The sequence below is a fragment of the Trichomycterus rosablanca genome, chromosome 5, assembly GCF_030014385.1.
Source record: "Trichomycterus rosablanca isolate fTriRos1 chromosome 5, fTriRos1.hap1, whole genome shotgun sequence".
NCBI classification, from domain to species: Eukaryota; Metazoa; Chordata; class Actinopteri; order Siluriformes; family Trichomycteridae; genus Trichomycterus; species Trichomycterus rosablanca.
In genome coordinates, this window is record NC_085992.1 from 51,572,135 (window position 1) to 51,643,407 (window position 71,273).

General features: G+C 40.0%; 1 protein-coding gene across 1 annotated transcript; it reads left to right on the plus strand.

The window, feature by feature from the left end:
- The first annotated feature begins 45,866 nt into the window (after window positions 1-45,866).
- LOC134314672 (GTPase IMAP family member 7-like) lies at window positions 45,867-47,004 on the plus strand. Its single transcript, XM_062995354.1, has 2 exons — window positions 45,867-45,905; window positions 46,157-47,004. The coding sequence occupies exons 1-2, from the start codon at window positions 45,893-45,895 to the stop codon at window positions 46,921-46,923; spliced, it is 780 nt and encodes a 259-aa protein (XP_062851424.1). The 5' UTR covers window positions 45,867-45,892; the 3' UTR covers window positions 46,924-47,004.
- Window positions 47,005-71,273: the final 24,269 nt, after the last annotated feature.

The following is a 71,273-nucleotide window of genomic DNA, read 5'->3' on the forward strand; positions in this document are numbered from 1 at the left end:
CATTTAGTTAACTCACTGCAAAGTACTACCAACCTATACTATTTCTATTGTATTATTGTTACATCTCCCTACAAATGTCATTAACCCCACATCACTATGGTACCTGCATCCCTACTCTCACTAAAACACAAGCAATTGTAGCTCTTTCTAATTTACTCTTGTAACCAAAACTTTTTCTACACGAATTATTGTTATTCTAATACCTTACTGTAAAATACATCCAAAACCTCTATAAGATGTTACCGAACACCTCACTTTTTATTATGGAACCCAGATCTTCAGGTGGATGTCTATTAAAACACACTACTGTCCCACACGGTCTTGAGATTTCACTGCATAACGTCTCCATCCAGTCTCACATCAGCTTTCCCTTCCTCTTGTCTGATGATGTCATTACTTTGGCATTCTGTACCTCAGCACCCCATATGCCTCTTGAACACTGCTTTACTCAAACATCAGAATGCAACAACAGCCATGACACACATCTGCAAGATCTGGTATTCATAATTTTTACATCATCTTTGGTACTGCATAAGTGTCCACCATCCTCAGCCAGTACACAGTAGATTAAATATCAGACTTCTCTTTACTCATGCAGGGCCTGCAGTTTATGGCCTCAACCCCCCGCTGGGTTGCTGTGTGTCTGTGAAACCTATGACCTGGGTCTCCAGTCACCCCCCTTCATGTACTTCTCTCCTAACAAGTTATTTTCTTCTCACTATTCCCTCAATCTTTAAATTGCACTCGTCTGCCACTCATCTATGATCATGCATAGTATTGCCACAAGGTTTACTGCACCACATTGAACCAATCTAACTTCTTCAATAAACTATATAATATAAAATGAGTGAGTTGACCCGATCAATTAGCTAGAAAAGATTCATCGGATACAACACAAGCATCAAATATTAACAATTGCCAATTAACAATTTCCAAAAAATATTACCAATTAAATTGAATCTTACCGGAGTCCGTGTAAGCAATTATATTTAATCTCCTGAGACCCGAGCTTTGATTTTTTCAATGCATTTTCCCTATTCCTTTTGTTTTTAACCTTAATTGGGCGACACGGTGGCTCAGTGGGTAGTACCGTCGCACACTGTCACAGCAAGAAGGTCCCCCCTCCACGGAGTCCGCATGTTGTCGTGTGGGTTTTCCCCGGGTGCTCCGGTTTCCTCCCACAGTCCAAAGACATGCCAGCGAGGCGAACCAGAGACACTGAACTGTCCATGTCTGTGCCCGATATAACCTGAATCCCGTGCAATGAGCAACCACCGTTTCCTGTCATAAATGTAACCAAAGTGCAAAACATAACGTCAAAATCTTAATAAAGAAGCAAACAAACTTTATTAGTGTTCTAGTACTTTTGCTACCACTAGCTGGCAGACAAAAGTGTCCACCAATGGGGACAATCGATCGAGGTTTAGCAGGTCAAGGAATAAGGCATAACAAAACCAAAATGTAATGTCCTCATATGTGAGGTAAGGCTGAAGATTACCTTCACCAGGCGTCCCTGAATCTGCATGCATATACGTACCTGAATCTGCATGCATATCCATAGGTCTGCCAGTCCAGCTGCCCCAGCACAATGTATCACAGGATTTAATACACAAAGCGGCATATTAAACATAAATTCTTATTCCTGCCATAATACTCCCCCCTTTTTCAAATTTTACAATCAAATCTTGAAAATAAAATATTAAATAAACCTTCTAAATGTGTTTATCCTGTTGGAAAGCACAGAATTTTAAAGTTAGTTCAATCAAAGTCTGGTGTTAGCTGGACCTGTTAAACAAATAATGTCGTTAGTGAGCAGTGGAAGGTGTGCAACAGCTTTGTCGGCAGTGTCACCTCTGGCATTGTCCTGTAAAATTGGAACAAAACTTTAGAATAAGCACAATTTACAAAATGACTCTGTTTGGGCGGCAGAATTGCACCCACAAGTTGTGCAACAAGGTATGGTGGGCGATTTCCAAATTTAAATTTGTCAAAACAAGACACTCTCCCACCAAATACAACCAATTGTTCGATTCCATATGTGAAAGTTTAGTTCAGAAACATGTCAGCAGTTTTGCTTTCAGCCAGTCTAGAGGCTGTTATTAAAGCATGTAGTTCAACAGTTTAAGCCAATAAATTGAATAGGAGGGACAATGACACAAAGTATCATTTGCTAAAATTTTAACTAAGCCCACTTATTTCCTGTCTGTTGCAGCATCTCTGGATGCAAATCCTTTCACAAACATTTCCAATTCAGGATTCCTATCAGGCCCAGAAAAAATAGATAGAGTAATACAGTCATGATGTTCACCATCTCCTGCAATTAGTAAAAAGTGGTAGGATTAAGTACATTACAGCATTTGATAATAATGTTCAATTTTATAAGTACACTGTAGTATTTATACAATCATTAACTTGATACGTGAGATGTTTTCCTTTCAGTTATAGAACATAATTTGGCACTAACCGAGTTAGATAAGTATAACCCTCAAGATCACTTAGTATAACTACGGATATTTCTGTAGCAGACAGAGACAGAAAGAAAATTCTGCACAAATCCAGAAGGGATCAGAGTCCCTGTCTTTTACAGAAATAGTGGTACCTTCTGGCATTATTTCCAATTTAATTCAAGAGGCAAACAAATGATCACACCTCATAAGATTTATAGGGCTATGAAATCTCACTCTTTACAACTACACAATATTTTAGAAACAGTAACATATTAGCTTTTACCTTTTAACTTGTATTCAGCATTTGTACACAGAGAAAAACACGACATCACTCACAAATAAACACAAGCTTTGACAATATATAATCTAATACCTTAACATATGTCTTAATCCGAGGTGGAAAGAGTACCAAAAAATTGTATTCAAGTAAAAGTACTATTACTTTAATGAATCTTCACCTAATTACGAGTAAAGTTACTACTCTGAAAATCTACTCAAGTAAAAAGTAGAATGTAACTCATTTAAAATGTACTCACCGAGTAAACAGCAGGGGGTCTCCTCTGTGTAATGTAAACAGGAGTGGATACAAACCTCAACAGTAGTTTTTAATTCAAATGTAATAGAAGAAACGTTGTCCTTAACTCAAATGCAATAGAAGAAACATGTTGATGCAACATTTAAAACAGTTAGGGATGTGTAATGCGTCATTTCAAATGACATAAAACTTTTTCAAACTGTATAATCACTAGCGATGTGTCGTAAAATGATTCGAATCCATGAATCGGCTCTTCTAACCGAAACAAAGGAACCGACTCTTCCGGGAGTCGCCATGTAAATACGCGGCTCTTCAAAAGGAACCGAGACAAAAGACTCGACTCACTGTCGCAAAATTCGCTGCAGCAGTTTCACAGCCGCGATTTCTTTAGCGTTTTTTTTATTTTATTTTATTTTATTTTATTTCTTTTTTTTTTTTTTGCTCGGTAACAGATGCTATTCAAAATGTAACAATTACTAATACAAAACATACTTAAGCAAAAGCTAAATTACAGTCTGTGAAATGTGCTTTAAAAACTACTTTGTTACTGTAACCAGTGTAAACAAAGCCTTAACACTGAGCACTGGTCTCGTGCATGCGGCGTACGTCATCATGTACCGACGCATGCGCACCGATCGAACCTGCCCAAAAATCATATCACCGTTATTGAAACATTTTCCATCGCGACATACATCGACATCAAATCACTGTCCAGCACTACCCCATACATTAAACAAAGAAACAATATAGCAATCTCTCAATAATACATGCACCAATACACCCAGCAAATCTCCTATCATGACTAACAAGCGCTGTGTTACTCACATAATTTTAATCTTATTCACTATAACAACTCTGATTAAGGAGATTTTCCTTAATTATGTGTGAAAATGTCCTTTGTCACACATGGATGAATTCCACTCTAAGTACCCCCTTTCCTGGTTTAAGAACCTTAAAGTTCAAGAACGCTATCTACCTTAAAACACACTTAATAAGGTACCATAAATACTTCATCTTAACTCAGTTATCTTAAGATTATAAAAATAAAGTTGATTATAAAATTAACTGCAGCCCTTACCCAATCCAGGCGTACAAAGATAGCCGATGGACAAAGATACGGCAAGCTGCTCACATAGAGCCAAAAATGGCGGATACACAGAAAACCACGCTCAGCTCTCCCAGAGCCAAAATGGTGGACAGACAGAAAACCACGCTCAGCTCTCGTAGAGCCAAAATGGTGGACAGACAGAGCCAAAATGGCGGACAAACAGAAAATTACGCTGCGTTCTCAAAAAAAAAAAATGGCGGATAGACGGGAGACCACGTTGCATTCCCAAGACAAAATGGCGTACAGACAGAGCCAAAATGGCGGACAGACAGAAAACACGCGTGTGCAAGAAACAAAATGGCGCCGACAAACAAAAGAAACCACGTTGCGCATCCAGCACACGGTTTCACAGACAAACATACACAGAGACTTACTGACGAACAAAACTCCTGATGTACTGTTTTTCGAACCTGATTTAGAATTTAAAGTAGTCTAATTAACCGAACTCCGCTCCCATAACAGTCAAGTCCGAATTTAGAATAATCTTAATGATCAAATCTAGTTCCCAGCACCAAAAGATTCTTTCAAGATTAAACGGCGCTCCGTTGCCCTAACAGACAAGCCCGTATATAGGACAATCTTATAGATCGAATCCCGTTTCCAGCACCGGCAGATTCTTTCAAGATTTCCCACACGAATTACGAATTCCGCTCCCATAACAGACAAATTCGTTATAATTTAGAACTATCAAATTAATTAAGCCCCGCTCCCATAACAGACAGGCTAATTAAAATGTAGAACAATTCGAATTAGACGAGTCTCGCTCCCATAGCAGACAGACTCCCCTTTCCCTCCAATAGTGTTCCATACACAATGGCGCCCTTAACATTTATTTTAACCGGTTTGGTTCAAATTCAGATATCAGGAAACACACATTTTTAGCTCCAACATATATTCACAGTTTTAAACTATCTAATGATACTTTAGTAATTTAATCAGACACTTACGGATTCTGAGATTCACTTTCACACTCAGTACGCTAAATAATAAATGCAGCTAATATATACACAGAGAACGTCTGTTTACCTTAAGTAGGCGCGCCCTTGTACTGAGTACAAAAGATTTTTTCAGAATTCCTGGTCTTACCTCAGTCAGCTGAATTAATTCTGATGCAATTCTCAGACCTCTTGAACCATCCTCTGGCTACCATTTGTTAGGATGAATCTTTTGGTTCAAAAAGGTCCTGAAGAAAGCAGTCGGGAAGTCCAGAAAGTACTCTTTAAAAACACTTTATTAAGTGTAAAAATAATCTGTGAATATACAGTGTATCACAAAAGTGAGTACACCCCTCACATTTCTGCAGATATTTAAGTATATCTTTTCATGGGACAACACTGACAAAATGACACTTTGACACAATGAAAAGTAGTCTGTGTGCAGCTTATATAACAGTGTAAATTTATTCTTCCCTCAAAATAACTCAATATACAGCCATTAATGTCTAAACCACCGGCAACAAAAGTGAGTACACCCCTAAGAGACTACACCCCTAAATGTCCAAATAGAGCACTGCTTGTCATTTTCCCTCCAAAATGTCATGTGACTCGTTAGTGTTACAAGGTCTCAGGTGTGCATAGGGAGCAGGTGTGTTCAATTTAGTAGTACAGCTCTCACACTCTCTCATACTGGTCACTGAAAGTTCCAACATGGCACCTCATGGCAAAGAACTCTCTGAGGATCTTAAAAGACGAATTGTTGCGCTACATGAAGATGGCCAAGGCTACAAGAAGATTGCCAACACCCTGAAACTGAGCTGCAGCACAGTGGCCAAGATCATCCAGCGTTTTAAAAGAGCAGGGTCCACTCAGAACAGACCTCGCGTTGGTCGTCCAAAGAAGCTGAGTGCACGTGCTCAGCGTCACATCCAACTGCTGTCTTTGAAAGATAGGCGCAGGAGTGCTGTCAGCATTGCTGCAGAGATTGAAAAGGTGGGGGGTCAGCCTGTCAGTGCTCAGACCATACGCCGCACACTACATCAAATTGGTCTGCATGGCTATCACCCCAGAAGGAAGCCTCTTCTGAAGTCTCTACACAAGAAAGCCCGCAAACAGTTTGCTGAAGACATGTCAACAAAGGACATGGATTACTGGAACCATGTCCTATGGTCTGATGAGACCAAGATTAATTTGTTTGGTTCAGATGGTCTCAAGCATGTGTGGCGGCAATCAGGTGAGGAGTACAAAGATAAGTGTGTCATGCCTACAGTCAAGCATGGTGGTGGGAATGCCATGGTCTGGGGCTGCATGAGTGCAGCAGGTGTTGGGGAGTTACATTTCATTGAGGGACACATGAACTCCAATATGTACTGTGAAATACTGAAGCAGAGCATGATCCCCTCCCTCCGGAAACTGGGTCGCAGGGCAGTGTTCCAGCATGATAATGACCCCAAACACACCTCTAAGACGACCACTGCTTAATTGAAGAGGCTGAGGGTAAAGGTGATGGACTGGCCAAGCATGTCTCCAGACCTAAACCCAATAGAACATCTTTGGGGCATCCTCAAGCGGAAGGTGGAGGAGCGCAAAGTCTCGAATATCCGCCAGCTCCGTGATGTCGTCATGGAGGAGTGGAAAAGCATTCCAGTGGCAACCTGTGAAGCTCTGGTAAACTCCATGCCCAGCAGAGTTAAGGCAGTTCTGGGAAATAATGGTGGCCACACAAAATATTGACACTTCAGGAACTTTCACTAAGGGGTGTACTCACTTTTGTTGCCGGTGGTTTAGACATTAATGGCTGTATATTGAGTTATTTTGAGGGAAGAATAAATTTACACTGTTATATAAGCTGCACACAGACTACTTTTCATTGTGTCAAAGTGTCATTTTGTCAGTGTTGTCCCATGAAAAGATATACTTACATATCTGCAGAAATGTGAGGGGTGTACTCACTTTTGTGATACACTGTATATCAGAGCTAAGCCGACCGACGCACCTTCCTCCTGCAGTCTAGAAAAACCACGTAAGAAAGAGGCCGAGCCTCTCTTCCCCGCCAGTTTTTAAACTCAGCTAGGCTCCTCCTCCTTTACTGCTGGTGGAGCCAATGAAGTGTGCTAACAAGCCCCGGGCTCTGCCTCCCCCCCTTCTGTAGGAGTCAGGGAGAGAGCCTAGCCGGCGACATGTTGGACAAAAGACCACGTGGCCTGGATGTCGTAAAGCTTGGAAAATGCCGTAAAACTTCCCATATTAAATGTACGTTTTTATGTTCCGAAAAACCTAACAGAAGCTAGCTCTCTCTCTACATAGGCAGCATTTTACATCATCCTGTGCTGCGCTCCCAGGAGGAGGAGGCTGTTCCAAATCCTAGATACCTTAAAATCCTCATTACTGAGGCATCTTCATATTTCAATGTTATTTTGGCTCAAGAACGAGTGAGCATCCGACGCTGCCTTAGCAGTGGAGGCAATCCCAGAATTCATTGCGAGTTGGGTGCGCTTCTCTTACAGAAAAATAAACATGGCTGACGGGGCGGAAACTAATGGAGTTATTTTTAAACGTAAATAAAATATTACTGATTTTTAACTTGTATAAACTTGTACCGAGTGTTTTTATTTGCAAGTTCGAGCCTGTCAGGAAATGTAACTGTTATCGTTACATGAAGGGAAATGTTATATTGACGTTAGCGTTAGCGCTGTGCTACCTCAGTTCATTGTTTTTAATGGCAAGATGCTAAATGCTAAACGCGAGACCCGCAACTCGATGGAATCGCTGTCTAAGTAGCGCGTTCGAATAACCTGACTTATAAGTCAATGACTTATTAGAATCCTCTCTACTGAGGCAGCTGCCTATGTAGACAGTAAGACAGCAAGGCAGCTTCCTAGGTTTTCGAACACACCCAATAAACCAGTTTGTTTATTACGATTTTAACGTGATGTTTTACACTTTGGTTACATTCATGACAGGAACGGTAGTTACTTATTACACAAGATTCATCAGTTCACAAGGTTATATCAAACAGTCATGGACAATTTAGTGTCTCTAATTCACCTCACTTGCACGTCTTTGGACTGTGGGAGGAAACCGGAACACCCAGAGGAAACCCACACAGATATGGGGAGAACATGCAAACTCCACACAGAAAGGACCCGGACCGCCCCTCATGGGAATCGAACCCAGGACCTTCTTGCCGTGAGCCGACAGTGCTACCAACTTAGCCACTATGCCGCCGATCAGTAATTATAAATGATAAAGGACAAATTATTTTTGCTTGCATGTCTTTGAAGTAGCTACCAAGTGTATAAAATGCATTATTTATGACAGGACTTTTCCCACTTTGGCACTGTGAAGATGGCAACGGTGGACTGGAAAGAATAACCTGTCAATCCAACTTTTGACAACGGGTGTGATGTGGTGGGAGAAGGTGGGATAACTATTACCAGACACTTTTCTTGTATTGACACTATTTACACACCTGTAATGTATCCAAATGTTCTTTTAGTTTTTCATCATGTCAGTCAGTCATGGTTTTTCTGTAAAATTCTCTCACATTTCTGCCTGAACCAAACCCCCCATCTCCCAAAACATGCAGAAGTTGGATTGATAACCCAAATTACCTCTAGGTGTGAGTGAATGAGTGTAATGCTTGTGACTGATCCAAATGAAAGTTATTCAGAAAGATTTTTACATCTTCAGAGCATTGTGTAGCTCAAACTATTATGTAATTCAAATCATTATATAGTTTAAATCATTTAATAATTTACAGCTCATAAGAAAAGTAAACTTTCATTAATTTACTGTCTGTCTTACCACCTCATTATCCTGGTCAGGGTGTTGGTTGGGCCGATATCCCAAAATCACTCATTAAATCTAACTACGAATATTAGATATTGTGACGCCAGCGAGCAATGCGGGAGGGGCGTCGGGGCCGCCAGTTGGTTATTATAGACACCCATTCATACACATAGACATTCACACAACAGACAGACAAACAAATAGCTGCTTATCCAGCCCTTACCGTAGCCACCCCATCCCCAACACTGGGCTACACGGCCACGATAAGCCTGGATATCACGGCCGCAAGGCTTTCTGGGTAAAGCCCGTGCCGGCCCCCCCAGTGGCGATGCTACAATATTACCCACATGGTGGTGCTCATGTTACCTAGTAAGATTTAGTGGGTTTGGTCCCTGTACAGAAATCAACTCCACACAGACACTGTAACCCTTCAATATTATGCTTTATTATGCGTTATTACTGTTGCACATAATCTTTATAGTAACAAGAAAAATATAAACCAACATTTGTGAGCAGTGAGATTACAACATAATTGTTAGTATGTTTAAAGCAGGTCTGTTTTCTTTCGCTGAACAGATTTTTTATACTTTGTTTGTAATATTAAGAACAATATTAATCAGCACACCTTCAAATATGATACATTCTGTGCACTTTTATAACACAATTATAGCTAAAACATTTAACAGCACAAAAAGCAAATTAAAATTCATGAGAACAAAAAGATTTAAAGTAATTAGATATTCACTGTTTACTTTTGAAAAAGGTAATTTATGACGCCTCGGCATGCTGATCCTGCAGTCGCTTTAAAGCCCTGGAGCTGGTTCTCCACTCGATTTCCTGTTAAATAAAGAAAGTTTACACACTTGTCATTTTTCCAGATTGTATTTTATTTCTTAATTAATGTAAATTTTACCTTTTTTCATGAGTTTGTCAGCTGCAGTATTTGTGTAAAATTCTCCCACATTATTCCGGTACATCTCATCAATCTTGTGTAGCAGTTCATCCACTTGAGTCTGATTGCTGGTGTCTCTGTTGTTAAATACATGAAATCTGTTCTCATAATTCCTCATCACTTCTCCGAGATCTTGATTTTCCTCAATAAAGGTGTGAATGGTTTTTCCCTCCAGGTTGTCTTCTCCAGTAAACAGAATCAATATATGCTTTCTGGCTTCCTGTCCAAGCTTTTCTTGAACAAGCATCACGGTTTTCTTTGCTGCTGGAGTGAAGCGACCCACACTCAGCACTATGATAATGACATGGGGTCCAGGATCACAGTCAGACAGAGATTTGGAGATGGCTTCCTCTATTTCTTCTTCATTTTCATCAAATCCAGGAGATTCTACCAGCTTAAGATTCAGTCCAGATCTGGTGCGTTTATAAACTGGAGTTTGGGGAGTTTTACGATCTAAACGTTTCCCAAGAAGAGTCTCTATGCTGGAGGTCTTTCCCACCCTCGTCATACCAAGGAATAAAACTCTTATATCTGTTTTGATTATTTGTGTCTCTGTGGTTTTTGTCTCTTCTGACTTCATTCCTCTTTCAGAATTCAGGAAAGTAGACGAGGGGTTACCGTCCTTATGTTGCATTTCATTTCGGGGACTTTTTGCTGAACGTGATTCATGCATCTCTGTGTGTTTAAGTTGCTGCAGTAGTTTCTCCACATTCTCTTCAGATCTTGGCGCATGTTGAGGGAGGTCAGTGCAGTCCCAGCCTGGTGTGTCCACCACTGCGATCTGCCGGCCATTAATTGTCTCAGTTTCAGTTTGGCAGCGGCGTGTCACAGATTTTGCTGATAATGCTGATCTGAAACGTTTTTTTCCAAGTATGATGTTTCCAGAAGAGCTTTTACCTGAACCAGAAGCACCAATTAAAACCATCTGAACTGAATCATCAGTGAATTTCCTCTGAGCCTCTGCAGACATTTCAGCACTACGGTAAAAATGATGTGAGAAAACATTAAATAAGAATTGTTGAAGCATTTAACATGATTACACATTACAGATTTAACATTATAAACATGTAATGATTAAATAAACATATTTTTAGCATTTTCTGATTGTAATACTCTGTACATTATACATGTATACACATGGCCAGAAGTATTCGGACACCTGACCATGCGCCTGTTGTACATCATATTTACAACCCCAGTTCCAATAAAGTTGGGACGTTGTGTAAAACATAAATAAAAACAGAATACGATTGTAGGACCCCATTAAAATAGGCCACGTATATATTTATTTATCTTCATGTTAAGAATTATAGAACTCAGTTTCCCAGAGTCCTTTTCTGTTTTAGCGCCATTTACCTGTTGGTTTCCTGTTCCCCTTTACAGATTTTGACCATTCAGGTGACTTAAAGTGTGATTGCCCCAAATGTTATCCAATCAGCATTGAGGTTGGGCGGGCAAAAAAAAAATGGGTGTGTTCGGGGAAAGTTAGAGAGACGTGAGTTGCGAGCCGTTCTTTGCTCTCCTAATATATTTTCTTTCGTGGGGTTAATAGTAGTGATGGGTCTGAGTAAACAAGTCTTCCAGACCTGTCTCCCATTGAAAATGTGTGGCGCATTATGAAGCGCAAAATACGACAACGGAGACCCCGGACTGTTGAGCAACTGAAGTTGTACAACAAGCAAGAATGGGAAAGAATTCCGCCTACAAAGCTTCAACAATTAGTGTCCTCAGTTCCCAAACGCTTATTGAGTGTTGTTAAAAGGAAAGGTGATGTAACACAGTGGTAAACATGCCCCGTCCCAACTTCTTTGGAACGTGTTGCAGGCATCAAATTCAAAATGAGTGAATATTTGCAAAAAACTAAGTTTATCTGTTTGAACATTAAATATCTTGTCTTTGTAGTGTATTCAATTGAATATGGGTTGAAAAGGATTTGCAAATCATCGTATTTTGTTTTTATTTATGTTTTACACTAGGGCTGCAACGATTAGTCGACGTAATCGATGATGTCGACTTTAAAAATTTGTCGACGTGGAATTTCATTGTCGACTAGTCGTTATTGATGCAATGCACTAAAGGGACTGCAGGGGGCGCAGCATCGCTTCCATGGCGCAGCGGGGAGTTTATGAAGACAGAGAGGCAAAGACAGAGATACTGAAACTTTCTAAAGTATTTCAGCCAAAATAACCCAAAGAAACGAGCTGAACACAGATACTACAGAGCAGAGTTGTGGTTTCACGCCAGCACTACGGTGAAACACGAGCACCCTGCAGCCGTGATGAGCAGCGTTATTCCGGACAGGTAAGTGTTTACACCGCTTTGTGCTTTAACCAACGTAGTTAATGTTTGTTAATGCTAGAGTACTTGTCGGAAAACTATCTAAGAGTTCGCTATTTTTCAGGTTTGCTAGGTAGTTAACGCATTAAGTGCAATAGCTAATCAGTCAATTATATGAGTAACGTTATATAACTTATTATAGCCTAACGTTACCCCGTCTCGTCTTCCATATTTTTGCTCTCGTTAATGAGAGCATTCATTATAAATAATGTCTCCTCCACTTAATGATAGCTAGTTAGCTCAGCAGATAATTCAGTTAAGATATTTAACCTGTTATGGTTTAGTTAGCATAGCCAGTACACTATTTGTAATAAACTATGATACATAGCCTTCGGTTTGTAATCATTAATACAGCTTTCTCTTTTGCTCTTTCTATTAATAGCACTAAGCAATGGAGTGTGGATGAGAAGAGGTTCATGCACCCCTCAAACGGCTGAGATCTTCACAGACAGCATTCACATGTTTCTCAACCACGTTATAAATGTTTCTGACTTCCAGAGTGATAACTTCTGAAACATAACAGTTTCTAATGCTGTCCAAAGCTTTCGTATTTAATTGTTTTTTTTTTTATTGTGATTGTGTATTAATGTTTCAAATATATTTAATTAAACTATCAAGCTTAAGTTTCATATTCATGTTTTATGGGTCATTATTTTAATTTGATATTGGAACTTCATAACATAACAGGGTTTTGTTATGTTAAGGCAGAGATGGAGGGTACGACATAAATAATCGCTGACTAGTCGACTAACCGAAAAAATAATCGTCAGATCAGTCGACTACTAAAATAATTGTTAGTTGCAGCCCTATTTTACACAACGTCTTAACTTTATTGGAATTGGGGTTGTAGAAAACAAGTGCTAATAAAATATAGTGAACTTTTTTCTGCCCTAACAATAGCCACTTTAAAGATTTTAAAGTATGTCTGTGGGAATTTGTGCCCATTAAATCTAAAGATCATTTGTATGGCTAGAAAATGATGTTGGTCAGGAAAGTCTCAACTGACATTTCAGTTCATTCCAGAGCTGCTGAGTGGGGCTGAGGTCAGGGCTCTGTACAGGTCACTGGAGTTTCTTTACGTTGAGCTTTTCTTCAAGTTTTTTTAGAGCTCGCTTTGTGCACAGGGGCTCAGTCATGCTGGAAAGAGCCTTCCCTAAACTGTTGCTGCAAAGTTAAAATAATATAATTTTCTTCCATACAGTAGATGTATTACACAGAGGAGCAATTGTTGCAGTAATGGCCAAGGTTACCTTTTCAATGTTCAATCACACTCTGCTATTTAATCAGCTACAGTGGGGCCAAAAAGTATTTAGTCAGCCACTGATTGTGCAGGTTCTCCTACTTAGAAAGATGAGAGAGGTCTGTAATTTTCATCATAGCTACACTTCAACTATGAGAGACAAAATGAGAAAAAAAAATCCAGAAAATCACATTGTAGGATTTTTAAAGAATTTATTTGTAAATTATGGTGGAAAATAAGTATTTGGTCACCCACAAACAAGCAAGATTTCTGGCTCTCACAGACCTGTAACTTCTTCTTCAAGAAGCTCTTCTGTCCTCCACTCGTTACCTGTATTAATGGCACCTGTTTGACCTCGTTATCTGTATAAAAGACACCTGTCCACAGCCTCAAACAGTCAGACTCCAAACTCAACCATGGCCAAGACCAAAGAGCTGTCGAAGGACACCAGGAAGAAAATTGTAGACCTGCACCAGGCTGGGAAGAGTGAATCTACAATAGGCAGCAGGTTGGTGTGAATAAATCAACTGTGGGAGCAATTGTAAGAAAATGGAAGACATACAAGACCATTGATAATCTCTCTCGATCTGGGACCCCATGCAAGATCTCATCCCGTGGGGTCAAAATGATCATGAGAACGGTGAGCAAAAATCCCAGAACTACACGGAGGGACCTGATGAATGACCTGCAGAGAGCTGGGACCAAAGTAACAAAGGCTACCATCAGTAACACACTACGCCGAGAGGGACTCAAATCCTGCAGTGCCAGGCGTGTCCCCCTGCTTAAGCCAGTACATGTCCAGGCCCGTCAGAAGTTTGCCAGAGAGCATATGGATGATCCAAAAGAGGACTGGGAGAATATCATGTGGTCAGATGAAACCAAAATGGAACTTTTTGGTAAAAACTCAACTCGTCGTGTTTGGAGGAAGAAGAAGAACCCAAGAACACCATACCTACTGTGAAGCATGGGGGTGGAAACATCATGCTTTGGGGCTGTTTTTCTGCAAAGGGGACAGGACGACTGATCCGTGTTAAGGGAAGAATGAACGGGGCCATGTATCGTGAGATTTTAAGCCAAAACCTCCTTCCATCAGTGAGAGCATTGAAGATGGAACGTGGCTGGGTCTTCCAGCATGACAATGATCCCAAACACACCGCTCGGGCAACGAAGGAGTGGCTCCGTAAAAAGCATTTCAAGGTCCTGGAGTGGCCTAGCCAGTCTCCAGACCTCAACCCCATAGAAAATGTGTGGAGGGAGTCGAAAGTCCGTGTTGCCCAGCCACAGCCCCAAAACATCACTGCTCTAGAGGAGATCTGCATGGAGGAATGGGCCAAAATAGCAGCTACAGTGTGTGCAGACCTGGTGAAGACTTACAGGAAACGTTTCACCTCTGTCATTGCCAACAAAGGTTATGTTACAAAGTATTGAGTTGAACTTTTGTTATTGACCAAATACTTATTTTCCACCATAATTTACAAATAAATTCTTTAAAAATCCTACAATGTGATTTCCTGGATTTTTTTTTCTCATTTTGTCTCTCATAGTTGAAGTGTAGCTATGATGAAAATTACAGACCTCTCTCATCTTTCTAAGTAGGAGAACTTGCACAATCAGTGGCTGACTAAATACTTTTTGGCCCCACTGTATGCTTGGCATTCTTTAAATATTCTAAGTTCTTGTGATCACTGAACCACAAAAGGATGATTGGCCCCCTCCAACCAATGTCTTCATTCCTCTAGTGCTAGTTTCACAGCCAACAACTCTCTATCTCCTATGCCATAATTACACTCAGCAGGACGTAGCTTATGTGACTAAAAAGCTACTGGATACAGCTTGCGAGGACTCCCAGAGTGCTGGGAGAGAACAGCTCCTACACCTGACTCGGAAGCATCATCCTTCACCACAAAAGGTTCAGCAGAATTAGGGTGTTTTAGGATGGGAGCTGAGGTGAATGCCTGTTTTAACTAATAAAATGCTGACTCAGCCTATAAATTCCAAGCAAGCCGTTTGGTAGCTCACTTCAGGAGGGCTGTAAAAGAAGCAGCGATTGAACTAAAATGATGTATAAAACGTCGGTAGAAATTGGCAAAGCCCAGGAACCTTTTTAGTTCTTTAATGGAGCTAGGATGCGGCCACTGAACCATGGCTTGTACCTTCTGGTAATCCATGACCAGAAGGGATTATGACCAATTATGACCAATTATGACCAATTGTCACCAATTATGACCGTTATGACCAATAACATAACCAAGTAAAAAAAATAGTTTGAGCATGAAATTCACATTTCTCTCCCTTACTGTACAAGTGGTTCTTAAAAAGTCAACACAGAACAGACCTGGGCAACATGGGCTCATTCTAACCAAATTATAAGCACTGCGGAGATCTAATTTCGTGAAATACTTAGCATTACTGAGTTTTTCTAAGACTATGGGAATAAGAGGCAAAGGATAAGGGTATTTCTTAGTGACTACATTTAATTTCCATTAGTCTATACAAAGTCTAAGACTCCCGTCCCTCTTTTTAACAAAGAAGAAGCCGGACGCCGCAGGTGACTAAAAGCCCTGAGCTAACGCCTCCTCCATATACTCCTCCATAGATCTCTCCTCCTGTTGAGTGAGGGGATAGAGCTAGATTTGGGCAATACTGCATTCTCCTCAAGGTCTATGGCACAATCATACAAATAGTGTGGAGGCAATTTAGTGGCATTGCATTTACTAAATACCTCCTGCAGGTCAGAGTACTCGGAGGGAATAACATAAGACATTTCAGACTGCGGACTTTTTATAGAAGTGAATCTAAGGGATACAGAGGGAAACTGAATACAATTTTTATGACAATATGGAGACCATGCTACTAATTCCTGTTTCGTTTAAGAGATGTTGGCATTATGTAGTTCTAACCAGGGAAGACCAAGAATGATCTGATAAGCGGACATCGAAATAACAAAAAATGAGAGCTGTTCAGTATATAAAGCACTAGTTTGAATTGACAATGGATCGGTGGACAAAGAAATTGGAGTCTCTCCAACCGGCTTTCCATCCAGGGCGGTGACACGGAGGGGAGCTTTCAGGGACTTCACTAGAATCTGTAGTTTGGAGACTAGCTCAGCATGAATGAAGTTCCCCTTGGCACCAGAGTCAATCATGGCTGAAACAACAAAGACTCTATGTTGGTAGTAAACCTTTACAGGCAACAGAAAGGACTTTGAAATCAACCCCTTGTGAAAATACTCACCCCATTAGCATATGGAGTAGTCTCCACAGGCTTTTTAGGGGTAGTCACGCAAAACGTGCTCCTGTCCTGCCGCAATACAAACACAGGCAACTTGACACTTGACAATCTGTGCTGCCTCTCCTCAGGGGTGAGCCAGTGATAGCTCAGTGGTTAAGGTACTGGACTAGTAAACAGAAGGTTGCCGGTTCAAGCCCCACCACCACCAAGTTGCCACTGTTGGGTCCCTGAGCAAGGCCCTTAACCCTTAATTGTTAATCGTGTAAGTCGCTTTGGATAAAAGCGTCTGCTAAATGCTGAAAATGTAAATGAAAATGTGAGGCGAGTGGTGTCGAGCTGCATGCGTACCGCAAGGGTTTCTTCTGTGGAGTCAATGGCATCATGAAGACAGGGCAAACGCGTGACAGCTGAGCTTATTCTCCTTGGCTGAAGTAGATGATCCAGGCGAATGGCTAAGGTGATAAGTTGGTTAAGAGACAAATTCCTTGAAGTGATTCATGATTCACGGAGTGGTCAGGTAATTGAGTCAGATGCGTTACTGAAGGATCCTGGGAATCGTAGTCTTTACTTTCCAGCACAGAACTCACTGTGCAGGAAGTACACGTGACACTTAGGACTGAAGCAGTGTATTCCTCCAGCTCTGTCCTCTCTGCAAACAAGTCCCAGTTTGTGCTATCAAAGCAGTACTGTAGCATCAGACCACACTAGTACTGTCCTGATAGTTGGTCTTGTTCTGCAGATCTTTGGTCTGTAAGCTGGGATCAGAGTAATGGAAATATGATCCAACTGTTCTAGATGTGCACATGGAGAGGCTTTAAACATTCCTGTTTGTGTACACTTGGTCCAGGATTTTGTTCTCTCTCATCTGAAAATGTACATTTTTGATAAGTTTGGGCATGAGCGATCTGCATGATTGATGATAACAATGATAACACCGTCCGGTGCGCAGTCAGCTGGTTATTAAAGCTGTTATGTAGGCTGGCATTAGCGTCTGGGGGAATGTATACTGCCGTGATTGTTATTGTTGTAAATTCCCTCAGTAAAAAGAACGGTCGGCTATAGGTAAAGCTACAGGTTTTGGCAGCAGTGCGTATCGCTGATAGCTGTAGCTGTACCAGTACATTGACATAAACACACAGTCCACCTCCTCTGCTTTTTCTGGAGTCTCTGGTCCGATCCACTCTGTAAACTGTGTAGCCGGCGAGTTCAATGTTGGGATGTTGGAGTTCAGCCAGGTGTCTGTGATGATCATCACACAGTAAGGAGTTGTTTTCGCTCTAATCTTGTTCATCTTATTGACGAGAGACCTGGAGTTGGTGCCATAAGGGTTACCTTTCAGCCTTGCACAAAGTCCAGCTAGTTTTTCGTGTTTCTGTTTTCTCTCCCTCCACCGCCTGCATCACTTCACTGGTGGAATAGCGATACCGAAAGTCTCTGATGTGTTCCCTTATAAAAAACAACTCCGATCTAGTGTAGTTCATGAGAGCTACTGCTCTACTGATAAAAGAAAAAGTAAAAAAGAAAAGTAAAAGACTAGAATAAAGAGAAGATAAAGAGAGCTGAGCCCATGCGCACCCCATCTTGGAATAACTAGACCAAAACACACTATGGCTATCAAACAGCACTCGCTAAACACATGGACACATGGATTCACTGTAATACAGAGTAAACAAGTAAAAGTCATAAGCATAATCACTGAACACAAAAACTGGTGCAACACAATGAACATAAACAATGTCAGTATTCAGGGGACAGAGAGTAGGTGCATTGGGCGCAGCCATCTTGTATGCAATTAATGCACTTGTGTGTTAAACAAATCAGTGTACATTTATTTGGGCTTTTGTAAACATACTTGTTTTTCTTAGGCAAAATACGTATCTTCAAGCTTGTAATAATAGCATCAGAGCTTATCATGTTAATAAAAATTACTTTGATGTGTAGTACTAAACTAATCAATGTCCAGAATAGAAACAGCCCAAATACATATTTTATTTTATTTTTCCCTGTACATTTCTCCTTAATTTGTCATGTAATCTCATATTTAAAATTATACAACTATTGCTGCTAAAATAGGGCAGGGACTTACAGGGAAGTATATTTATTTTGACTGTGTCTGTGGTTTCTCAGTTTCAGTTTAGAGGGTTTGAAGATTATTGTTCACTAAACTTGAGCAAGTATTTGTGAAACTCATTCCATGAAAAGAATGGTAAATGAATAACAGGGATGTAATGCTCTATGGGCTATGATGGGCAAGAGGGGGTAAACACACATGCAGAGATGTTGACAAAATATATTTAATAATAACAAGACACGACAAGGTTACACAAGACAAACACACAAACTATGCTAACTGCTAACACTAATCTAAACATACAAGAATAATGCCAAGTGCTAAACAGACTAAACAGAACTAAACAAGACAAACAAAGCTTAACAGGGCCAACAGGACTTACAAACAAAACAAACTAAACAAACAAACCTAAACAAGGCAAATGTACAGAATCAAACTAAATACAAACAGAGTTCAAGAGCAAAAAAGTCTCAGATGAGCCTTCCCCAGCTCTTAAATGCACTTAGACAAGGGACAGCTGGGGTTAATTCGCAGTGGGGAACCAATCATAAAAGGGGCGTTGGCTCAGGACTGAGAGTGCTCCAAGCACCAACTGGGGGTGCCGACGAGAGACCTGAAGCACCGTCTGGGGGGTGCTGATGAGAGGACTAGAGCATCACCTGTGGGCGCCGACATGAAGCTTGAAGCACCATCTGCAGGTGCCAACATGAAGCTTGGAGCACAGTCTGTGGGCACGGACATGAAACCTGGATCACTTTCTGGAAAACCTGACATGAGGCTTGAAGCACCGTCTTGAGGCACTGACGTGGAACCTGACGCGCTCTCTGGGGGTTCCAACACGAGGCCTCAAGCACAGTCTAGGGAGGCCAACATGAGCCCAGGTTCTGCAGCGTCCTTCGACACTTGAGTTGCTTCCATCATAAGGAGCTGGCCTACTGAGCGGGAAGGTTTGATGGAACCTAACAGAGCCAATTTCAGGGAATTCCTGAACAAAAAACATCTTGCTGTGTCCTTGAAGGGAGACTGTTATGTAACGCTATTTAGGCATGACAGACAAGTCGGGCGGACACACACGCAGAGATGTTGTCAAAATATATTTAATAATAACAAGACACGACAAGGTTACACAACACAAACACACAACCTATGCTAACTGCTAACACTAATCTAAACAAAGAAAAAATAAACCTAAACTAAGCTAAATGTTGCCACTAATCTAAACATACAAGAATAATGCTCTCAGAGAGAGGGGTGTGGCACCTAGACACACTCCTGGAGCACCCAGAGGCTGGAACCATGAGTATCCCCCTCCCAACGGCACGACACCCTTAGACATTTACATTTTCAGCATTTAGCAGACGTTTTTGTCCAAAGTGACTTACAGTACTGTGACAGTATACAATCTAAGCAATTGAGGGTTAAGGGCCTTGCTCAAGGGCCCAACAGCAACCTGGCAGTGGTGAGGTTTGAACTAGCAATCTTTGGCAATCTTCTGATTACTGAACCAGCACCTTAACCACTAGGCTACAGCTGCCCTTAGACAAAAAAAGGTGGCCCTGGACCTTGAGGGGCAAATTTACCCCCCTCCAGCAAGTTTGGAGGCAGGCATGACAAGAGTGAGCAGCTTTGGACTGCCCTGAGTTCACAAACTCCGGCTGCAGACGTAGAACTCGAAACTCTGTCTGGGAGCGCGGACGAGGAGCCTGAAGCACCAACTGGGGGTGCCGATCTGAGACCTGAAGCGCCATCTGGGGGTGCTGACAAGAGACCTGTAGCGCCATCAGGGGGCGCCGACAAGAGACCTGAAGCGCCGTCTGGGGTGCTGACAAGAGACCTGAAACGCCGTCAGGGGGTGCTGACGAGAGGAATGGAGCGCCGCCTGTGGGCGGCGACGTGAAGCTTAGAGCACAGTCTGCAGTCAGGGACATGAAACAGGTTCAGCAGAGCACGACAGCAGCGGTGCTAACAGCCAGGTTCAGCAGAGTAGAGTAGGCACGGTGCTAACAGCCAGGTTCAGCAGAGTAGAATAGCCGCGGTGCTAACAGCCAGGTTCAGCAGAGTAGAATAGCCGCGGTGCTAACAGCCAGGTTCAGCAGAGTAGAGTAGCCGCGGTGCTAACAGCCAGGTTCAGCAGAGCACGATAGCAGCGGTGCTAACAGCCAGGTTCAGCAGAGTAGAATAGCCGCGGTGCTAACAGCCAGGTTCAGCAGAGTAGAATAGCCGCGGTGCTAACAGCCAGGTTCAGCAGAGTAGAATAGCCGCGGGGCTAACAGCCAGGTTCAGCAGAGTAGAGTAGCCGCGGTGCTAACAGCCAGGTTCAGCAGAGTAGAGTAGCCGCAGTGCTAACAGCCAGGTTCAGCAGAGCTCGATAGCAGCGGTGCTAATAGCCAGGTTCAGCAGAGTAGAATAGCCGCGGTGCTAACAGCCAGGTTCAGCAGAGTAGAATAGCCGCGGTGCTAACAGCCAGGTTCAGCAGAGTAGAATAGCCGCGGGGCTAACAGCCAGGTTCAGCAGAGTAGAGTAGCCGCGGTGCTAACAGCCAGGTTCAGCAGAGTAGAGTAGCCGCAGTGCTAACAGCCAGGTTCAGCAGAGCTCGATAGCAGCGGTGCTAATAGCCAGGTTCAGCAGAGCTCGATAGCAGCGGTGCTAACTGCCAGGTTCAGCAGAGTAGAACAACCGCGGTGCTAACAGCCAGGTTCAGCAGAGCACGATAGCCGCGGTGCTAACAGCCAGGTTCAGCAACAAACACGCCAAACCCAAAACAAAAACTTAAAATTAAAACATAAACACTATAGACAAAGACAACACAACAAACACAGTTCAGACATGGGGAGAAGCGGCAGTCAACAAAGGGACGCCAGCGTACTCTCACCCGACCATGACGCAGACATGACTCAGACTATCTCTATATCTCTATACACATGATCATCTCAGTGCTGCACCTTAAAAGAACAAACCAGCTCCTGATAGTTTGTCTATGTGCAGTCTATTTCTTTCTTTAAAAACTTAGTTAGTAAGTTTTCAAAGTTAGTATTGAAACTATTAACACATCATGATGGGCGGCATGGTGGCTTAGTGGGTAGCACCTCACAGCAAGAAGGTCCTGTGTTCGATCCCCAGGTGGGGCGGTCCGGGTCCTTTCTGTGTGGAGTTTGCATGTTCTCCCTGTGTTTGCATGGGTTTCCTCTGGGTGCTCCGGTCTCCTCCCACAGTCCAAAGACGTACAAGTGAGGTGAATTAGAGACACTAAATTGTTCATGACTGTGTTCAATATAAACTTGTGAACTGATGAATCTTGTGTAATGAGTAACTACCGTTCCTGTCATGAATGTAACCAAAGTGTAAAACATCACGTTAAAATCCTAATAAACAAACAAACACATCATGAATTTTTACTATCAATTATTATCTTACTAGGAGACCCTACGTGACAAACATTATGTACCGTGATCATTACGCTTCTTCTCTCTTATTTATAAGTTTCTCATTTATATGTTTTTTTTATTTATACTAGGGCTGTCGAAGTTAACACGATAATAACGCATTAACGCGATCTCAATTTAACGCGATAAAAAAAAATAGTGCCGTTAACGCAAATTCTATTTGGCCCTGCGAGTCATCCGTAGTTCATGTTGAGACTTGCCACCGTTTTTCATTTGTGGTTTGTTAACATAATGTAACCGAGCGTCGTAGTGATGCACTCGCTTAATAAAGAAATAAATACACGCTATATTCACAAGTTGTCGGGAGCAGAACACTTTATTACTTTTTCTGTTACGGTACCGAATAGCGGACAGCTAGAGTCGTTAGCCAAGCACGCTATTCAATGAACTATGGAAGCCCCAAAGGGTCAAAATGCACTCACTTCGTGTAGAAACGTCCATCAAACCATTGTCACGATGCAACCACAGTAAAGTCTGTTACAATAACTACGCCTTATCCCACCTAAAGCACCGCTGATCTACAATGTTTGCTGATGGAGAAATTCTAACCTACAATCTGACATATATACGAAGTCCAGGGTCTCTGCTGGATAGTATTACTGCCTAGTATGTGAGTGAATAAAACTCCATTACAGTTTTCTCTTGTCCCAGCAGTTTTTAACATCAGTACATTTAGCATAAAATGTGTTCACCATTTTAATTGTAACATTTCACTTAAAAATCCTTGTTTTCTTCTTTTTTTTAAAAATGCGATTAATCGCGATTAACTATATGAAATTCTGAGATTAATTGCGATAAAAATTTTTAATCGTTTGACAGCCCTAATTTATACATTTCCTTTATTATTATTACTTCTATTCCTAATAGTTTAAATTACATCTATTCATATACCTGCGTGTATCAGTAATTTTCCATTACATACAAAAGATCAAATGTGCATTTTTATAACAGGAAGCTCAAAATTTTTCTAGTAAGTAATCCATCTTGTCATCTTATTTTCTTAGAAGAGACCAGCTTACAAAAAGTAAACAACTACTATGGAATGTTGAAAATGATTGTTGATATGGGAAGTATCTTCATATGGGGATATAAGATGGCCGAGTTTTAAGCATGTATCATTTTACAACCTCAAATCAGAAAAAAGTTGGGACAAACAACAAAACACAGAGTCTCTTACATTTACTTTGACTTTTATTTCATTCCACACAGTTTGAACCTGAGATATTTCATGTTATATCAGTTTAACTTTATTTCAGTTGTTAATGTTTAATCCAATCCTGCATTTCAGGCCCAGAACACAGTCCAAAAAAAGTTGGGATGGTAAAGCATTTACCACTTTGTAATGTCGTCATTCCTTTTTAAAACACTAGTGCAGGGAATGTGGTACTGCCCGACTAAAATGTAACTGTTAGACTATCTTATAAAAGCTCTAAACTTAAGTTATTTATGTGTATAGAAGATTTATGTGTATATATATATATTACAGATTTCTTTGGTTTTTGCTTTTTTGTCATACTTACATTTTTCAGATGATCAAACAAATTTCAGACAAAGAGAACCTGAGTTACACAACATGCAGTTTTTCATTGATGATTTCATTTATTAAGGGAAAAAAGCTATCAACCAATCTGACCCTATGTAAAAAAGTAATTGCCCCCTAAACCTAATAACTGGTTGTGCCACCCTTGGCAGCAACAACTGCTATCAAGCGTTTGCGATAACTGCCAACAAGTCTTTCACATCTCTGTGGAGGAAGTTTGGTCCACTCTTTTTTGCAGAATTGTTTTAATTCAGCCACATTGGAGGGTTTTCCAGCATGAACGGCCTGTTTAAGCTCATGCCACAACATCTTAATCAGATTCAAGTCCGAACTTTGACTAGGTCACTCCAAAACCTTCATTTTGGGTTTTTTTCAGCCATTCAGAGGTTGACTTGCTGGTGTGCTTCGGATCATCGCCCTGCTGCAGAACCCAAGTACGCTTGAGCTTAAGGTCACGAACTGATGGCCGGACATTCTCCTTCAGGATTTTCTGGTAGAGAGCAGAATTCATGGTTCCATCAATTACAGCAAGTCGTCCAGGTCCTGAAGCAGCAGAGCAGCCCCAGACCATCACACCACCACCACCATGTTGGACTGTTGGTATGATGTTCTTTTTCTGAAATGCTGTGTTAGTTTTACACCAGATGTAACAGGACACACACCTTCCAAAAAGTTCCACTTTTGTCTCGTCAGTCCACAGAATATTGTCCAAAAGTCTTGGGGATCATCAAGATGTTTTTTGGCAAATGTGAGACGAGCCTTTGTGTTCTTTTTGGTCAGCAGTGGTTTTCTCCTTGGAACTCTCCCATGGATCCCAATTTTGCCCCCCGGTCTCTTTCTTATTGTTGAATCATGAACACTGACCTTAACTGAGGCGAGTGAGGCCTGCAGTTCTTAAATTTCTTCAGATCGGGCATCATGTGTTGCTTTCTGAGATCTTTTAGCTACTTCATGTTGTCAGACAGGTTCAGTTGAAGTGATTTCTTGATTCTACAGGTCAGGCAGTAATCAGGGCTGGGTGTGGCTAGTGAAATTGAACCCAGCTTTCCCAAAATTGTGGTTAATCATAGGTTTGTTCATTATTGTGGTTTTCTCAGGTTATCTTTGTCTGATATTCAAATTAGTTTGATAATCTGAAACATTTAAGTGTGACATTTAATTATTAATAATTTTAATTTATATAGCACCTTTCACACACCCAAGATCGTGTTACATTAAGAAGCAATACAACAATTTTTAATTAATTCATCCACTTACCCCCGCTTCATCCAGGTCAGGGTGTCAGTGGGTCCGATTCATTGAGTGAAGGGCAGAAAACACCCCAGACAGGTTGCCAGTTCATTACAGGGAAGACACACACAACCTTAACGTACTTAGGGATTGATAAAGTATCTATCTATACTGATATCTATATATCTATCTATATTGATATCTACACAAAACATACTTAAATATTAATGTCTAAAGATTTATTATAAACTCTGTTTTAAAGTGCTTTTTGGGGTTTTTTTGGTGGCTGTTTTGTTTTTCAGCCAATATCCAAAAGTCAAGCACGCCACCTAGTGATGAACTCTTAAAAACCTAAAACTATTTCCCACATGGTTTTAGTGGGTTTGGTCCTGAAACACAGAATTTTCAGAATAACAAATAAATATAAACCAACAATAATAGTATCTAAAGTAAAAGATTGCAGTTTGCATTTGTGAACAGTGAGATAATGATAAAGTTGTTAGTGTGTTTAAAGCAAGTCTGTTTCTTTATGTTCACCAGAGTTTTACTACCTTGTTTGTAATATTAGAACAATATTAACCAGCAAACCTTCAAATATGATAAATTCTATGTACATTTATATTAAAATTATAGCTTTTGCATTTAACAGCAAAAAAGAACAAAAATATTTAAAGTAATTAGATATCCACTGGTTATGTAGGATGTAAGAACTCTAGCAGATCTCGGTGTTCTGAGTGTGAAGTGGTTTTAATGTAAAGTGTTATGAAGCCACATATCGACTATTGTTACACATTTTCTCTTCTACAGAAAAGACATTTCCATCACCAGTTGTCCCATCATTTCTTCTGTTAAACAACGACTGTTAAACACTCATCATACATCCACATTTACTTACATATGTATCTTAATATAAACTTGACCTTTTTCATTAGTCTGTCAGTCTTGGTATTTGTGTAAAATTCTCCCACAATTTCCAATACATGTCATCAATCTTACACACACACACACACACACACACACCTGAATGGGGTAGAGTAAGCTCACAGACAGTACAGCTCTCTTTAACTATGTATACACAATGCTTTCTTACACTTTTACACAGTATGTAAAATAAATGTACATAATACATGACACATGACACTGTAGGCTCATTTATAACTAAAACATAGTGGCCACCGGCGCTAGTGTGGAGGATTGTATACTGGCTGTAGGAACAGTTAAACTTGAGAATGTGCTGGCGGCATCCAGGATGAAAAGTGCTGTTGTTTTATTTGTAAGCACTGTTGAAAAGGCTAGACTATGGAAGTAAATTTGTCTCATCAGATTTTGAAATTTACTTCCATACTAGACACCTAGTTGAAGAGGGAGTGGTGATTGGGGGTTCATTCACGAATGTGCTCCCTCTCTCAACTCCATCCAGGAAAGTCATTCTTTCCAATGTTCCCCTGTTTATTAAAGACAAAATGTTGCACAGAGAACTATCGCGCTTCGGTAGACTCATGTCTCCGATTAAAAAGATTAGTATCGGTAGCAAATCTGACTTGCTGAAGCACGTAGTGTCTTTTAGGAGATTCACCTATATGATTTTGAATAACAACGAGACCGAACCAGAGCGCATTCTAACTTTTAAAACTGATGGTTTCAGTTATACGATCTATGTGTCAACCGATAGCATGCGATGCTTAAACTGTGGTCAGAAAGATCACAAAAACGAGCAAAATAACGATAAAAGTGAAAGTAAAGACAACGAACATAGGGAAAACGAACAGAAATAATGTAAACAATGACAATGCTTCAAACAGTGAGAATAGTGAAAGTGGTGAGTGTAGCGTGAGGAATAGTACGGTGGCCGAGAAGTGCAAAACAAATTTACATTTCAGAAAACAAAATTACAAAAAAACTAAAACAAATTTACAACAAAAGCAAAAACAAATTTACAAGTGCTCGGGTACCCAGTGTTTGTAAATTTGTTTTGGCATATGTAAAAGTGTTTCAGCACTTGTAAATTTATTTTCGGCATATGTAATTTTGTTTTCTAAAATGTATATTTGTTTTGCACTTCCCGGCCGCACATTTCTGACGGAAAAGGCAGGGACAATAAACCGGAAGTGCGTGTTGCTTACCTGCTGTCAATCAAACTGTTTCTCAGCGATAAAGTGAACGGAGTTTGTGATGGTGACGATAAACAAGGTTTTGTCTAGTTTGTGGAAATCATTTTATCCAGTTGACCCGCTATTGTTTTTCTTGTGGAAAGTTATTAGATTGTGCAGATGTTTAGACGTGGCGTGTGCATCTCTATTTACCGTCCGCTCTTCTAAACATCTAAGGAATTCCCACAAGAACAACAAAAGCGAAATAATGAAAATAATTAACACAAAATGGACAAAACATTGTTTATTAGGGACGGAACATGTGATACCGAGGCTTGTTGAAGCTTGTTTCACTTTTGTAACACTGGACTCAGTGTATCGGAGCTTATATTAAAGCAGCATGTGCGGGACTGATGAAGCTTGGTGCTGTGTTTTATCTCACTCACTATATAAGAGACAATCAAACCAGGGTTACCCACCGTCCTGTAACATCCACAATCCTGCTTTATCTGGAGACCAAACGCCGCGTTCTGTATTGAACTGATACAGGACGCTTTGTTCCGTATTTTTATCAATGGGAGACGGTGTGGTGTATAAAACAGAAGGAAACTGCTGCTTAATTCATTATATTAAGTAGTGTTCACTTTTATTCTTAGTAACGTGACATAACCTGTTTAATAAACCGCTGTATGTGTAGCACAGTGGGCGGAGTGCGTTGTTTTGCCTAAAATATGGTTCTGACTTATTATAAAGAATGAAAATAATAAATTTTAAACACCATAAATAAAACCTTTGTTCTCATGACTGTGTAAGGTCCCCCCCTGCTGCTATAACCAGCGCACACACACCGTTACTAAGAATAAAAGTGAATACTACTTAATATAATTCCCTCAGTCTCCCACTGATAAAAATACGGAACAAAGCGTCCTGTATCAGTTCAGTACTGAACGCGGTGTTTGGTCTCCAAATAAAGAAGGATTGTGTATGTTACAGGACGGTGGGTAACCCTGGTTTGATTGTCTCTTATATAGTGAGTGAGATAAAACACAGCACAAAGCTTCATCAGTCCCGCACATGCTGCTTTAATATAAGCTCCGATACACTGAGTCCAGTGTTACAAAAGTGAAACAAGCTTCAACAAGCCTCGGTATCAAATGTTCCGTCCCTAATAAACAATGTTTTGTCCATTTTGTGTTAATTATTTTCATTATTTCGCTTTTGTTGTTCTTGTGGGAATTCCTTAGATGTTTAGAAGAGCGGACGGTAAATAGAGATGCACACGCCACGTCTAAACATCTGCACAAAACTTTCCACAAGAAAAACAATAGCGGGTCAACTGGATAAAATGATTTCCACAAACTAGACAAAACCTTGTTTATCGTCACCATCACAAACTCCGTTCACTTTATCGCTGAGAAACAGTTTGATTGACAGCAGGTAAGCAACACGCACTTCCGGTTTATTGTCCCTGCCTTTTCCGTCAGAAATGTGCGGCCGGGAAGTGCAAAACAAATATACATTTTAGAAAACAAAATTACATATGCCGAAAATAAATTTACAAGTGCTGAAACACTTTTACATATGCCAAAACAAATTTACAAACACTGGGTACCCGAGCACTTGTAAATTTGTTTTTGCTTTTGTTGTAAATTTGTTTTAGTTTTTTTGTAATTTTGTTTTCTGAAATGTAAATTTGTTTTGCACTTCTCGGCCACCGTAGAATAGTGATGACTCGGAGCAGCACACACACACACACCCGGTGTGAGCAGCAGCTCGTCCATCTCCCCCCCCCCCCCCCCTCCACCACCACCTCCTCTCCCCCGGTACAGACTGAGAATGCAGAAGCAAAAACTAACGCCACTACAGAAACAAACACTAATTCAACACCTAATGACGAGAATAATTTTCCTGATATTGAAGCTCTCATAGAGAGTTACTGTAACAATGACCAAATGGAAACAGATGAAAGAAGACAACACAACTACAAAACGGGCAAAAAAAAACTGACATTAACCCCAGTCAACATGAATCAGAAACCGAAAGTGAGACAGGTCTCTCTGACTCCAGTCAATCAAGCTCTACTGAGGTCGGCTGGATCGCAAAAAACTACAACCAAGAGGAAATAAAGCTCTTCCTCAAAACAACCAAAAATATGTGACTGGTAAAAATAGAAAACTACTTTCCCGATTCAAAAAGACAAAAAGATTCAGAAAACATTAAACATCTAATGAGCGAAGGGTGCTTTGATCATAGAGAGACCCATAGACTAAAAAAATTGTGACAAATTCCATAATAAATAATGATGTTAGTAAAATGTCTTAGTTTTTTCACCCTTTCTCTAAGCTTACTGCTATATCAATACTGTTTGTCTGCTTTCTTCTCTTTTACCATGCAGAACATGCATATAGCTTCTTTAAACATAAACGCAGCAAGAGATAACGAAAAAAGAGCAGGACTGTTTGAAATAGCAAGAATAAAACACATTGACGTCTTTTTTATACAAGAAACACATAGTGACACAAGTAACACTGTCAAATGGATGCAGGAATGGCCTGGCACCTGCGTTTTAAGCCATGGCACCTCTAATAGTAGAGGTGTCGCTATTTTATTCTCAAAACACCTAACTCCAGTCTCCCATGACGTAGAGGAGATCATAGAAGGCAGGTTATTGAAAGTTAAAGCTGTTTTTGAAAACCACACATGTGTTTTTATCTGTATCTATGCCCCGGTTTTACCTTTAGAGAGAATGACTTTTCTAGACAAGCTATGTGCCGTTTTAGAGACATGCAGCAGTGAGGAGCTTTTACTTCTAGGTGGTGATTATAACTGTACCGTAGAGAACATGGACAGGAATCACATAGAACCTCACATGGCTTCACCAAGCGTCTCGTACAGGTTATTGAAAAACATGATCTTAGTGATATCTGGAGATCCTTTCATGGTTCTCAGAAACAGTATACATGGACTCATGCACACAACAATCTTTTATCACTGGCAAGGCTAGACAGGTTGTATACTTTTAAACATCATTTAAATGTTGTTAAAAAACTGTAGCATCAACCCTGTAGGCCTCTCAGACCACAGTTTGGTTTCATGTACAATGTTTCTGAACTCCCCTAAACTGAAAAGCGCCTATTAGCATTTTAACACATCTCTATTAAATGATCTTTCTTTCACGGATTCTTTTATCTTCTTTTGGAACATTTTCAGAGAGCAAAAGAACTGTTTTAATTCCATACAACAATGGTGGGATTATGGAAAAATACAAATTAGACAATTATGTCAACAATATACCGCCAATGTCACACAGGAACTCACACAATCCATGAGAGAGCTAGAAATAGAAATGACAAGACTACAGTTTTTAACAAAAACAAGTAATAAACAGAACCATATCCAGACCTTGGCAGAGAAAAAAACTAAACTTTCAGACCTCTTAGGCCTCAAAGTACAGGGATCTTTGATAAGATCACGTTTCCAGAACATAGATCAGATGGACTCCCCGTCCAAGTTCTTCTTCAGCCTAGAAAAGAAGAATGGTCAAAGACGCCTCATTCATAGCTTAAAGTCTGAAAATGGAAAAGATTTAACTGAGCCAGCCGACATATGCAAAAGAGCCGTGAGTTTTTATGAGCAATTGTTCACTAGTGAACAAGAAAGTGGAGATCAGGTAACTGAACAGTTTTTCTTAGAAGGTCTACCTAAGGTCTCCGGAGAATCGAATACAGCACTTGGTGAGGCTCTGATACTGGACGAGCTGCAGGAAGCCCTGCAGAGCATGGAAAGCGGAAGAACCCCAGGAATCAATGGAATTCCAGTGGAATTCTACAAAACTTTCTGGACCACCATAGCAGGAGACCTGCTGGAGGTCCTTAACACCAGTCTGTCACAGGGAATCCTACCACGGAGCTGCAGGAGAGCGGTCCTCACACTACTGCCCAAAAAAGGTGACCTTTCTAATATAAAAAACTGGAGGCCTGTATCTCTACTGTGCAGTGATTATAAACTACTCTCAAAAACGTTCGCAAATAGACTGGGTAACGTTCTGGAGGAGGTGATACATCCTGACCAGACATATTGTGTACCTGGGAGGTCTATATTTGACAACATCTCTCTAGTAAGAGACATGTTGGAGGTCTCTAAACTTTTTGGGTTGGATACTGGTTTTATATCATTAGACTAAGAGAAAGCTTTTGACAGAGTCGAGCATGGTTATTTATGGAAAACCTTAGAAGCTTTTGGTTTTAACACTGCTTTTATTGACAAAGTCAGAGTTTTATACTGTGATATTGAGAGTATGCTAAAGTTTAATGGTGACCTATGCACTCCTTTTAAAGTGTGTAGGGGAGTGAGGCAGGGTTGTGCTCTGTCAGGAATGCTCTACGCCCTGGCAATAGAACCACTTTTAAACAAAATAAGAACCGAACTAGAAGGTATTTTGATTCCAGACTGCCAAAACATTTTCTGCCTGTCAGTCTATGCAGATGATATCATAGTAATGATAAATAAACAAAAATACATTGACAAACTACTTAGCATCACTAAGGATTATGGAAAAATCTCAGCTTCCAAAATAAACTGGAATAAAAGTGAGGCACTTTTAGTAGGACAATGGTCTAGTAATACTCTAAAGCAGGGGTGTCAAACTCAATCACAGAAGGGGCCAAAATTGAAAAAATGGTCTACGTCGCAGGCCAAACAAAATGAAAATTTATTCAACAATTTAAAACTCTTAAACAGAAATTTGAATTTCTACAACAGACTACAATTGCTTCTCAAAAAATAAAAATAATTTAAATAATAAAAATTAACAAATAAAATATAAAATGAAAAAATACAAATTTAAATTGTTTTTCATTAACAATACCTTCCAGCAAATGACTATGAACAATATGAATATATGAACAAGCTGATGAAAAATTGCAAAACTTTCACATATACTTTCACATACTTTCACACACGTCTTTTGAAAAAATGTAAAACAAAAACAATACAGGATATTTAATCTCTCTCATGCTATTTTGTCCAAGCCAGATGATTGGCATCTTTTTTTGGCTGCAAGTTCATTGATGTTTGGGGCTAGGTCCTGAGCTGTGGAAACTCTCAGGATAGAGTGGAGGTGTGCATCAGTGAGACGACGTCTGTGTGCGTTTTGTTCATCTTCATCACAGAGAAAAGTTGCTCACACATATATGTACTACCAAACATGCAGAGCATTAGCGCAGCTTGTAGGCGGAGTTGAGGCATCATTTCGGGGATGAACTGGGGGAATTGCGCCGGCCCTACAGAGTCATACTTTGCCCTAGGTGTGCCGTTACACTGGAGTTCTATCAGCTCCATCTGAATGTGTACAGGTGTTTTCTCCACATCAACTGCAAATGGATTACTGAGCAGTCCAAAATTAAATGTTTGCGCTTCAAAGTAAGCAAAGAGCCACGTGAACACCATGTGAAGTGTGCTCAGTTTATCGGCAAAATGCACAGTTAGGAACACAAAGGTGGAAATTTGGTTTGCGATTTTTTGGCAACAGGAAAAGTTACTCAAGTTTTCTTGAGTCTCCCACAGCCACAGCTTAACTTGAAAAGCTTTTACTGCATCATACATGTCCGTGATCACACGACCCCGTCCCTGAAGCTGAAGGTTTAGCGCAGTGAGATGCTTAGTTATGTCGCACAGAAACACTAACTCACACAGCCACTTTTCATCCCGCAGCACCGTGGTGTCTTTTCCTTTACTTTCCATGAACTGAAAGATTTCCTCACGCAGCTCGAAAAATCTGTTGAGCACTTTATTTCGACTTAGCCATCGACTTAGCACCTCTGTGTAATAGGGCACATCACCAAATTCAGAATGCATTTCTTCCAGAAAAGACTTAAATTGACGGTGGTTTAAACCTTTGGCTCTTATAAAGTTAACTGTCTGTGTTACAGTTGTAAGAGCAATAATTAAAGGTTGATAATGGAATGTAAAATGTTATTTCATATACAGTTGTTAAAACTATTGTTTTAAATTATTAGGTTACTTTTAATATGGAAGAGAGAGGAGATTGAGAGAGAGAGAGAGAGAGAGAGAGAGAGAGAGGATGTGTGTGTGAGAAGGGGAGAAGGAGAGCAGCGCATGTTTGGTCTGGTCGGTCTGTTATTACTGTCAGCTGTATGTAGCTGTAACCTGTTGTGCCTCATTAAAAGTGGTTTCACTGTTCAGCATCGAGTCTCCCTCATTTCTACCTGTACTCGCCTCGCTACCCAATCACCACCTGAATCAACCTACAGCCCGAGTGTTGGTAAGACGATACTAACAAAGTTACGTTTTACACAGTGCTCATTACATGTTCCATTTTTAGGGCTTTGCGGCATAGTGTTTTCTGGTGTATGATGCAGTGATACGTTGTCAACTCACTTGTGCAATTCTCGCTCTTCATCTTCTCTCGCATCCTTCCCACTAACCCACTCTTCTCTCCGCACATCGCAGGTGCCCCATCAGTCGTCAGTCCCGCAAGTTTGTCCCAAGGCAGTTTCATGTCATTTACACATTTAGACACTTCTTCAAATATGTATTTTCCCGTGGTAGTGCCATGCATTGATTTAATACACAAAAGTTCCTCTGTAACGCATAAACTGGAAATTTACTCCACGGATGAAGACTGACGGCTGTGCGGTGTCAGTCGTGTCAGTGCTCTCATCCACAGCAAGGAAATATGCAATAAAGTTTTTTCCCTTTTCCATCAACTGTGCTTGTAAATCACTGGCAAGCTCACCCATTCGATCAGCAACAGCTTAGGCTTACATTTAAAAAAGCTTGCTTTTTGTCTGGACACAAGACTTCGCACACTTTAATCATGCAGCGCTTCAAAAACTCCCCCTCGGTAAATGGCCGGGCTGATTTGGCTATTTCTTCTGCCACTATAAAACTAGCTTTCACAGCAGCTTCACTTTGTGATTTTGCTTTTGTGAACATATTTTGCTGTGACACCAGTCTCTTTTTAAACTCCTCTACCTTCTGTAACTTTTGCTGTAGGTCCAGGTTTTTGTACTTGTCCTGATGTTTCGTCTCATAGTGCCTCCTTATGTTATATTCTTTAATTACACCCACATTAGCTCCGCAAACAAGACACACCAGTTCACCTCCAACGTCAACAAACATGTACTCTGCTTCCCACCTGTTATAAAAGCCCCTGTTTTCAAAGTCCACTTTTCGTTTGGCCATTGTCTTGGGCAGCTAGCTTAAATGTCACTGACAAATGCATTCACTGAACACCGTTGAGTGTGTGTCGTTATAGCATATGAGTGGCGTGAGTGTGATTTACTGGTTGGCCATTGATAATAGACATATGAAACTATCTCGCGGGCCGGATATAATTGTATCACGGGCCGGATGTGGCCTGCGGGCCTTGAGTTTGACATGTCTACTCTAAAGCTTCCAGTAGGACTCCATCAGAATAGAGATGGTTTTAAATACCTAGGTGTTTATTTGGGAGACGACCAAACTGTCTCAAAAAACTGGGAAGGGGTTTTAGAGAGAATAATAGGACGTTTAGATAAATGGAGGTGGCTACTACCTAAAATGTCTTACAGAGGGCGCACACTTATAATAAACAATCTGGTAGCAGCCTCCCTCTGGCACAAAGTCACATGCATCGATTCTCCTGTTATCCTTCTGTCCAAAATACAGTCAGCTCTATTAGGTTTCTTCTGGGACAAGCTACACTGGGTACCCCAAGGCACTCTATACCTACCCAAAGAAGAAGGTGGTCAGGGATTAGTACACCTACAAAGCAGAACCGCTGCCTTCCGTCTATAATTTGTACAAAAACTTTTAGCAAATACCATGTGTAGCTGGAAATCTGCAGCCTGTGCTATTTTAAAAAGTTTTAAAAACCTGAAATGTGACAAAACCTTGTTTTTAATGGACTCAAAAAGACTGAACACCTCTAGTCTTCCAGTTTTCTATCACAATCTTTTTAAGGTCTGGAAACTGTTCAAGAGTGAAAGAGTAACAACTACAGACTCCCTATACTGGCTCCTAAATGAACCTCTACTCTACGGTACTCGTCTAGACATTGCAGGCAACGCGCTCAGTGAAGTGCTCCAACACCATCACCCTAAGACACCTGGTGGATGCTGCAGGACCAGACCTCCAGAACGTCACCCAAACAACTGCACAACTAAAGATAAGATCAACACGGACTTTGGGACAACTTTTACAGAAATGGAACTCTACTTTCACACACGAAGAAAAGGAAATGCTAAGAGAATACTGCAGCGGATCAGAGAAACCAGACGAGGGGGATCCTTTTCCTGAACTGGCTCTCTCACCAGACCTGGGGGAAAGTTTCTTTTTAAAGGGTAAAGAAAACATCAAAATGAACTTGTATGAGGTTAATGGAAAACGTCTTTACAAATCCTGTGTATATGTTTTTAATAAGAAATGTTTATGTAACAGAGTAGACACTCCCTGGCGAACTGTTCTGGGGTTGAGCGAAGAACAGCGACCCCAATGGAGAATCCTCTATAAGCCACCATTAGCCAAAAGAACTGGAGACTTGCAGTGGCGAGTTCTACACGGGATTGTTGCAGTAAATGCTTTTATCTCTATTTTATCTCCAGAAACAGATCAGAGCTGTCCCTTCTGTCCAGAGAAAGAAACCATTTTCCACGCTTTATGCAATGTGCCAGTCTAAAGCCACTTTTTACTTTTTTCAGCACATTTCAGCACGGCGGTAAAAATGATGTGAGATCATTTCCCTGAGAAAACATTCAATAAGAATTGTTGAAGCATTTAATATGATTACACATTACAGATTTAACATTATAAACATTTTATGATTAAAAAATTAAAAATTATTTTCAGCTTTTTCTGATTTTAATACTCTGTATACACATGGGCAAATTTTTTTTCTGCTTTAACAATAGACACTTGTGTGTAAAGACTTCTCACAAGACTTTAAAGTATGTCTGTGGAAATTTGTGCCCATTAAGTCTAAAGAATGGATGGGCAGTGATGTTGGTCAAGAAAATCTCAATTGACATTTCATTCCAGAGCTGTTGAGTGAGGTCAAGGCTCTGTACAGACCACTGGTGAGCTTTTCTTTATGTCTTTTTAGAGCTCACTTTGTGCACAGGGGCTCAGTCATGCTGGAAAGAGCCTTCCCTAAACTGTTGCTGCAAAGTTAGAAAGATATCATTTTCTTTCATACAGTTGATGTATTACACAGTGCCGGCTCCATCCAGATCTCAACTGTTGCAATGATGGCCAAGGTGACCTGTTCAATGGGTAAATTAACAGCTAGCTAACTAGACAATCATAAATTTGCATTGTGCCAATGAATCATCTGTCTAACTTGACACTATCACCTTGCATTGAACAATTAGTTTTTTTCCTGCTCACCCAATGTAGCATTACCTCAAGTAACCACTAGACAGCAATATAAATATTCGTGAAACACGTGACTCAACAAACAAGTTGACTCCAACTGTGTGTATATATATACAGTATATATACATATATTTCATTATATGTTTTCATGGTACAACACTATAGAAATTAAACGTGGATATAACTTAGAGTAGTCAGTGTACAGCTTGTATAGCAGTGTAGATTTACTGTCTTCTGAAAATAACTCAACACACAGCCATTAATGTCTAAATAGTTGGCAACATAAGTGAGTACACCCCACAGTGAACATGTCCAAATTGTGCCCAAAGTGTCAATATTTTGTGTGACCACCATTATTATCCAGCACTGCCTTAACCCTCCTGGGCATGGAATTCACCAGAGCTGCAAAGGTTGCTACTGGAATCCTCTTCCACTCCTCCATGATGACATCACGGAGCTGGTGGATGTTAGACTCCTTGAACTCCTCCACCTTCCACTTGAGGATGCCCCACAGGTGCTCAATTGGGTTTAGTCCATCACCTTTACCTTTAGCTTCCTCAGCAAGGCAATTGTCATCTTGGAGGTTGTGTTTGGGGTTGTTATCCTGTTGGAAAACTGCGGCCCAGTTTTCGAAGGGAGGGGATCATGCTGTGCTTCAGAATGTCGCAGTACATGTTGGAATTCATGTTCCCCTCAATGAACCGCAGCTCCCCAGTGCCGGCAGCACTCATGCAGCCCAAGACCATGATGCTACCACCACCATGCTTGACTGTAGACAAGAGACAGTTGTCTTGGTACTCCTCACCAGGGTGCCGCCACACATGCTGGACACCAACTGAGCCAAAGAAGTTTATCTTGGTCTCGTCAGACCACAGGGCATTCCAGTAATCCATGTTCTTGGACTGCTTGTCTTTAGCAAACTGTTTGTGAGCCTTCTTGTGCCTTCTTGTGCGTCAGCTTCCTTCTGGGATGACGACCATGCAGACCGAGTTGATGCAGTGTGCGGCGTATGGTCTGAGCACTGACAGGCTGACCTCCCACGTCTTCAACCTCTGCAGCAATGCTGGCAGCACTCATGTGTCTATTTTTTGAAGCCAACATCTGGATATGACGCTGAATACATGGACTCGACTTCTTTGGTCGACCCTGGTGAAGCCTGTTCCGAGTGGAACCTGTCCTGGAAAACCGCTGTATGACCTTGGCCACCATGCTGTAGCTCAGTTTCAGGGTGTTAGCAATCTTCTTATAGCCCAGGCCATCTTTGTGGAGAGCAACAATTCTATTCTCACATCCTCAGAGAGTTCTTTGCCGTGAGGTGCCATGTTGAATATCCAGTGGCCAGTATGAGAAAATTGTACCCAAAACACCAAATTTAACAGCCCTGCTCCCCATTTACACCTGGGACCTTGACACATGACACCAGGGAGGGACAACGACACTTTTGGGCACAATTTGGACATGTTCACTGTGGGGTGTACTCACTTAAATCACACTTTTTTCAATTTCCCAAAAAAAACCAAAAAAAAACAAAAAAAAAACCACTTTGGTTTTAACAGGTTTCTGCAGATTTGTGTTCTTTGACTGTTGTTTACTAAAACTTGAGAAATTAAATGTTTACTATGGAAGCACTTCTGTAAGTCGCTCTGGATAAGAGCGTCTGCTAAATGCAGAAAATGTAAATGTAAAATGTTGCAGCTATTTAGACATTAATGGCTGTGTGTTGAGTTATTTTCAGAAGACAGTAAATCTACACTGCTATACAAGCTGTACACTGACTACTCTAAGTTATATCCAAGTTTCATTTCTATAGTGTTGTACCATGAAAAGATATAATAAAATATTTTTTCTCACTTTTGTACCATGAATATATTCGCACAGCAGACAGTGTTTTTCCAGTGTTTTCTTTATATTTTGTAAAATTCAATATTAAAATGTTCCCAAAGAAGGTGCAGAGGAAGCGTAGTGACAGTGGAGAAACAATGTAAAGCTTTAACACTCACAATAATTTATTTCAGTTTTCATCAGAGAGCATTTTATATTTGGTGCAGCAGATCCAGAATAAGGATTGGCAATGCTACTGGGGCTGATGTTAAATGAATAAAAGACTTACAATTACAACGACTGAATGGCACTCCTCTTAATGACAAGATTGAGTAGCTCCGAGTTGACATGGCCATGTTGACCAGATAGCTAACTTCTCCAATTATCCCTACACCAGCTTATGTGGAACACAAGCTAGTGTGAGCCCTCCCAGAACCCATAAATATTGCACTGCAGTGACTACAGATGGAAAAAAAATGCCTTAATATAATATATGACTATTATATGACTATGATATTCAGAGACCAGACAAACTGTACAGAACAGGTACAGAAAACAATTTTCCCCTTTGCCCTTTGGTGGTGCGTCACCTGTTTGCCCGAAAGAACAAATTAGAAGGGGTGTCCCGATATTTCTTTTTGTCCATATAGTGCACATAGAATAAAGAGTGTTTGGGAAATTATCCATAAGTAAGTCTGACATACAGCATCAGAAGTAAACTTTTGTTTATCAAAACTATTCAAATAATTTTATCAATACTATTCAAAAGTTCATGTTTCTAATGACATACAGAAAGAATTGAAAAAAGAAAAAAAACTACATAAAATCTCTTTACAACACAGTTAAAGTAACACGGTGATGTGTCAGGAAGACTACACTGCAAAAAATGTGGAGTAAGATTTACTTTAAAAAACTTTTTAAGTTTTTCCATGTACAAACTGCTAGTAAATTTAACAGACCATATATTCCAGTAAAAGTTACTTTGCTTCACACTGCTTCAAGTATATTTTAATAGCTGTATCTTAGTAGATTTTACTTAAACATTGCAGCACTAAAATCATTAAAACATGGCTTATAAAATGCTGTATTATATATATTACACGCAGCGGCCGCTCTGGGGTCGAAAAACGGTGTTTTTTGTTGTTTTGCAGAAAAGTTTGTAAGTTTTGTTTAGGACAGTTTTGTTTATAAACGTATGGAAACCACTTTTGACTCAGTTTACAACCGCCATACACTGCTACAATTGAGAAAACAGTCAGAAACCAACCTGCAAGATGATCTGCAGCGAACTCTGCATGAACTCTGCCTACTTCGCGAACCAGGCCTGCAGTCCTCGGAGTTACCTGAAGCAGGTGACCGGGGGAGGGGCGCCGCAAGCGGTGCTCGAGGAAGCAGAAGCGTGGAAAGCGAGCCGGGGTCCGTGCTAGGCTAAAAGCTAACCCAAGCCGGCCGGCTCTACCATCGTTATTCCTCGCAAATGCATGCTCTCTGGAGAATAAACTGGACTGTATCAGACTTCAGCGAACTACCCAATGTGAGTACAGAGACTGTTGTGTTTTAATTTTCACTGAAACATGGCTTAGCGACAACATTCCAGACAGTGCCATTCAGCTAGACGGGCTAGCATCGTATCGCGCCGATAGAAACGCAGCTCAGTCCGGTAAAACACGAGGAGGAGGCGTTTGTGTTTACATTAACACCGAATGGTGCAAGGACTCTGTGCTTGTTGTGGCGTACTGTTCTCCGATGGTGGAATTTGCTATTGTTAGATGCAGACCTTTTTATTTACCACGGGAATTCACCAGCGTGCTTATTGTTGCGGTGTATCTTCCGCCCAGCGCGAACGCGAAGTTAGCATTGAGCGAACTCTACAGAGCCATCAGCGAACTGCAGACCATTCATCCAGACGGACTGTTTATTATCGCTGGGGATTTTAATCATGCAAATCTCAAGTCTGTTCTCCCTAAATTCCATCAGCATGTGGACTTTGCTACGAGAGGAGCGAACACGCTGGATAATGTTTACACCAACATTGCCGGTGCGTACCGGGCGGAGCCCCGCCCCCACCTCGGATACTCAGAGCACATCTCTGTAATGCTAATTCCAGCATACAGAGCACTCGTCAGGCGCTCCAGACCTGCACAGAAACAGGTGAAAACCTGGCCAGAAGGATCCATCTCTGCTCTTCAGGACTGTTTTGAGTGCACTGACTGGGACATGTTTAGGGAGGCTGCAACATACGGCGATTACACTGATCTAGAGGAGTACACGACTTCAGTGACCTGCTACATCAGCAAATGCATTGAGGACGTCACTACCACTAGAACCATCACTTCCAGACCCAACCAGAAGCCGTGGATGACTCCAGAGGTGCGTGCACTGCTGAGGGCCCGAGACTCCGCTTTTAAAGCAGGTGACCAGCCGGCTCTGAGAACAGCGAGAGCCAGACTGTCCAGGGCGATCCGAGAAGCAAAGCGCGCACACGGCCAGAACATCCACAGCCACTTCCAGAACAGCGGTGACACACGGCGCTTGTGGCAGGGCATCCAGGCCATCACCAACTACAGGACGACCCCACCCGTCTGTGACAGTGATGCCTCCCTTCCAGATGCGCTGAACGACTTCTACGCTCGGTTCGAGGCGCAGAACAACATGTTGGCGAGGAAGATGATCCCACCTGGTGACGACCAGGTGCTTCGTCTCTCCACAGCGGACGTGAGGAGAACTCTGCACAGAGTCAACCCACGGAAGGCTTCTGGACCAGACAACATTCCTGGCCGAGTGCTCAAAGGATGTGCAGACCAGCTGGCAGATGTATTCACTGACATCTTCAACATCTCCCTGAGCAGCGCCATCGTTCCAACATGCCTCAAGACGACCACCATCGTACCCGTGCCAAAGCAGTCATCTGTGTCATGCTTCAACGACTATCGTCCCGTAGCACTCACGCCTATCATCATGAAGTGCTTCGAGAAACTAGTCATGAGGCATATTAAGACCCTACTGCCTCCCACCATGGACCCACTGCAGTTTGCGTACCGTCCTAACCGCTCAACGGACGACGCCATATCCACTACACTTCACCTTCTACACACCTGGACAGAAAGAACACTTACGTCAGGATGCTGTTCATAGACTTTAGCTCAGCATTCAACACCATCATTCCTCAGCATCTAATTGGAAAGCTGAGCACGCTGGGCCTGAACACCTCTCTCTGCAACTGGATCCTGGATTTCTTGACTGAGAGACCTCAGTCCGTCCGGATCGGTAAGAACACCTCCAGCACCACCACACTGAGCACCGGCGCTCCCCAAGGCTGTGTGCTCAGTCCACTGCTGTTTACTCTGCTTACGCACGACTGTACAGCAATGCACAGCTCGAATTCCATCGTTAAGTTTGCAGACGACACAACTGTGGTGGGACTCATCAGCAACAACGATGAGTCAGCGTACAGAGAGGAGATACAACATCTAACGAACTGGTGCCAAGTCAACAACCTGTCTCTGAATGTGGATAAAACCAAAGAGATGGTCATTGACTTTAGAAAGACACTAAGGGACCACTCCCCACTGCACATCGACGGCTCATCTGTTGAGATCGTCAAGAGCACCAAATTTCTCGGTGTTCATCTGGAGGAGAATCTCACCTGGACCCTCAACACCAGTTCCATCACCAAGAAAGCCCAGCAGCGTCTCTACTTTTTGAGAAGACTGAGGAAAGCTCATCTGCCACCCCCCATTCTCACCACGTTCTACAGAGGAACAATCGAGAGCATCCTGAGCGGCTGCATCACTGTCTGGTTCGGAAATTGTACTGCGTCGGACCGCAGGACTCTCCAGCGAGTAGTGAGGACAGCTGAAAAGATCATCGGGGTCGCTCTTCCATCTCTCACGGACATTTTTAACACCCGCTGCATCCGCAAAGCTCTCAGCATTGTGGACGATCCAACCCATCCATCACATGGACTTTTTACTTTGCTCCCGTCTGGGAGACGATACCGCAGCATCCGGACTAACACAACCAGACTGTGTAACAGTTTTATCCCTCAAGCAATCAGAGTCCTAAACTCAGTACTGTAACAATTTCCTCAGGAAATTTTCTGCTGCCACACACTGAACTGTATTGACTGTTACTTGCATTTTTGACTATGTTACTTGTATTTTTGCACACCTCCTGGAAATGCACAATAATTTCTGCACCTTACTTGTATTTTGCACCTTATTTACTTTTTAGGCACCTTATCTGCATTGCCAATTTTACGCTGCTAATGTACAACATGTCACTACCTCAGGAACCATTGTACCATCTATTCACCATCATGTACTAACACTTGTCTTTAGTCCTGTCTTCTAATTACTTGTTTAGATTAGGGATAATTAGGAATATCTTTTGTAGTTATTTATTATAGGATTTTTTGTATTATTGTTGTATTTGCACTGTTTTGTATTGTCTTGCACTTTTTGTACCGTGTTACACCGTGATCCTAGAGGAACGCTGTTTCGTTTCAATATTTGTATGTAGCTGAAATGACAATAAAACCTCTCTGACTCTGACTCTCTGATTATATATTATTAAAATGCTATATTATAAAATGCCAAATAATTTTACATTATTCAATTCAACATCAATGATTACCATATACAAAAGCCACTATAACAGACAGACAACATTTTTTGTCAAACTTTTTTATTTGTTTTGCTCAATTAATGGAAATGCATTTTCACTTACAGTTCAGTGGACAAAATGTCTTTCAAACAGCGTGTTTTCTCAAGTCTCACTCGCTACACAAAAGTAAAAACTGTAAATGGAAAACAAACTATAAAAGTGTCACAGTGTAAGGACAAAATAAATAATATCAATCTTTCAAACATTTTTCTGAAAACTTGCAGTAAAAAATAAAAATAGATGCAAGTAAAAGTGCAAGAGAAACACTCGCTCCAGGTGGACTGTAGTTCTCCTCCTGAACTCATCTTTCACCTAAGACAAAGATAAAAAAAATAACATAAGTTAGTAATTATGAAGTTTATGTAGACCTCAGAATGTTATGTTTTATACAACAGGTAGTTCCGACCTTACAATCTGATTGGTTGAGAAGCGTTCTAACCAGCCCCGGTTCTGGACTGCTTTGCTTGGGGGGGCAGTAAAACCTAATGAGGGGGCATGTTGATAGTCATGTTTTTGAAGCCAGAAATATATTCAAGGCTTGATTTGTGCATGAATGATGACAGTCAAGCTATTGATACTGGCTTAAAGTGATGTATGAGGTAAAGAAATAAAAATGCATGTTTTCGAACTTAAACTTAAAACCCAATGATTAAAAAATACATGTTGATTATGTAAATGGAGAAAAAAGATTATCTAATTGTATTTCATTTTAATACGCCCCCTTAATTAAATTGCCATTACTAATAGAACAACTCTATTTCTTGAAAGGCTTTAATACAAATTTAAGTCAAAGCTGACAAATGTACCTACACACAGACTGAGAATATTCAAACGTGGAAATAGGAATGAGTGAGAATATTTATATTATTGGGAAATTAAAATATAAAGAAAACAAAAGAATACTAATTCTGTAAAAAAAAAGTGTTTACCAGTATACCTGCCTCTCGCTCACACTAACAGAACATATACTGCCGAACTGAACTGTTTGGGGCAGTCTGCCGATTTTTATATGACTCAAAGAGCCAATCAGGAATAAGCAAGGAAATATCTTCACACTGTAAAACAAAATGCATTTTTGTGATTGGTTCAGAGATAATTTTAAAAATAGCCGTTGCTTGCATTGTGCTTGGGGGGGCAAAGACACAATTTGGGGGGGCAATGCCCCCCTCAGCCCCCCCCTAGCACCGGCCCTGGTTCTAACCCAGCTGATATTGGTGATAACGGCACGGCCTTTTCACACCACAATGATATTACTCCGCTGACGCGTTGCCAGTAACGACAAGCTTCATGCACACACACGCGCACGCAGCAACACGGACCTTATTCCCGATCACGTTTTAAATCCGTGATCTGATACACAATCTAGCGCACTGTGTAAGGAACATAAATCAATTGTCTAATTCACTATCTAGTGCACTGTGTAGGGAACATATATCCATGATCTGATACACAATCTAGTGCACTATGTAGGGAACATTAATGTGTTTGTAACGCGAACAGTTAGCTTAATAGCCCAGTTAGCAGCTCCTAAAAGTTCTGTTATCACCCATAATCCTTTGGTGTGTGTGAGAGATTTTTTGTTTCTTTTTTTCCTTTCGGAGGTTCTTGCCTTTTTCTTCTTCTTGTTGTTCTTACCTCCCTGAAATGAGTTTTTGCAACTTGGGACGTCTGCTTTGTAGTGTTAAACTTTATATTCGGTGTGGAACTACTTTTTGGTGGAAGGTATTGTCAATATTAAAGCATATTTATTATGAAATTCAGGGCTTCTTTGATTTATTTTCTTTCTTTCTTTTGTAAAAACTGTCGTATAAAAGCAGTAGAACACTCGAGGTCGTGCGTTATCGCGAATAACATCACGGCCGTGATGATCTACTCGCCTTCGGCTCTTGCCTGCGACCGAATCACAGCCGTGATGTTATTCGCGATAACACGCTCCCTCTCGTGTTCTATTGCTTAAACATATTATGATTCTATTTTACTTTCTCAAGGTTTGCTCACAGGTCGCCTAATAATGCACATTTGTATTTGAAAGATCCGGGATTTATTTTTAAGTAGCAAAATGGGCTTTCATAATCATGAGACAAAAGAACTATTTTAGAACCAACATTTTAAGCCCATGTTCATTAAACAGAACAAGTTATCACGATTAATATAACTACATAACATTAATTCTGCCATGCTAACAGATGATAATTTGGAGTCAATAGTGTAGAAAGTTAAACGACTTTTTAAATATTTATAATATTAACTGGCACGGTAATATAATTTCTTAAAAAGTGACAACTTACCATAAAACAGTCCCCTTTGGCCAAAGTATGTCCTCAACAACCGAAAAACGTTGTGGTGAGAAGACTTGAGAAAATTCAAAAATCAGCAGCTCGTTTTGCACTCTGTGTGTGGAACATGTTCGAACTTGCCAGGCAATGCGCATGCGTGGAGCATATAGTAATATTTACTAGAAGTTTTTAGTTTTGCTTTGCTTCAATCCAAGAAATAAAAAACATAGTTAATTTTACTTGGTATTTAGAATAAATAAATTAATAAATATTTGATGAGAAATAGTTACAAAGAAACACCAAGTAACACTAAATTATATGTGAAATTCTTAAGTAGCAAGGCTTTACTAAAATATTCTTGTATAAAGTACTTAAAAATTTTCACTCTATTTACTAAGTCAAAAAATCCTTTTTTGCAGTGTACCGTAACACGGTTAATATGAACAATATGGTAATCCATTGGATCTCGTACCTGAGTGGAATTTGTTTTAAAAAAAAATAATAATTCAAGTAATGTTTACTCACTCACTACAAAAGAAAATGTAGCATACTTTTAAACACAATATATGACATCACCTTTCTAAAGTCAGCTAAGGAGTAGGTAGAAGGAAGTGTTATCTAAGGATATTTATAGTTTTATTTGGTTCAGCCTCACAAGCTGAGACATCCAATCATGAAATATGAGGTGAGTCTGAGTCTACAAATCCCAGCCCATTTCATCAGCATATAAAACGCTTGAGACTAAATTCAGATAAACTCATCTTCAAATCAAACACTAATCACTGCATTATTACTACAACAGCAATGGCTAGCATGGGTAAGTCTTTTTAAAAATGTGTTGAAAAACACGTTTTTCTTCAGTTAAAAGACCTCAGTGTTAAGTACCTGCAGCTTAAATAAAGCTACATGATTATGTAAGTGAAATATTAAACTCTATCTTATGATAACTGAGTGCAGAGTGTAAAATTACTGGCAACCAGATTCATAGTTTCTTAAAACCTATAAATATTTGTCTCTTATGGTTATCACTATTTACCAACAAGGTTTTTTTTTTTTTTAACACCACAGGTTTGGAATCATGGCGCTTTGTTCTACTGGGCAAGACTGGAGTTGGCAAAAGTGCCACAGGAAACACCATTCTGGGTAAGAAGATTTTTCAGTCAGAAGCTAGGTCCTCATCTGTAACAGCTCAATGCAATGTTCAAACAAAAGAAATAAATCAAAAAATGATTACAGTCATGGACACCCCTGGTTTATATGACACACACCTGTCTAATGAGACAATCCTAAAAGAAATTGTGCGTGGCCTCCAGCTAATCGCTCCTGGTCCTCACGCCTTCATTCTGGTGATCAATTCGAGGCGCTTTACCGAAGAGGAAAGAAACACAGTCAAGTACTTTCAGGAAATCTTAGGTGAGGAAGTGTACAAGTACATGATTGTGTTGTTCACATGGGGAGATGATCTGGAGTATGAAAAGAAAACCATAGATACCTTCATCAGAGAAGCTGGATCTGAACTTCAGCAGCTAATAGCTTCATGTGAAGGGCGCCATTACGTGTTTAACAACAGACGCCCAGAAAATCGCACTCAGGTGAACGTTCTACTAGAGAAGGTTGACAAGATGCTGCAAGTAAATAATTATGAGTACTACAGTTATGGACTGTTTAAGATAACAAAGGAAAGTAATGATCAGAAAAAACAAAATAAAAATCAAGAGCGAAGAATTGCTGAACTGGAGGCTCAAGTACGAGAGCAGCAAAAAATCACTGAACGGGAGGCTAAAGTGCGAGAGCTGCAGAAGAAAAGCAGAAATGAGAGTTGTAACATACTGTAGTGTGAAATTAAGTCATCAGTTTCTGTTAGAGAGGTTCTAAATAAATTTTAAAACAGAGAGAGTCGTATAATTGCTCATACAAAACAGTCATTTGGATCATTTGTGTTTTGTCTGTATTATTCTGGTATGAGGTTTAATTAAAATACATCAATCTTTATAATTAATTAAATGGAACGAGTTTTTTTCTTTTTGTTTCAAGTATTCTGTTTACAGGTAGCAATCATATGTATCAACAGACTAAACCAACAGGAAGTTTTACAATGTTTACTTCTAGTGATAGAATAACATATAATATTAAATGATGTTACAGTTACATGGATTGTATGATGATGATTTTTATGGATTTTAACAATCTAGCTTTAACTTTTATTTAACCATTAACTATGTGAATAAAATAACATTAATTTATCAATGCAGTTTTTGGCATTCTTGTATAGTGTTCTTTACATGTGGTGTGAAAAATAAAGCTTTTAAGAGTTGCATGTTTATAAATGATTATTTTTTCCTGCAAACATCACAGGCAGAATTGTTAGAAATTAGACGAGGCTGGTTTGAATGCAGTAGCAGGTAGTTTATTAACTTAAATAAGTTCAGGCAGAGCTATCCAAACCTTTATTCAAGTGGTGTAGTATAAAAAACAGGCAAATAAATCAATACAAGGGCTCGGTTGAAGTCTTAGAATACGTAGAATAGAGTAGAATAGAATAGAATAGAATAGAATAGAATAGAATAGAATAGAATAGAATAGAATAGAATAGAATAGAATAGAATAGAATAGAATAGAATAGAATAGAATAGAATAGAATAGAATAGAATAGAATAGAATAGAATAGAATAGAATAGAATAGAATCTTTATTGTCACTATACACAGACAATAAAATTTTGCATAGTATCTCTCCAGTAGAGTAGCAGCAGTAGAGAAAAAGATTGTTATTAGTATTAAAATCACAAAAATTATTTACATTCTAAAAAATAACATTTAAGTTTTACACTCTGCTAAAGTAAATTTACATTTGTAGTTTTAAGTATTAAATACTGACTGTGTGCAAATGCAGTTGGTCAGTTGCTCAGACATGTAGACTCAGAGGAACTTCAGGTTTTCCACCATCTCTACCGCTTCTCCATGGATGTGAAGGGGGAGGTGGTCTATCTCCTTTGTTCTTCGAAAGTCTATGATGATCTCCTTTGTCTTAGTGGCATAAAAACCAGGTTGTTGTATCTACACCAATCAGACGAATGAGATACCTCATGCCTGTAGGCCATCTCCTCATTGTTGGAAATCAGTCCACCTATATCTGGACCTGCCGCTTTGCTTTGTATTCCTCTGGCAAAAAACTGAATTTAAAATAAAAAACTGTAATTTCTATTCATAAATGTTCAGGGGTCAAAACATTGAAAAAGCATTAAATGGTGGTCGGTAGGAAGTGAGGGCAGAATCAAAGATCAGATGGTGAAAGTTAATGGAAAACAACTGTGGTGTGAAATTCAGAGAAGAGAAAACTTCACCGCAAGTTAAGGAAATCAGCAAGCAATGTACTTAATCTTCTCAACTGTTAGTTTAAATCGAAATATCTGGGTAAAAATAAGCCGTATTTAACCTGGTTGATGTGTTAAACTCTAAAATATCTGTAGATCACACAAATGTTATTTTAATAAAATATAATTTCTAACTTATATGTCAACTACAAGCAACAGCTGAAAATCATCCTTTTCCTTGTTGAGATCATTAAAGTTAAAGACGTGCTGCATGTTCCTCAACACCATGAATGTTTCCTCTGCCGGTGTAATTTAGAAGTTAGTTGAGGAAATATCAGTCGGCGGGTGAGTTTTTAAAAATGATGGACGTGTCTTCATGAGTTTTGCAATGAATTAATTCCAAACAAATGTAGTGAAACTTTTTATCTGTGGTTTGATTATAATCGAAAATGTTAGCTAGATATCTGAACAATGTTAATGCTAATAATAAGAAATAAAATCTCTGATGCTGCGGATTTACTTTGTTAATCATTCCTAACATACATCAGAGGTTTTGAAATTACAATATTTCAGTGTCTCTGTGTGAACGTAGGAGGCGCTTCACTCTGATGGGTTTTAAAGAACATTTGTTTGCACTTGCGCATTAATGTGTTTAACCACTGATCTAATTTATACAATTACATTTTCAGCATTTAGCAGACGCCTTTATCCAAAGCGACTTACAGTACAGTTACAGTATACAATCTGAGCAATTGAGGGTTAAGGGCCTTGCTCAAGGGCCCAACAGCAACAACCTGGCAGTTGTGAGGCTTGAACCAGCGACCTTTTGATTACTAGTCCAGTACCCTAACCTCTAGGCTACGGCTTGCCCTGGCGCAATTTACAGGCGCAGATTCACCAAACCTGCTTGCAGTTTGTGACACATCTTTTCAGTTTGATACATCAGTTAGGTAAAAAATTATTGTTGTTTAATTTTGTAGTAACAAATTTACATACGGCAAATGTATCGGAGTAAAGTACACATACTCCAAAATACTACTTAAGTACTGTAACGAAGTTTTATTACTTCATTACTATACACCACTGTGATAGATCAAATCTAATTGTTAACTAGATTGTTTAACAAAAACAGCTCTAATTACATCTCCTTCTTCTTTGATCCACCACTTCATCTTCATAAATCTCCTCTCTTCTCCATCTCAAAACCCAATTGTGGGGCATATGCACTGATGAAATTCACCAGCACCCATTCATTTCCAGTTTTATCACCCTATCAGACTCTTTTCACCTCCACTACATGTTTGATGTATGTTTTTTAAGATTACCCTTACCCCATTTCCCTCCAATCTACACCATGGTTGTTTGTTTGTTTATTAGGATTTTAACATCATGTTTTACACTTTTGGTTACATTCATGACAGGAAACGGTCGTTTATCTTCACACAAGATTCATCAGTTCACAAGGTTACATCATACACAGTCACGGACAATTCAGTGTCTCCAATTCACCTCACTTGCATGTTTTTAGACTGTGGAAGGAAACCGGAGCTCCCGGAGTAAACCCACTCAGACACAGGGAGAACATGCAAACTCCACACAGAAAAGACCCGGACCGCCCCATCTGGGGATCGAACCCAGGACCTTCTTGCTGTGAGGCGACAGTGCTACCCACTTAGCCACCGTGCCGCCCTTCTACACCATGGTAGAACAGTTTAAACCAGCCCCCAATGCTCCAGTCTTAAACTCCAAATGGTCTTTTTTTACATATAGTATGCATGGCTGGATTACTGACCGGGCCAGTGGGGCCAGCGCCCAGGGGCCCTTGAGGTCAGGGGGTCCCGGGGGGGCCCTGGCCCAAAACGTTTTGCGATGCCTATCAACATTTATGATACAATATATTTTTATTTCCGAGGGCCCTCCATTTTAAGGATCCTCTGACTATTAGGGACATTGACCCCACGGCCTCTTTGGGGCCCTAGCCATGCTTTTGGGGGCCCTAGCCATGCTTTTGGGCCCCTTATGAAAATGGATGAGGCGTTGTGGCACTGCTCTGACTTCGACTTCTGGCTATTAGGGGTCCTAGGAAAGAGAGGGGCATATTTTTAGAGGGCCCTGGTTATGAGAGCCCCTACCAGGGGGCCCTAGAGAAGAGCAGGGCATACCATTAGAGGGCCCTTGATCACGAGGGCCCCTGCTATGGGGCCCTTGACTTCCATAGAAGTCATTTACCATGGCTCCTTGACTTTCTAGGGACCTACAAATTGCCAGGCAAGCTACCATATTTCATAACAGACGTTTTGTTGCAAATATGCGATTCAGGCCCTTACTTAATGTTTCTGAATTTGTATTGTTTCAAAATTATTATGTTCAATTTCTCTTAAGCGCAGAGACACAAATTAATTTTGCAATTTTGCAATTATTTAAATTTAACTCTTTGCCCAGGGGCCCAGACTATCCTTAATCCGTCCTTGATAGTATGGAATTTAACTGCCAATGATCCACTATCTTCTAAAAGCCGCTGGATGAGAGATTTTACAGATTCTTAGTGAGAAAGGTGAGTCCACTGAAAGGGCTGATGCACTGGAACATCATCTAGCTAAGCAATCTCATAGGTATTTTATTTAAGATCATTAATTCCTAATATACTCAGCATTACCACCTAACAACCTTGAATCCTAACCATTTACAGTCTTTCTTTTGCAAATAAGACGAATGCTTAAAAATAAACCAGAATGTAACCAGAGATCTCATGTCTATTAGGCAGGAACTTGTTAAGCCTCCCATAGACACACAACACAAAACAATTCCCAAGGAGGAGAAGGTCAGGGAAAAAAACCTAATTTTTCATTAAGCCATTTTAGAGGATTGTGCAACTGTAGCCTCATAATGGACATAAGCTAAACTTCAGTATTTAACCCCAAAGCAGGAGTCTTACGATTTTTTTATATTTGCAATTATTTTCTGGGTTAATGCAGTTATTAATGATTAGATCTAATGTCATTTAACTTTTGGACCTAGGCTTAAAGCTAGTGGTGGGCACATCGATCCAAATATCGATAGTATCAATAACAATGTTGGTATGGGTATGGGATGGATACTAGTGTGATGGGATGGATACTTTAGCAATTTGATGATGCAGCTACCTTAATTATTAAAAAGTATCAGTATCGGATCTGTATCAGAGCGATATCGGCGATACTGGCCCTGTATTTACTTAATATCGGATCGATACCAAATTTTGCAGTATCGCACACCACTACTTAAAGCTCCTCAATGGTGCTCATGACTGACTACAGTTGTGACTTTGCATTTGTTAGACACAGTAAGAAAGCTTTATCTGAAAGACACTGCTCCAAAATAAGCACCTCAAAGCTTGGAGTTGGAGGTTGTCAAATCTTTCTGAAGGAGAACATTGCTCCCTCCTAATGTTAATTCTAAAATTAGATGCATGTTCTTGTTCACATTTGGTACATTATTATACAATACGTTAGCAGAATTGTCGGACTGGAACATAATGCTTAATATCTGGTATTAATGTTTCCCTGAAGTTGTAGGATTTGACAAGAATTCTTAGGATATGATGCATGAGTGTTGTAAAGTACAGTACCATGTAGTTTACATTCATGTACACTTACAAATATACAGACTGTACATTCTTGGCAGCGGAAAAGCTTGACTGCCAGGCTCACACAAACACATTTAAAAACAAAACACTAAATGTTTTTTGTTTGTTTATTTTCCAAAACTGAATGGCTCGGTGGGTAGCACTGTCGCCTCACAGCACAAGGGTCCTGGGTTCGATTCCCAGGTGGAGTGGTCTGGGTCTTTACTGTGTGGCATTTGCATGTTTGCCATGTGTTTGGGTTTCCTCTGGGGCTCCGGTTTCCTCCCACAGTACAAAGACGTGCAAGTTTCCATTACATACAAAAAAAGATCAAATGTGCATTTTATAACAGGAAGCTAAAACAGGTTCTGCAAAGCCACAGATGAGCTACACAGAACTGCAACTGCTGAGTTTATTTTATCTGAGTTTAGTTTATCTGAGTAATTTATCATTTTACAACCCAAAATTATAAAAAGTTGGGCCTTGTATTTGCATTAAAACAAATAATACTGCATGAATAATAACTATGAATTATTGTTCATATACCTGCGTGTATCAGTAATTTTCCATTACGTACAAAAGATCAAATGTGCATTTTATAACAGGAAGCTAATTCAGGTTCTGCAAAGCCACAGATGAGCTACAACACAAAACTGCAAACCTTTTCTCATAAGTAATCCATCCTGTTTTCTTAGAAGAGACCAGCTAACAAAAAGTAAACAACTATTATGGAATGTTGATACGTATCTTTATATGAGGATATAAAATGGACGAGTTTATGCTAATTTTAAGCATGTATGAGTTGTAAGATATCATTTTACAACCCCAAATAAGAAAACACGTTGAGTCTCTTACATTTACTTTGACTTTTATTTCATTTCACACAGTTTGAACCTGAGATATTTCATGTTACGTCAAGTCAACTTCATTTCAGTTGTTAATGGTTAATCCAATCCTGCATTTCAGACCCAGAACACATTCCAAAAAAAGTTGGGATGGTAAAGCATTTACCACTTTGCAATGCCGTCATTCCTTTTCAAAACACTAGTGAATTAAAACAAAATTGTTAGACTGTCTTATAAAAGCTCTAAACTTAAGTTATTTATGTGTATAGAAAGGCCTTTATATGAACATGACTTGGGTAAAAATTATATATATATATATTGGCAGTAACAACTGCAATCAAGCGTTTGAGATAACTGGCAATGAGTCTTTCACATCTCTGTGGAGGAAGTTTGGCCCACTCTTCTTTGCAGAATTGCTTTAATTCAGCCACATTGGAGGGTTTTCCAGCATGAACGGCCTGTTTAAGCTCATGCCACAACATCTTAATCAGATTCAAGTCCAAACTTTGACTAGGTCACTCCAAAACCTTCATTTTGTTTTTTTTCAGCCATTCAGAGGTTGACTTGCTGGTGTGCTTTGGATCATCGTCCTGCTGCAGAACCCAAGTACGCTTGAGCTTAAGGTCACGAACTGATGGCCGGACATTCTCCTTCATGATTTTCTGGTAGAGAGCAGAATTCATGGTTCCATCAATTACAGCAAGTCATCCAGGTCCTGAAGCAGCAAAGCAGCCCCAGACCATCACACTACCACCACCATGTTGGACTGTCAGTATGATGTTCTTTTTCTGAAATGCTGTGTTAGTTTATTAAAGCTCTTTGCCTGACGTGTGTATATATGAAATTTGTTGTAGGGGCCCAAACTTTTTTTTGCACTGGGGCCCATGAGCTCCATGATGGAATTGCTTCCATTTACCTTAACTGTGGAGAGTGAGGCCTGCAATTGTTTAGATGTTTTGCATCTGTGTTTGAATCTCTTTAGTACTGTGACGTATTGGCGCCCAGCAGAGAATGTGGTATGGAGGTAAATATGTAGCAAAAGTTTTGCACCTGTGAAAACGAAATCTGTAAAATTTTTACCTGTAAAAAATAAATGTGTAACTGTAAAAAAAATCTGTAAAAATTTTTCTGTAAAAAAAAAAATCTGTACCTGTAACGGGACGACGGGAAATAGACGTTATTACTGACTAATCAAAGGAGCTTATTTTTAGCGCACCAAGAAGCATTTCTGTGTGGCTGCCTAAAGCCAAATAATCACAAAGTCTCAGTGTAGTTGGATCAGAACATTGTAACTTGCGTTATAACTTCCTTATTAGTGTTGCTGTGGGTTTTATGCTGGATGTTGCCTGCGTGTTGTATGCTAGTTAATGTCAACTTTTTAGCTAATGCGTTTAACCCTGCTAGTTTTATATTGGACATTCGCCTGACATTCGAGTTTTTTTCATCTCGTTCTCGGCTAATAAACATTCAAAATAAATAAACCTGCACGAACTGACTCTGCAGTAAACAAAGCCCAACTACAATCAAATATGTTTTTAAAAGTCTTTCTGTTTATTTTTATTTAACGCTATTTTGTGATTGTGAGCATAAAGCCAGATTATAGTTCTGTATTACCTAGTGACATGTACCATTCACCACAACTGTATTAAGTCCTACAGTACAGGTACAGTCAAATACATATCGTGTAAAATAAATCTAAAAATAATAATGGTCCATTTTAATGTAATGAGCAATGTAAATTGCAATTACAATTTTCTATATATCATTCTTTATTATTATACTCATGCTGTAGGACTTTGTATGATTCATCACTGCTGTAAGACTGTATTATGTAATGTAGTTGTAGTAAGTAGTGCAAGTGACATGTTACTAGGTAACTACATTGCTTATTACATTACAGGTACAGATCAGTTTTACACGCTGACTGAGATATTTGTTGCAAAACTCGTGGCGGGCAGATTTGAAACTGTGCTGCAATGTTTTTATTCTCACATCGAAAATAAAAGTACACATGTATTTTTTACAGGTACAGATTTTTTTTTACAGAAAACATTTTTACAGATTTTTTTTTACATTTACAAATTTATTTTTTACAGGTACAAATTTTACAGATTTCGTTTTCACAGGTGCAAAACTTTTGCTACATATTTACCTCAATAACATGGCATCATGTGTTGCTTTTTGAGATCTTCTAGACTGCTTCACATTGCCAGACAAATTCTATTCAAGTGATGTTTAGAATCTACAGGTCTGGCAGTAATCATGTCTGGGCGTGGCTCGTTAAATTTAACCAACTGCCAACTGAATGTCCTGAATATCCTGAAAGTGTTATGAAGCCACATATCGACTATTGTTAAACATTTTCTCATTTTCTCATTTTCATCACCAGTTGTCCCATCAGTTCTTCTGTTAAACAGCGACTGTTAAACACTCATCATACATCCACATTTACTTACGTATATCAGTCAGTCTTGGTATTTGTTTAAATTCTCCCACATTTTCCAATACGTCATCAATCTTACACACACACAGATATCTGCTGGTTTATTTCTGAGGGTAGTAGAATGGGGTAGAGTAAGCTCACACAGAATATACAGCTCTCTTTAACTATGTATACACAATGCTTTCTTACAATTCTACACAGTATGTAAAATAAATGTACATAATACATGACACATGACACTGTAGGCTCATTTATAACTAAAACATAGTCTGGATTAATTCTGTTTTACAACATCTAAGCCCTGTGCTAAAGTCATTTCAGCTACTTTTAAAGAGTGTAATATACAGTTACGGTCAAAATTATTAGTCCCCTAGGAACTTTTGAATATTTTCCTAAAATACTGCCCAATGTTTGCAATATTCATAAAATTCATCGCATAAAATGCGTTACATCATCGCAAAGCACAAAGAAACAAAGTCTGTTAATAATAAACCTGGCTGTGGTCGAAAACGCAAGATTTCCAAAACTTTGCAGCGAAAAATAATCAGAGATGTCAACAAGAATCCCCGGACCTCTGCAAAGATGATTGTTGCTGAGCTGGCTTCCTCTGGACTTGATGTTTCACGCAAGACTGTTGTGAGGGCTCTTCATCGTGGTGGACTTCGTGGTCATTGTTCAAGAAAAACCCTGTTGCTCTCACAGCGGCACACCAAAGCCCGACTGAACTTGCCAGAGACAATCTGAAACACAAGGGTGAGGAGTTTTGGAAGTCTGTCCTTTCGTCTGATGAAACCAAACTTGAGCTGTTTGGGCATATGGATGCTGCTTTTGTTTGGCGTAGGGAGGGCGAGGCCTTCAACCCTAAAAATATTGTCCCCACAGTGAAGCATGCTGGTGGAAGCATAATGCTGTGGGTCTGTTTTGCTGCTTCAGGAACAGGAAACCTTGTTCAGGTGCATGGGACCATGAAAAAAGAGGATTATGTGGATATTTTTTAGAATAACATCAAGACATCTGCTGCCAGTCTAGGGTTAGGTCGTCGCTGGGTCTTCCAACAAGACAATGACCCGAAGCATACATCAAAGTTAGTCAAAAACTTTTTGAAAGACACCAAAATTAAGGTTTTGAAGTGGCCCTCTCAGAGCCCTGATCTCAATCCTATCGAGAATCTGTGGAGGGAGCTCAAGGTTCGGGTCCATGCTCGGAGACCAAGCAATTTGCATGATCGTGAACAATCTGCCAAGAAAGAATAAGCTAAAATCCCTCAGGAGACATGTGCCAACTTAGTTAAAAACTACCAGAAGAGGTTGTTGTCAGGATCAGAAAGGCTACACCAGGGATGGACTGGCCATCGGGAGGGTCGGGAGTTTTCCCGGTGGGCCGCTCTGTATGTGGGGCGCTGAGAGAGTGAAAAATAAATTCTATTCTATTATAAATTCTAAATAAACACTATCTTGTCCTCTATAATACAGAAAGGAAAATGCAGTTGTTCAGGACATTTTTTAGAGTGATTATGTGCATAGCTCACATGGTTAATTTCTAGGGCTGTCACACGATTAAAAATTTTAATCGAGATTAATCGCGATTAAAGAACAAAATTAATCGCGATTAATCTCGATTAAAAATGTTAATCGTGTGACAGCCCTAATATATATGTATTCATCTCAATTAATCGCAAACTAATAATTAAGCAAAATTTGAACAGTTATGCACATTGTTATTGCAAGAACGTGTTTACCAATAAAACATTCATAAAATATGATAAAATTATTAAATCTAAATTAATTGTAGAAAGCACATTATCTGACAAAAGTGAGGATCTTTTCCTGTTCATGACCCTGACACTGAAAACAGGTGCACCAATCATAATGTTTTGATCTAATATAAGGCATCAATAAAGCATCAAAACACAGATATGATTATTTCATAGATCTATTAAGAAAACCTTTTAATACTGTGTTTGTGCAGAAAGAATACTGGGAAATACTGTTCTAAATTACCATTTAAACACCTATAAATACCTGAAACAGTCAAGTTACCAGACGTTATTTATAAGTAATTGACTGTAGCTATGAAAAAAAAGTGTTAATTAAAACAGTCCATGTAAACGCTTAGTCCATATAAATATCAGATACGAATGTGTTTTTAGAAAACTACAAACATCACAAATATAAATCATGTTTATAACCATGTGATAGAATAACCTGAATAAACTGTAGAGATGAAACATCACACAGAGCTTCACTTCTTACCGGAGGGGGAGGAGGCGGAGCTACACGGTTTTGATGGACAGCTCTAGCAGCCAATGGAGATACTCGTTACAAAGATCACGTGATTTCATTCATCTTTTCATCAACACGTAAAAAAAGTGAAAACCGATAAAAGTAGTTTATCATCGGACAGTTCATGCGCTTTACATCCTAATTTATCTGAAATACAGATAATTACCACAGAGACACACATGTATGTGGCACAAACAGCCAAATAAAAATAGTTAGATTAAAAATTTTAATCTTGATTATTTTTTTTAATCACGATTAAAATTTTAACGCGTTAATTAACGACAGCCCTAATAATTTCCCTTGTCAACATATAAAGTATTTATTTCTTTGCTCATCGGAGCAATGCACTAATTTGGAATAAAAGTGCGAAAAAAGCATATTTACCAGTGTTAAATGTTTAATGAAAGAAAGGTTTAATTTTATTTCTTGTGGTTTAATGAGACAGGATGGGGAAATCCAATAGAACCATTTAAGAAATTGTAAATTTTATGTGTGTGATAGATGGATAGAACTATTAATTCCAAAGGAAAGTGTTGGAAATATATATATTTGTTTGTAGTTATTTTTTTATTATTTTAATTTTTATTATAGTGAGTTATTAACTTTAGTGGTAAGATAGATGAAAACTATTAATATCAATCATCTAACATTTGATTAGGGGGTGATATGTGTGGCGCGATGTGGTTGTAGTGGGCTGGTCAAGAAAAAAGTCCAGGGCTGAATTTTGTTCCCAGTCCAGCCCTGGGCTACACTATTGACTATTAGTTGTCAGAGGGCTAATCATTTTGACCATTGCATTTTTTTGCTTTTTTCTTGTTTCAGTTCAGCAAACCAATAAAAATGTTCATTTGACCTTATGCAGATGTTGTCTTTGTTCTTGTGGACGCACACAAACTATAAACACTTAAGGTTATGGCCCATGTCATTGGAAGGATAGGGGTTTTATTTGATTTCATAAGGGGGGCTAATAATTTTGACCTAAACTGTAGATTCAGTATGAAGCTATTCACAATTAATCCAACAGATGGCGCTCAAGTAACGTGAAAGAAAATAGTGACGTCAAATTCACCAGAGATCGTATAACGTATTAATGAACAATTTAGAATCCAACAGATCTTAAAATATTTAATGTAAACCCGCATTTTAATCACTTAAACCATGAACATTCCTGAGGGAAGCAGAATGGAGTAAAGTTACCTCATACAGACATTACAGCTCTCTCTCTCTCTCGCTCTCTCTCTCTCTCTCTCTCTCTCTCTCTGTGTGTGTGTTTGTGTAGTGTCTCTCTCTCTCTCTCTCTCTCTCTCAATTCAAATTCAAAAAGTGCTTTATTAGCATGACAAATATTCACATTTGTATTGCCAAAGCGCATTTACAAACTAGATAATAAATGAAAAAAAAAAAATAATAATAATAATAATAATTGCATACGTAAACATTCATATTAATTTAAAGGATGTTCAATAACCTTAGTAATTAGCCTTAAAAAATTAACATAAACAAATTAGAACAAGTATATAGTGTGTATATGTATGTGTGGAAAAAGTATTTGTAAGTGTGTGTGTGTGTGTGCGTGTGCGTGCATTTGATGGTGTGTGTGTATGGTGTGTGTATGATGATGTGTGTGTGCGAGTATGTGTGAGTGTGTATGGGATACAGTATAAGGTCACTCACTGTCCCTCACCTGGTGGCAGGTGTGTAAGTAGAGAGCTGTGAGTGTGCAGCTCGCTCTGTGCTCCCCCAGTAGGTAGGGCAGCTTGTCAGGGTTTGAGAGCGAATTAAAATTGGGGATAATTTTGTTGATTTTGGTAAAAAATTGTTTTCGAATTTGTGTGTATTTTGTACATTCAGTGAGGAAGTGCAGCTCTGTCTCTATTTGGTTTGAGAAGCAGTGTTTACACACTCTCTCCTCTCTGGGCATCCAGGACTGTCTGTGTCGTCCCGTCTCTATGGCCAGGCTGTGTTCGCTGAGTCTGTACCTGGTCAAGCTGTTTCTGAGTTTTGGATCAGTTATAGTGCTGAGATAATCTGCCACACTATACTGTCTATTTAGAGCCAAATAACATTGTAGTTTACTTTGGAGTTTAGTTTGTGTTTCCCAATAGGCCAAATAGTTTATCTTTAATTTATGTGTAATTCGATCAGTTCTGATTAGGTTCTGGTCTTGAGTCTTAATAGTGTTAGTCTGTGTTAGTGGTGTGTTAGTATGTGTTAATGGTGTGTTAATGCAGTGACTCAGGACCAGTTGGATGAGGGGACTGGTATCTTTGCTCAGCTCTTGGTATTGCAGAGCTTTGTAATGATACGAGTGTGGGTCGCTCTCTTTGAGATGATTCCAGAATTTTATTGCCCTTTTTTGTATATTAATAATAAGTGGGTATCGGCCTAATTCTGCCCTGCACACATTGTTGGTGGTGTGTCTGTGCACCTTTAATATTGTTTTACAAAATTCTGTGTGCAGGGTCTCAGTTGGATGTTGTTCCCATTTGTTAAATTGTTGGTGTGTAAGCGGGCCCCACACTTCACTGCCATACAGGGCAATTGGTTCAATTATTGCGCCAAATATTTTGAGCCAAATTTTGATTGGGATTTCTACAGAAGTTTGTTTTTTTATGGCATAGAAGGCTCTGCGTGCCTTTTCTCTTAGTTCATTCACTGCCAGGTTGTAGTTTCCTGATGAACTAATGTTTAGTCCAAGGTAGGTATAGTTTTTAGAGTGTTCAATTTCATGATGTCCTAATTTAAATGTGTGTTTGGTTCCCTGAGATCTGGATCTTTTCTGGAAGGTCATAATTTTAGTCTTTTTGAGGTTGACTGTCAGGGCCCAGGTCTGACAGTACTGCTGCAGCAGGTCCAGTTTGTGCTGGAGACCCTGGGCGCTGGGGGACAGCAGGACCAGATCATCTGCATACAGCAGGAGTTTAATCTCGGAGTCGTGTAGAGTGAGACCGGGCGTGGCTGAGTGCTCTAACATGGAGGCCAATTCATTAATATAGATGTTAAATAGAGTTGGGCTCAGACAGCAGCCCTGTCTCACTCCACGCTCCTGAGAGATAAAATTTGTTTGTTTATTGCCAATTCTTATTCCGCACTGGTTTTCTGTGTACATAGATTTGATAAGATCATATGTTTTACCCCCTACACCACTTTCTAATAGTTTGTAAAACAATCCTTGATGCCAAATTGAGTCAAAAGCTTTTTTAAAGTCAATAAAGCAGGCAAATATTTTTACATGGTTTTGAACTACATATTTTTCAATGAGGGTGTGTAGGGTGTAAATATGATCAGTTGTGCGGTAATTTGGTAAAAATCCAATCTGACTTTTACTCAGGACGTTGTGCTCAATAAGGAAGCTTGAAAACCTTGAGTTAATGATACTACAGAATAACTTCCCCAGATTACTGTTCACACAGATGCCCCGGTAATTATTAGGGTCGAATTTATCTCCACTTTTGTAAATTGGTGTTATGAGACCTTGATTCCAGATTTCAGGGAAGGAACCGACACTCAGAACCAGGTTAAAGAGTTTTAAAATGGCCAATCGAAATTTGGAACTGCTGTGTTTAATCATTTCATTCAGGATTCCATCAGGTCCTGATGATTTCTTTGGTTTTAATTTATTTATTTTATTAAGGAGTTCCTGCTCAGTAATGGAGGAGTCTAAAGGGTTTTGGTTATCTTTAATAGCCAATTCAAGTTCTATAAGTCTTCTATTGATGTCATTTTGTTCTGAATTTGTGTTGAATTTTATGTTTTTAAATAGTGATTGGAAATGGGTTGTCCATATATCCCCATCCTGAATGGCTAATTCTTCTAATTCTCTTTTATTTAGTTTGTTTCAGTTGTCCCAAAATTGATGTGTGTTGATTGACTCCTCAATTAGTGTCAGTTGTTTGTTTGTGTGTTGTGCTTTTTTGGTTCTGAGGGTACGTTTATATTGTCGAAGCTTTTCACAGTAAAGAAGTCGTATGTTAGTGTTGTTTGGGTATCTGTGTTTTTGATTTGATAGTGTTCTGAGTTCTGTTCGTAAATGTTGACAGTCTTTATCAAACCGGCTGTCATCTTTTGTTAATTTGGGTTTTAGTGTAGATCTAAGTTTTAGTTTTGCCTTCTCTGCTGTTCTTCTAAAGATTAGGTTAATTTTTTGGACTGCCTGATTTACTCCTTCTTTACTGTGAGTGTATGCAGTGTCCAGAAAGCTATCTAAGAGTGTTTGAGTTTGGTGGCTGATGATTGCTTTCTGGAACTCTTCTGTGCTGTTCTCGGCCCATCTGTAGGATCTGGGGATGTTGTACAGCTTACTGGGCCGTGTGTGTGTGGTGGGGTTAGTTTCTGTCTTTTTAATGAACACAGTAATTTGGCTGTGATCAGACAGAGGGGTTAGTGGTTTGACAGTGAATGCACTGAGAGAGAAAGGGTCTAAATCTGTTACCATTTTAGACCCTTTCTCTGCTGTACTGTTCCCAAGAGATGAGCAATACGTGTATCTTCCTAAAGAGTCCCCTCGTATCCTACCATTGACAATGTACAGACCCAGACTTCGACAGAGCTGCAGGAGGTCTTTTCCGTTTTTGTTTATCCCAATGTCATAGTTATTCCTGTAAATGGAAGAGGAATGATTATTAAGGAACATATTATTCTTAATAAAGTGATCTCCGTGTGTTTTTAAAGTGTCTGATTGTGTTCCTGTTCTTGCATTCAGGTCTCCACAGATGAGCACATTTCCCTGGGCCTGGAAATGGCTCGTCTCTCTCTCTAGTTCTGTAAATATATCATTTGAGTAGTATGGGGACTCTGAAGGAGGGATGTAAATGGCACAAAGGAATAAGTCCCTCTGTGATGATAATATAGATTTTTTTAATTTAAGCCAGATGTGGTATTTTGCTTGTTTTATTGTGTCTATGAAATTATGTAGGTTTGATTTATACCAGATGATGAGCCCCCCCAGAGTCTCTGCCCTGGTGCACTGTGCTCAGTTTTTGGGAGGGTATTAGAATTTCCCTGTAGTTTTGAGGACAGTAAGTGACCGTATCAGCCCTACACCATGTCTCTTGTAGAATGATAATGTCAAGGTGTTTTAGCTGTTTGTGTAATTCAGGGTGTAAACTTTTTATACCAAAGGCTGAGGAATTCAGCCCCTGGATATTCCACGTGGTGATAGTGAGTGAAGTCATTATATAATTATTTCGTTTTAGAATGAGACAAACCAGTTAAACAATCATATAAACATAAAGGCAGTTTTTTTTTTTTTTTTTTTTTTTAAACCAGTTTGTTGCAAATGTACTGCAGTAATTGTTTGATCTCACCCATTTCGTCAGTGCGTTGTGGTCCTATGAGTGCTTGAGCATAGCTGAGATGTGTTTGTTCAGTCCGGGTGAGGTGGAGTGGTGTTGCTGGTTCTGAATGCTTTGGTTGGTGCCGGTGAGCTGGTGGAGTTGTCAGTAGTCCAGGCTGAAGTGATGGTAGTTTGCCTGGTGCCGGTCTGGTCAGGTGAGAGCGCTGAGTAGGTTGAGGTATGCTTTGCTTTTTTAAGTTGTGTCCCATTTGAGTTTTTTTAAAAAGCGGTTGTTTGATTTTGATTTTAGTGTTGGGGAAGGTCTCTGCAGCTCTTTCTGCAGCTCTGCACATCAAGGCTCCAACACGTTCCTGTTCTATTCTTAAATCGTTTGTGCCTGTGTGAATGATTATATAACTGGGCTGAATTAGGGCATTTTTGTGGAAGATTTGGTGCACATCTTTTATTCTTGGACACCAAATTTTTGATGTTGTGTATCCTGGGAAGAGCTTTTTCTCCTGTAAGAATTTGCCATTTGAATCAATTAGTATGATGACTTCTGTGTTTGTGTGAGTTCCTGGCTGGATATTCTGCTGGTGTTGTGGGGATGTGGGCATTTCTTGTGAGTGTCCGAGGGTGGGCAGGGATGAGGGCTTGGCGGTGGGCAGCATTGAGGGCCCAGGGGTGGGCTGTGATAAGGGCCCGGGGGTGGGCTGTGATGAGGGTTGGGTGGACGGCATTAGGGGCCTAGGGGTAGACTGAGATGAGGGCTTGCCGATGGGCATCATTGAAGGCCCAGGGTTGGGCTGTGATAAGGGCCTATGGGTGGGCTGAGATGAGGTCTTGGCATTGGGCAGTGTTGAGGGCCCAGGAGTGGGCTGAGGTGAGGGCTCAGGGGTGGACTGCGATGAGGGTCCGAGGATAGATTGTGACGAAGGCCCAGGGAAAGTCCTTTTAATGGAGTCTCTGTTGTGCAGCTCCTGTCTGAGGTTCGAAATCTCTCTGGACAGCTCTGCTTTAATGTTTATTTGTTCTTTTTCTGCTTTTTCTTTATATTCCTTCAACTCATTTTTAAGTTTTTCCCTGTCCTGGTGTAGGTTCTTAATCTCTCCTTTCAGTTCCTGTACAGTCACTTTTAGCTGGTTTTTAATTTGGTTGATCTGGTCTCTGAGCTCGGTGTCTGGGTTGGGGATGTTGTGATTAAAAAAGTGTTCTTTGAGTTCTATCAGCTCGGTCTCTAACAGAGCCAGATTGTCTTTGAGTTGGGTTACAGTGGTGCTGAGGTGTGGGCTCGGTGGGGGGATGGTGCAGGGTTTTTTACCTGGCTCTGTATCTCTCTCAGTGGTATGTAATTCAGAGGAGGGGTTCAGACTGTCCCTGAGACACAAGCTTCTGATTGATGGAAAAACATCTGCGAATTTTCCCAGTGCATGTTCACTACCTTGAATCATGACAGTCCCTGTCTGGTACAGGTTTATAGTTAAAAATCTGTGTTCTGCAGTCTTTAAATACATAAATTTGACGTCCCTTACAAATACCACGTTTAGTGACATGTTTAAAATGCGAACAGATGGCAGAGTGCCAGTCTTCAGTGTGGTTTGTGTAGAAGAGTAGGTTGTCTTTATTTAGACCACAGTCTTTAAACAGAGTATCTGGGTTTTCTTTCTGAGTTTTGATCTTGTACTGCTCTCTGCTATTCTCTGTCTGAACCTCCTGAGGAAACTCAAAAAGGCGGGGCTTCACTGCTACTGCTGTTACTGTTACTGTCTCCTCATTGGCCATTTTAAAAGGTATCAATATTTGAATGATACTGGCAGTTTAACTGTCATTAACTGTCACATTCAGCAAAACAATAGCAATTTAATAAACAATTAGCACAGTAAGCCTTTAGAAAATAAATTATAGCTGTTTTATCTTCCGTTTTCTAATCCTTTTTTGTAGAGGGTATGTGGGTGTGCAGTTCAGGACTGTGTGCTTAGATTTCCTACCATCAGTGTGCAGAAGCAGAGCAGATTTGTCCAGGTTTTGTGGAAATGTCGTCCTTATTCCTGTTTATATGCCTCTGTTTCTACTTTTCCTTTTCCTCCTCTTCCTAATTCATGTTAAATCCTCTGTACCTTATTTTCTTCTTCTTTGTGTTATCTTTTCTCCTTCTTCTTCTTTTCTTTTGAAGTTGCCTTGTTTTTGGTAAGATTCTGTCCAGATATGTTATTATTTTATCAGGTTTTGCCTAATCAAGTTATTTAAAAAAAAAAAAAAAAACTTATCTTTAATATTACATTTAAGATTATTGTAGATATTAACTGTTTTACTAAAATTTATCTCACTCCAGAAACAAAAATACTAAATAAAATCATGAGCTCATCTCATACATGTCTTCACTCTCTCTGGAACTTCTCTCTCTCTCTCTCTCTCTCTCTCTCTCTCTCTCTCTCTCTCTCAGTTCAGTTCAGTTCAGTTCAGTGGTGCTTTATTGGCATGAATGTAATTACACTATTGCCAAAGCGGTAAACAATAAACAGTAAATAGAAATAAGAAAATAAGATACATATATATAAAAACAATAATAATAAAAAAATAACTAATAAAACAGATTAAAAATACAACTCTAGAATTAAAGTTATTTACAGGATTATTAGTGATCAATAAAGAAGGTCAAAGAAAAATTAATAAAATAAATAAAAATAAAATCCATGTAATATCAGTAAAAATCAATAATAATTAGTTCTCGGCCTCACTGGTTGTCCCTCAGATTGTGACACGCTGCTACAAATTGTGCAGCGTGTGTGATCAGTCCTCTCTTCTCTCCCAGTATGTAGGGCAGTTTGTGTGTGTTACTGCAGTGTAGGAACTCAGGGGAGATGCTGCTGATCTTCCCATAGTACAGACTCCTGATAGAGCTGTACTTGGGGCGCTCTGTTAGGAAGTGCAGCTCTGTCTCCACCACTGCCAGCTCACAGTGAGAGCACAGCCTGGCCTCTCTGGGTGTCCAGCTCTGTCTGCGCCGCCCGGTTTCGATGGCCAGGCTGTGCTCACTGAGTCTGTACATCGTCAAAACCTTCCTCAGTTTTTTCTCTTTCATTTCTATCAGCCGCCAGAGAGTAATCTCGGTTCAGGGCTGAGTAGCACTGGAGTCTGTGTTGTTGTTGAATTGTCTCAGTCCAGTATTTAATGTAATTTTCTTTTTGTTTGGTCATAATTTGGTTGGTCTAATGTTTTGGGCGAGTGTGTGGTGAGGCTGATTGGTGTGTGTGATGTTAATGTGTTTTAGGTCACTGAGACTCAGGACCAGCTGGGTTAGGGGACTCCTTTCCATGTTCAGCTCTTGGCATGTCAGTGCTTTATAATGGAGTGAGTGGGGGGTCACTGGATTTGCTATGTTTCCAGAAGTTTAGAGCTCTTTTCTGAATGCAGAATATTAGTGGGTATTGTCCCAATTCTGCCCTGCAGGCCATGTTGGGGGTCTTCCTCTGCACACTGAGAAGATTTCTGCAGAACTCTGTGTGCAGCGTTTCAATTGGGTGCTTGTCCCAGTTAGAAAAATCATTTTGGGTTAGGGGCCCCCACACCTCACTACCATACAGTGCAATGGGTTCTGTTACAGATTTAAATATTTTGAGCCAAATTGTAATGGGTATTTTAAATTGAATTGATTTCTTAATGGCAAAAAGAGCTCTCCTTGCTTTTTCTTTAAGTTCCTTCACAGCCAAGCCAAAACTTCCAGTGGAGCTTATTGTTATGCCCAAATAAGTGTATGCTTTTGTATGTTCTATTTGTGTGTTATTAATTGTAAAAATATAATTCCCCTGACTTTTACACCTTTTTTGGAAGACCATAATTTTGCCCATGTCTCACAGAAGTTCTCTAATAGTTCTAGACTTAGTTTTAGTCCCTCTCTTGTAGGTGACAGTAAGATGAGGTCATCTGCATAGAGGAGACATTTAATGCTGGTGTCACCTAAAGTGAGACCAGGTATGTTACTGGATTGATCCAGTTTTTCAGCAAATTCATTAATATATAAATTAAACAGAGTGGGGCTCAGGCTACAGCCTTGTGTTACTCCTCGTGACTGGTGAAAGAAATCAGTTCTAAGCATTCTGATTTTTACTGCACATTTGCTCTGTGAATACATTGATTTTATGACATCATACATTTTACCCCCCACACCATTCTCAATAAGTTTATAAAATAATCCATTATGCCAAATTGAATCAAAAGCTTTATGAAAATCCACAAAGCAGGTAAAGATTTTGCTCTTATTTTGGTTTACATATTTATTAATGAGTGTGTGGAGAGTGAAAATGTGGTCTGATGTTCTGTGATTTTGTAAAAAGCCAATCTGAGTTTTGTTTAGAACATGATGATCTGTTAGAAATTGCGTAACTCTGGTGTTCAGGATGCTGCAGAACACCTTTCCCAGGTTACTGCTTACACAGATTCCTCTGTAATTGTTTGGATCAAATTTGTCGCCAGATTTAAAAATAGGAGTTATGAGTCCTTCATTCCAGTCTCTTGGGAAGTGACCAACATTTGAAAAAAAATTGAATAGTTTTAGAATAGCCAATTTGAATTTATAGCTTGTGTTTTGTAACATTTCATTTAAAATACCATCTGCGCCACAGGCTTTCCTGGATTGCAGTTTTTTTAGTTTGTCCTCTAAATCTTCTTCTGTAATTGGGAAGTCCAGGGGTTTTTGGTCATTCTTAATTATTGTTTCAAATGTTTGTAGTTTTTCAGATATATTTCATTGTTTCACATTCATTGATGGATTACTGTATAATTTTTCAAAATGGGTTTTCCATGAATCTCAATTAATAATTGTTAAATCGTCCTTTTGTGTTCTTTTTAGTGATTTCCAGTGGTTCCAGAATGAATTGGAGTTAATGGATTTCTCCAGGTCATTTATTTGACTTTGTATATATTTGTATTTTTTTATTTTAAGTATGTGTTTATATTCTTTAAGTGCCTCACAGTATTTTGTGCGCAGTTCCTGATTATGTGGTTCCCTATGTTTCTGATTGGATATATTTCTTAGCTCTTTTCTCTTGTTTTTGCAGTCCTGATCAAACCATTTGTTTTCTTGGGTGGTCTTGGGTTTGCTTTTACTAATTGTCAACTTTGATATTTGAGTGGCATGGTCAAAAATACTGTTTAAATTTTCCACAGCCATGTGAACTTCTTCTGTATTTTGGGGATAGGTGTCTGACAGAAAAAAGTCGAGAAGTGTCTGAATTTGCTGGCTACTAATTGCGTGAAGATATTTTTCAGTGCTGTCCTGAGCCCACCTGGGGGGTTGTTTAAATGTATATAGTTTGCTGGGTTTTTGCCAATTAGTATTTACAGTTGGTTTGTTCAGGTATACTGTAATTTGGCTGTGGTCAGAGAGGGGAGTTAGTGGCTTGACTGTGAAGGCTCTCAGGAAGGTCAGGTCCAGGTCTGTTATGATGTAGTCTACTGTACTGTTGCCAAGAGCTGAGCTGCATGTGAACTTACCAAAGGAGTCCCCTCGCGTCCGTCCGTTCACAATGGACAGACCCAGGCTTCGACAGAGCTGCAGTAGATTTCTTCCATGTGCATTTATTGAGTTATCACAGTTTTCCCTGGGGGAGTAAGTGGGAAAATGAACATCATCTCCTGTTATGAAATGATCACCCTGTGTGCTGATGAAGTCTGGTTGGTCTCCCGTTCTAGCGTTTAGGTCCACGCAGATCATTACATGGCCTTGTGTTTGAAAATGACTAGTTTCTTTTTCTAAATTTGGGAAGGTTTCTTCCTTGAAATAAGGGGATTCTGTTGGGGGAATATATACTGCACAAATAAATAAGTCCTGAGGTGTTGAAATGGTCTGTTTGTTGATTTTTATCCACAAATAGTTTTCTCCTTTTTTTTACTACTTCAATAAAATGTGATAGTTCTGATTTAAACCATATGAGGATCCCCCCTGAGTTCCTACCCTGAGTCACTCCTTTTAACTTGGTAGAAGGGACCACCAATTCTCTGTAGTGTGGGGGGCAACCAGTGGGCTCTTCTCCTTTACACCATGTCTCTTGTAATATTAAAATGTCAATATCTCTAATCTGATTAACAAATTCAGGGTTTTTTCTTTTTAAACTAAACAGAGAAGAGTTTAAACCTTGAATGTTCCAAAGTGAAATGTGAAATGATGCCATTCTGTTTGAACTAAAATGTATGTCATTTAAATCTGGAAATGAGAGAAATCTTGAAATGATTAATCATTATATATATGTTATATACAATTATTAGTTATGCACTTTTTTTTCTTTCTTTTTTTTTCCCTTCATCATACTTCATTGGCAATATATCTGTCAATCTATGTACATTGCCTGTATGATTCTCTACCTCATCACAGACCATGTTCCATCAGACGTGTGCAGATGTGACTGAGCATCTGCTGTATGTCTCTGAGTTCAGACACATTAGGATTTGCCCCTCTACTGACAACCTGAGCATAGGTCAGTGTTCCAGGCTGGGTCTGGAGTTTCTGAGCAATTGATGCTGGGTCCTGGGAGAAGGATGCACTGTGAGTATCCATGGTGACTGTTGGTGCTGGTGTTGGTGGAGGACCAGTGTTCCCATGGTGTCTCTTCGTCCTGCCTGGCTGTGGAAGATAATGAGGAATGTGGTACTGCCGCATTAGATGGGGGGCTTGTGGAGATGCTCCTTCTGTAGGTCTTGGGGTGCGTTTTGGTGGTGGTGGGTTGTTTGGATTTCGTCCAGCATTGTGTTGGAAGGTGCTGAAGTTGCGGGCCAGTGTGATGTCTTTTAGTGTTTTTGCAAAAACAGGAACTACCTCTTTGAATAGATGGACGTGGTCATAGAGGCAGGTAGTATCTAGAGTCGGGTGATGGGCGAGGTGAGTGTTTGGCCGGAGAGCACATTCCCTGGAGATACTGGTGTTGATCTTCTGAATTGTGTAGGGATGAAAATCTTTGCGAGGTAGCAGGGTGGAGACGATGATCTTTGAATTAGTGAAGGTATTGCTGGCCTTCTCTATTACTGCTCTCAGGGATAAAGCCACTCTCTCTTGTTGAGCCCTGAGGTCATTTGTCCCAGTGTGGATTATGATGTGGCTTGGTGATCCTAGTTTTGCCTCTGTGAGTAGCTCCAGTGCTTTTTGAGTAGTTGGGCACCAGAGCTTAACCACTCTGTGTCTGGGGAAAAGTTTTTTCTCATTGATGAATTTCCCATTTGAGTCAATTAACAAGACAATGTCATACTCATCTGGAATTCTCCTTTCTCTCTTTGTATCCTGGATGTTGGGCTCTAGATGTTCTTGTTGGCTGACAGGAGGTTGTTGAGAGTTAGTGGTTGGAGTTGGAGGAGGCTGTTGTGGGCTGGTGGTTGGAGTTGAAGGAGGCTGTTGTGGGCTGGTGGTTGGAGTTGGAGAAAGCTGTTGAGAGCTGGTGGGGGTTAGATGTGAGTGCTGAAGCTGGGTGGAGTTCTCTGTCAGAGGAGTCTGGTGCTGACTAAAGGAGAGTAGCTTTTCTCTCAGACTCTACTATGTTGTCTCTCTGTCTCAACTCCTCTCTTAGTGTAGACATCTCCTTCGTGTGGTTGTCTCTGTCTTTCTCTCTGTCCCTTTGTAGTTCTCTCACCTGCTCTCTCAGTGCTGCCAGCTCTTTTAGATAGTTCTCCTTGTCTTTCTTTGGTTGTTCAAATGGCTGCTGCTTTAGGACCATCTCTCGAAGCTGTACTAACTCTACCTCCAGTAGTGTGAAGTGCTCCTTCATCAAGTTAATGGAGGTGTAGAGTGAAGCATGTTGGTTCTTCTGCTCCTGAGCAGGAGGCTCTGTGGGCTCTGTTGTGGTACTGTATAGGGGGGCACGGTCTTCTTTCTGCAGAGTGTTTTCATTTAACTTTTCTTGCTCTGCAATTTCTCTAAGATTACTAAATGAGCCCTGAAATTCACTCAAGTTTCCCTGTATCATGACAGTTCCGTTTTTGTATATGTTGACTGTGGTCATAACCGTCTCAGTGTCATTAGGGTCTTTTATTTTCACTTTCCATCCGTTACAGATCCCCTCTTTTTTCACAGATGAGTAGCAGGAGATTAGAGCTTTATGCCATGAGCTTGGGTAGTCTGAATAGAAGATGAGATTGCTGGCTTCACCAGTTTTACAAAGATCTGCAAACAGAGTTTCTGGCTTTTCCTTCAGGAGCTTTTGCTTAAACTGTTTTTTGCCAGTTTCACTCTTCAGTTCGGGAGGGTAAATGACTGGGCAGTACTGGACTGGACTGCAGAGTGGAGCTACACACTCCACAGGGCAGGGGGGGATAGGTGACAGTTCTGATTGGCTCATTCTGAGGAGCTCATGTGTATATTTGGTGGTTCGGAATGTTGAGAAATTTCAAATTTCAAATGTCAGCTGCCAACTGTCACTTTAGCTTTAGCCTTTAGCTTAT